We start from the raw sequence: 71105 nt of genomic DNA, 5'->3' as shown, positions 1-71105 counted from the left end.
CCATTTTTAGTCTGGTTCATAATGGAAAGTCAACAGATAATTCCATATTACACTGGATAAAAATGGAACAGAAATAAGTGGAGAACTATTGTCTTATTGTACTTTATCTTTGTCTTCACTTGTAAACTTGGTGTTATATAAACCAAGTAGTAGCTAGTAATTAGGTGTGAATTTTCCCTGAGTTGTTTAGAAATATCAAGAGAGAAAATCATCTAGTTTGTACTAGGAAGCAGCTGTGATTTAATTTTGAATCACAGATTCTCTGAAATAACACATCTCTGGTGGAACAACAAATCCACCAGAAAAGTTTTTAAGTTCTTTGTGTTCATTACATTTGTGTTTAAATATATATCTGTCTGCATCAGCTCCAAGCAATTTACACACATTTGATCACTCAAACACTTAGTCTTACAAATTGCTCAAAACTTGAAAAAGTTTTGAGATTTACATTCAACCCCCCCTTCTGTAAATCTCATTGTTAGTCCACTGGGAATAACAAATAGTAAAAATGATCAATATTACAATAATTAAAGTAAAATAATAAAAGAGATAAACAAACTAAATACTTAAAAAAGTTAAAATAAAAAGTTAAAATTTTAAGTTAAATAAAAATTATAGTTTTATTTTTGATGAAAAGTAATAAACACACTCTTTTATGACGTTTTCGCGCCAGTCTGCTTAATTGTGACATTTAGAGCCATTTTTCTAGTTTCCAAAAGAACATATTTTTGAATAAAACATCTTTTGATATTTGGGGCGGTTAAAACTTAAAACCCTAGAAAACATCATCAACCTCTTTCACGGTGGCATCATCAACCCTAAAAGTGATTATGATATACGGTTTATTCGAATTTTGAACAAGCTATGATATACAGTTTATTCGAATTTTGAACAGGCTATGATATACGCGAATTATGTTCGTATTTCGAAAAGTAAGAAAGCGTGAAGACCCATGCTTATTGTTTAGTAACAATTATGTGTGAAAAGTAAATAATAGTAAAAATGATTGTAATAAACTACCAACGGTTATCAGAAAGTTATCTATTTATTACAATACTTGAGCTCAATCGTACAATTAATAGATGGAGTGAATTATAGTGAAGGACTTTCGAGAGGCCCTCTCTCTCCCACAGAAGATTAGACTAATTGGAATGACAAAATGCATAACCCTAATTTGATCCCTTCTTTCCTTCTTATCCCTCCTTTTTCCTAATGCCTCTTTTACCCCTTACTTCCCTGTGTAATCCCTCTTTACCCTTCTACACTGTAATTACGCCTTTGCCATTGCGCTTTCTCCTAGTATACACAATTAGCTAGGGCTGTAAACGAACCGAGCTGATCATTAGGCTCGACTCGGCTCGACTCGTTTAACTCGACTCGACTCGTTAAGTAATCGAGCTCGAGTTCGAATAAAAAAATATGCTCGTTTAGCTTATCGAGTCGATCCGAGTTTTACAAGTGGTCGACTCGAACTCGACTCGAGATTGACTCGAGATCGACTCGACTCGAACTCGACTCGATAAGCAATATGCATAAAAAAATCTAAATATATACATGAGCATGTTCTATCTCTACCCGTATCTTCCTAATTGGACTGGGCTTAAATTTTATTTTATTTGGGTTGGGTCTTATTTGGACTCTAATTAGGAAAAAAGACCAAAAAAAATTAATGACCAACTCGAACTCGACTCGACTCGAAAAGTTCGTGAACAACTCGAACTCGACTCGGTTGTTAACGAACTCGAGTTCGAACATGAAAATCTGATCGTTAAACTTTTCGAACTCGACTCGACTCGTTAAGAAAAAACTCGAACTCGAACTCAAACTCGTTAAGGAAAAACTCGACTCGACTCGGTTCGTTTATAGCCCTACAATTAGCTGTCTGGCATTATTATTATTCATCAAATTACCTGGGGCCCAAAGTTTCACCTTGTCCTCAAGGTGGAAATCAGGGAATCTGGCTTCAATTTCACTAGCTATCTCCCAAGTTGCTTCAAATAATGGTGACCCTTTCCATTTAATCAACACTTTCAGCGTGGACTGCGAACCATTCTGCACTTTTCGGACAACAACCACTAATTTAGGGGCCGCTACTAATTCTGATTCTGGGTTTAACAGACATATTGGTGGTTGAAGTGGAAGGAGCCAATTGCTCATTTAAGCTGAGAAATGTGAAAGACTGGGTGGATTTTACTTGAATCAGGAAGTTGCAACCGATAAGCCACATGTCCAACCCGTTGTATGACCTCAAAAGGACCATAAAATTTCGGAGCTAGCTTCTCATAAGTCCTGTACACGGCTGATCGTTGTCGGTAAGGTTGGAGTTTCACATACACACTGTCCCCCACCTGAAATGCATCCTCTCTTCATTTTTTATCAGCATTGTTTTTCATTATTTGTTGCGCCCTTAACAAGTTGTGAAACAATTCATCAAACACTGCATTACGTTCTTGGAGTATCATTTCCGCACTAGTATTAGGCGAATGTCCCCTGCCCAAGCGAGTTACCAGTGGTGGATTTCGACCATACAATCCCTTGAATGAAGTCAATTTTGTGGATAAATGCGGAGATGTATTATAAGAGAACTCCGCCCAATGCAACCATTTTGACCACGATTTGGGGTGCTCACCTTTGAAACACCTTAGATAAGTCTCCAGTAATTTATTTATGATCTCATTTTGGCCATCCGTTTGAGGATGGTAAGACGTGCTTCGTTTTAGGTTCGTGCCTTGAATACGAAAAATTTCTTTCCAAAAAATGCTCAAAAACACTTTGTCACGATCAGAAATAATTGAGGCTGGAAATCCGTGTAATTTAACCACCTCTTTGACAAACAAATTTGCCACAATGAGTGCTGTAAAAGGGTGTTTCAATGATAAGAAGTGACCGTATTTCGAAAATCTGTCTACGACCACCAGAATGGTGTCCACCCCATGAGAACTTGGCAGGCCTTCGATGAAATCTAGTGTTAAGTCGTCCCAGATTCGCATTGGTACCGTTAATAGTTGCAATAAACCCGCTGGTAACTGCTGAGATACCTTATATCTTTGGCAAATCTCACACTGCTGGACAAATAAAGCCACAACCTTTCTCATACCGCCCCAAAACCAGTCAGCAGCCAGTCTCAAGTACGTTTTAACCTCTCCAGAATGTCCCGCAACTCTAGAACTATGGTACAATTGTAATAAAGTCGGAATAAGAAATGATTTACTTGGAATAACAAAGCGATTTTTGTAGAGCAGCTTCCCTTCTAATAAACTGAAACCCGTGTGCGATTTCGATCCCGTAGTTAAATCATTTTTGATTTGCTGCAACAAAGTATCCATTTCAATTTCGCGATCCAATTTTGACCAATCAATGCCTGTGACTGAAACTAAAGATCCAGGCTCAACAGTACCTCCATTTTTCCTTGATAATGCGTCTGCTACGCGATTTGCACAACCAGGTTTGTAATAAATGTCAAACGAGAAACCCAACAACTTACTGACCCATTTTTGATATTCACTGCCAACTTCTCTCTGCTGCATGATGTAACACCCCCAAATCCGGGGTCGGGTATCCGGGTTGTCACGAGTTCCATTTCCCTTAATAACACTCAATCTTAATAAACAACCAACTACTGCGTACTGTGACCCCACAATATACACACACCATAAGTTATAGTCTCAGAGATGAATACTAAAAATAACACAAGTCATTTTATTCCACAATTATAAGTCAGTACATCTCAAAAGGGTTTCTGAATAGATTTACATAATCTTTTCCATTATTACAATTCGTAAATATACATAAGTCTGGTACATCAAAAGTTGAAAGCCTAGCCTATTGGTAGTTCCTACCTCGGCTACATCGGCATCAACGCCTACAGGAAACTGCGGAACGTTTCCTATCCGCTCGCGAATTGGGAGCTTGGTCCTGTTCATCTTGTCTAGCTGTTGTTGTGTGATGAAAGAATAAAGCAAGGGTGAGCAATAAGCCCACCAAAATAACATGTATTGTAATTAACAATATATGAGCCTTCTCATAGTACTCATGAAAGTCTTGGTCAAGCAAACAAGAACCAAGTTTGATGTCTTAATGCGACAAGGTCGTAAAATATTCAGTATATATATATATACACTTTTCAAAATCTTTTAAATCCTCTGCCATGCATAATATACACAGAGTTCCAGTTTATAATTGTATAAAAATATCATTGCAAGGTGATCTCATATATCTAACCTTGTTTCAACGTTTTCCTGAAAATCTTTGTCATACATAAGATAATTATTTACTGGATATAAGTTGAAAAAATGAAGTTACAAGATACTCCAATATACTTATATTTTTTCCGAATACTACTTGAACTACCACCGTTCAAGTTATAATCAGTTTCAAAAGTTCATCACACAGATGAGACTACAAGATAAGACTTGAATAGATTCAATCTTTGAAATATCATTTGAAAGAAATGAAGTTACGAGATACTTCATTAAGTCCTGATATATATACACCTATATATATATATATATATCTCATACACCCCTTGAAAACCTCTGTTATGAAAATTATAAACAGAGTTTTAATATCCAATGAATTTGGAAAGAAGAAAGCTTTTGCATAAACCCGATATCTTGCTGATCAGGCAAAGATACCAATTAAGTAACCTTTTCTACTAGTAGATGGATGAATCCCCTACCGATCATCACCCTGGCCGCATCAGGAGCTTGTGCTGGACCGCCACCCGGCCTCTTACACGTTGATGGACTGTCACCCAGCCACTTACACTTTGATAGACCGTACCGCGGCCTGTCGCTTATGCCGACTCAATTAGATGAACTTACTTCCCGAAGGTTGGGCAAGTAATCAAATTCTTTTATCACAACCGCAACCTCATTGCGAATATAAAATACACCACAGAGCCGGATTCCTCAGATTTTTAAGCGAGTATTTAAATCCCCTTTGATAGGAAGATCTTAAATTTGAAAACAAGTTTTTGGATCTGCTCTAACTTTTAAATCATTTTGAAGACTGGAAAACATTTTAAAGAATATTTAGAGTAATGATGATTTAATAAAATGAATCAGTCTCGGTATATTAGAAAATATCTTAATATTATTATTTAAATAATATTCCCATAAAGGATAATCTTTATAAAATAATTGAAGTAGAAGTTTTAAAACTCATACTTGAAATTAATAATAAATATCAAAAGATATACTTATACGAAAGTACAATCCTTATTTGAATAATCGAAAATAAGTTTGGTTATAATCCAAAACCATCAAATATACCTTATTCAATTAATATGTATAGAAAACTATATATATATATTATACTCGGGAACATCGACTCCCGGTTTAGAAAAATGTTCACCTTTGGGTCCCCTATACTAAGGGTATACGCAACTACTGCTTATCTCTAACATAGGTATTATGCAGTTTATAAGCATTTGAATTGATAACAGAATATCAAGATTTCACAAAATGCTTATATAAACCATATCAACATGCTCCAATATATCGCAAGATTTGCTAATAACAGTCATGCACTTATCTCAGGATAATGCATCAATATATTTACATCACAACAACTGTATAACGGGTAGAAAACTTGCTTGAGCGACTTGGGGTGGTAAAAGGCCTGGGGAGAGTTTGGTAACCTATAAACAACATATAAGTTGTAATTAAACCACAGTCGCTTAAGAAACTAGACTTTAACCAATTGGACCCTAACGTTCGCTTTTGCGCTTAACGATTCACATAAGTCGCTCGAGTACCCTCGGCTCCACCATTTTTATAAAATTAACCATTTAACTTTTTAAGGCGACTCTTTCGTGAATACTCTACAAACTGACCAATTAATCTTACATAAATGTTTCGTACTCCAATTAGTCATTTAAGGACCTTAATTAAGGTTTCAAAGTTAGGCTAGGGGTAAAGGTTCGTTCGCAAAACACCGTAACTTAAAATGGTCGTTTCTCCTAAAGCGTAAATCGGATCTAAGCGAACGAAATATAAAAACGAATCTTGAAACATAACCTATCTAAGAATGAAAGTGGTTAGTTCATAGCAGTGGGTGTTTGGGTACGACAATTAATCACAAAACAGTTTAAAGAAAATCGGGCATTACGATGCCTATAACCTAACGATTTCCAAAGTTTAAACTACACCAAAGCATCACCAATTCAACAACAATCCAACATCCATCAACATCAAACTAAACCCATTCATCTAAGAACCATTATCATCCAAACAAACTAAACTTAAAACTCAGGGTTTAAGAGTTTATAACTTCCTTGGAGAGTGGGTAGTCACTAACAAGCCTCTAGGAACCTTGATATTTTCTTAATCAACCTTAAGCTTTCATGAAAATCAAGAAAATCAAAGTAAGTTACTATTCACTACTATTCATCATCATCTTTGATGAGTGTATTAGCTAAGAAAACCATGGAATCTTGATCTTAAACTCATGGTATAACTAAGTTATGAAATATAGGATCCAAGGAAACAAACCTTGTAATTTTCCATGGCCTAGAGCTTGAGTTTTGAAAATCTATTTCTTCATTTCTTGAAAAGGTCGAATGGAAGAAGAAAGAAATGGGGGAGAGCTTTCTATTGCTGGCCTTGCCTTGATATTTGTGCAAAGAATGCATGATTGTGGTTAATTATTGGCTAAATATCTTGTTTTCACTTGCTTATGTCATTACTTGCATCACTACTTTGCCACATGTCTCATTCTTGTGGTGTGATGATGTCACCTTGATTCTAACAACATGTTTTAGCTTATCTTAGAAGCTTAATTCTCATGCTACTTGCATGTCATTGCCCCTCTGACGTTTATTTGTTTTACGGTTCGCTTAACTCTCGTTCTCGTTGATCGTTTGAGGGATCATATATGAGATTTTATTACTTGGGCTTCCCTAACCCTCTCTTCATATTTTATAGTCCTTTAAATGATCATTGCTTATAATCCTTGAATTTAAATCCTTTTAATCATGCTACCTTATACTCAATTCATTCGGTATCTGGTGGATTTTCGGGAAAAATTAAAGTATTCGAATTTGGATTCTGACGACCTTTACATACACTCATTTACTTTATGGAATACTAATACGATCTTAGAATTTCCATAACAGTACTCTTATATAGTGTGTTCTGATAATTTTCCTTAATCAGCATCATCAGCAAAAGTTACTATTCATCAGTGTTTCAAAAATTCCAAAAATTGGGGTTATTACACATGATATATCTTAAGCTTTGTTGGTCCGTTTTTACTACAAAATGTCTTCCCAACAAGTAATGTCGCCATTCTTGAACCGACAAATAAATCGCCATCAATTCTTTTTCATAAATGGACTTGAGTTGAGCCTCAGGACCGAGCAATTTACTAAAATACGCAATAGGGCGTTGGTCCTGCATTAGTACTGCTCCTAAACCCCCGCCTGAGGCATCCGTTTCGATAGTGAACTGTTTAGATAAATCTGGAAGAACAAGGACATGTGGGTTGACCATTGCTTCCTTTAATTTATTGAAGGCTACCGTAGCTTCCTCCATCCAACCATATGCGTCTTTCTTTAAATGATTCGTTAGAGGTTGTGCGATATTAGCATAATGAGAAACAAACTTCCGCTAATACCCGGTTAAGCCCAAGAAACCTCGCAGCTCCTTCAAGTTTGTTGGCTGCTTCCATTCCACAATTGCTTGTACCTTTTCATTGTCAACTGCAACTCCTTGCCCAGAGATTATGTGCCCCAAATAAGCCACTTTAAGTTTGCCAAACTCGCATTTTTTTTGTTCACCACAGGCTATTGCGAACCAAAGTCTCCAATACTAACTTCATGTGCTCCCTGTGCTCTTCCCGTGTTGGGCTGTATACTAGGATATCGTCAAAGAATTCTAAGACGAATTCCTTAAAAAAGGCCTGCACACATCGTTCGTAAACGACTGAAATGTTGTTGGTCCATTCATCAAACCAAAAGGAAGGACCATGAACTCATAATGACCGTGAGTTCGAAACGCGGTCTTATGAGTGTCATGTGGTCGTACGAAGATCTGGTGATAACCTGCTTTTAAGTCCAGCTTGGAGAAAAAAGTAGCACCGTGGAGCTCGTCCAACAATTCGTCAATAACCGGGATATGGTATTTATCAGGGATTGTCTCTTTATTCAATGCACGATAGTCTACGCAGAATCTCCATGATCCATCGCGCTTCTTAACTAACAAAACCGGGCTAGAGTAAGGGTTGCTCGAGGGTTTTATAATTCCAACCCCTAACATTTCTTTAATTAGCCTCTCTATTTCATCTTTCTGGATATCGGTATGGACGGACACCCACCGGGTTTAATCCTTCTTTTAATATTATGGCATGCTCATGGCCCCTCGAAGGGGGGAGGCCCTTTGGTACATCGAACACAGACTTATACTGCTCTATAACCGACTGCAAGAATTCTGGTACACTCCCATTTATATTTTGTCCTTCCCCATCCCTCGGCTCTGCCTTCTCCACCAGATTCAACTCCACATCCCTCCCTTCTCTCTACGCAATATCCTGATCATAGATTTGAGTGAAATTTGCGAGTGTACCAATGAAGCATCTCCTACTAATGTGATTGTTCGGCCTTCAGCTTCGAATTGCATGGTCTGAGTTTTCCAATTGTTCACCACAGTCCCGAGGGTCTCTAACCATTGAACCCCCAATATAATGTCAGAATTTCCCAGCTCTAAAGGAAGCATATCCACCGTGATCGAAATCTTTTCATTTAGTACCAATTCCACGTACTTGCACAACCCTTTTCCTTTAATAGCATCCCCGTTTCCTAGCGAAACACAAAAACTCCCAGCGTCATTCACTACAATTCCCAACTCCTCCACAATTGACAACGAGATAAAATTGTGTGTAGCTCCCGGGTCTATCATCACCACCACTTCTTTACCTAGTACACTTCCCCGTAACTTCATGGTCTTGGGATTCGACAAACCAATAACCGAATTTAAAGAGATTTCAGGTTGACTAATTACCTATGTGTTTGGTTCAGTTGTCGGCGATACAGGCGACTCACTCCCGCTATCCTCCGTTCTTTCATCCTCTTCTTCTTCCATAACCAACATGCTGAGCTCACATTTTTACACTAATGCCCCATTGACCACTTCTCATCGCATCTAAAACACAAACTTTTGGCTCGTTTTTCTTGCAACTCTTTATCTGTTAACCTTCTCATGTCACCTCCGGACTTACCCATACTGGAGTTTGATGCTGATTTTGGAGAGCTAACTGACCCATGAGACTCTCCTGCCTGGGATGCCCAACTTCGTATCGAATGAGGGCTAAACTGCAAGCTATAGTTGGTTGACTTACCCAGGTTGTTGCTTCTAAACGATACTGCAGAGTATTGTCCAGATTTAACACTCCCAAATCCTGACCTCCTCACACTGCTTACGTTATTTCTTTCCTCCACCCTTAGTGCTAATTTCATTGCTTGTTCTAAATTGATGGGATTCAGGACCTGTACCACTGCTCGTATCTCTTCTTTGAATCCATTTAAAAACTGGCCTAACATGATGTCTTCAGGTAAACGGTCTAGTGGGGTCGTCGTCTCGATAAACTTTCTTCTATAGTCTGTAACAGTTGATGTCTGTGAAGTTGCCAACCATTGTTCACACAAGGAACCCCCTCTTGATGGCCGAAACTGTTTTAATATAAACTCCTTTAACTCATCCCATCTCCTAATCGGTCTTCGTTTGTTTTCCCATTGAAACCATCGCAGTGCATCGTCTTCCAAAGCCACGACCACCGCCTCCAATTTCTCTGCCTCTGTCAGCCGATAAAAACTGAAACACCGCTCGATACAGAGTATCCAGCGATCAGGATATGTACCTTCAAACAGGGGCATATCTAACTTTCTATACCTCCATCCTCCATTACCCATACCACTATTCATCCCCATTCTTCAATTGGCCCCCATAGCACCCATCATCAGTCCTCCGCTTCCCCCCATACTCGTACCACCTGCTCCACCATAGCCCCCCAATACGCCATAACTTCCACCTTCTCCAAGTAGGCCACTGCCCCCAACACCTTGCCCAAACTTGTCACTACCCATATATGCCACCATCGATTTTGGTGAGACTACCATCTTGTTAACACTTCCTTCATGTTTTTTAGACAAAGGGTTTGGACTCACCCGGGCTCCCGTTAACGTAGATCGTATCTCTGATTGGAACTTTAATTGCTCCTCCTTCACCGAGTTTATCAACGATTCATAGAAATTGCGCGTACGTTGTACGCGTCCTTCAAGCCTTCTTGCTAACGCGTCCAAATCTGCTCCCAACTGCTTTGTTGTTTTTGCTTGCCCCTCTGGCAACATCTCCGACAAAGAATGGTGCATAGCTTCAACAACCCGTTCCACCGCTTTTGACACCATCCCAGAGATCGTTCCTTCCAAATCTTTAAATTTCTCTTCGATTTGTTCAACCCGTTGTGCTACGGTAGGCTGCCCCATTCTCGATCGTTAATGGCTGTGATACCACTTGTAATAAACTACCAACGGTTATCAGAAAGTAATCTAGTTTATTACAATACTTGAGCTCAATCATACGATTAATAGATGGAGTGAATTACAGTGAATGACTTTCGAGAGGCCCTCTCTTTCCCACATAAGATTAGACTAATTGGAATGACAAAATGCATAACCCTAATTCGATCCCTTCTTTCCTTCTTATCCCTCCTTTTTCGTAATGCCTCTTTTACCCCTTACTTCCCTGTGCAATTCCCTTTTTACTCTTCTGCACTGTAATTACGCCTCTGCCCTTGCGCTTTCTCCTGGTATAGACAATTAGATGCTTGGCATTATTATTATTCATCACAATGTTAAATATTACAATAATTAAAGTAATAAAAATAAAAGAGATAAACAAACAAAATACTTTAAAAAGTTAATATAAAAGTTAAAATTTTAAGTTAAATAGAAATTAAAGTTTCATTTTTTGATGAAAAGTAACAAAACACACTTTTTATGACGTCTTCGCGCCGGAACAATTAATTGTGATATTTAGATCATTTAGAGCCATTTTTCTAGTTTCCAATAGAATATATATTTGAAAAAAGGTCCTTTTGATATTTGGGGCGGTTAATACTTAAACTAAGGATAGATTCCAATATCAATAGAGGGCGGTCGTGATCCCTGAATCATAGATCACACCAAGTAGTATTTTCTCTTAGATTATCAGTCTACAATTTGAATGTAAATGTAAAGATGATATGCTTAGACATTTAGAGATAAACATAAAGATAAGGCAATGAGAGTCTGCAGCTCAATGCAGAAGAAAGCCCCACATGAACAATCAGTTTTAGTTTGATAAACTCAATTTGTTTGTGAACAAGTTCGTGTTCAGCTTGAGTCGAGCTTAACCATCACTTTACATGCGATTATATGATACGATTCGAGGCAGTGTGGTACTGCACGAGAGAGACAAGTCATAGTTTGATAAGAACCGTTGATTGTTTGACTGCTCAGAATGAATAGTTTAGTTTACTGCAGGCTAGGGACGGATCCATGAATTATATTTCGGGGGAACATCTATCATATTTTGTGAATGCATTCTTATATTTTTAAATTTTCGGGGACACTTTCATATATTTTCAAAAAATTTCCTGATAAAAAATAATAAAATTTTATTTTTAGCGGTGCCCTTTACTAGATACTCCTCTCTACAGGCACCTTCTTTCTTTTGTGTTTATATGCATAGTAGCAAACTTGCGAATACAGGGGAACACGTCACTTTATTTGTATTTTTTAAAAAAGAATCATGTATAGGTCGACCTCGAAAATTTTCAGGGGAAATATAATTTGTCAATCATCGCATGTTATGGATGAGTGCCGATAAACCTGACATCTTTCAAATAATATTTTTTTTTCTAATATTTTTGTATTGTGACTTGTGAGGGTGGAAGACTACCTTATCAAGATTACAAATACAAGTAGGAAAAGAGGTGAAGAAAATAATAAATATAATATATTATAAAAAGGGTGGATATTATGATGCATGAGCAGGATGATAAGGCCTATCAATTTCTTCTCATCTTAATGAAATGGATATATACATGTTCATGAAGGCAATTATGAAAATCTCTCGTTTTCAAGATATTAATATGGGATGAGTTGGATATGAACAATGCTGATCTGTCATTCCTCAATCCTCATCTTATAGATACTAATTGCTGTACTTAAAGCCGATAAGCACACATTAATTATGAAAATGAAAACGCTAGACGTACTGAATTGGTTTCAAATTATTTTCTAAATGTCGGATGACAAATCCTGATTTGCTCTTACATTATTGAAAATAAATGAACACTTCAATTTCACATATTAATTATGAAAACGCCAGAAGTACCAAATTGGTTTCAAATTCGTTTCTAGTCATCGGTTGGCAAATCCTCATTTATAGTAAATTTAACGAAAGTGGAGCTCCTTGCATTTACATTAACAATCAGAATCAAAATAGCATTTTATACTACTCTGGCATTGCTCATATGAAAAAGAAGGCTTACCGGTATTAATTTGTTTAGTTGTTCTCTATTATTTTTAAGACAGGATTGTGAAGTTTGTTGAAATTGTTTTGAGGTTTGGACCACATGCAAGCCAACTATGTTTGTGTTCAAGTCTATATCCGTGTGTCTCCTTTGTCTATTTCTTATAGGTTTGCTAATTATCGTTTTGACTCTAATCAATCATATACAGCTTATTGCAAGCATTTAGTCTCAGTACATAATAGGAACCATAACTTCTCAATTTATTTAATGAGAGCTGTTTACGAGCCATTGTTGAATATAATACAACTGCAGGTAGTTTTATAGATTTCGGAAATCGGGATTATTCGGTTGAGGTATCGATTTGCGATTTATCGGATGATTTTTAAAAAATCGAATGATCTATCTGCGATTTATCGAAAATCGGTCAAATCGGATTAATATTTTTGACCGATTTTTGAGCGATTTATCGGCGATGTTTGAAAATCGGCCGATTTGTATAATAAAGACTGCCACAATATTTTATTGCGATATTACTCACCTGCCGCTAGACCCGGCAATTTTGGACACAACACGACTTACATGACACGAAACGACACGAAAATTTAGTGTTTGTGTTTGAATTTTTAGTACACGACACGAAAGTGCACGAACACGAAAGTACACGATCGAGATTTAGTGTCGGTTTTGTGTTTAACCTTCAAGTACACGACACGACACGAAGTATACGACATAAATAAATATTATAATTAAATTTTAATATTTTTTTGAATATATGTAGAATTATAATAAATGTAAGTATATTTATATTTAAAATATTATTTGATTTCATTATATTGTATAGATATGAGATCTAGATATATATATATTTTTCATATATTTTATAAATTTTTTACCTAAAAATCTTATATTTTAATTTATATTAATATTAAATTTAATATATATTAATATTCAAGTAACACGACATACACGACACGAAACGAAAGTACACGAACACGAATGTACACGAACACTAAACATGTCGGTTTTGTGTTTAGCCTTCAAGTACACGAAACACGAAAATACACGACACGAAAGTATACGACACGAACGAATTTCCAGGTCTACCTACCGTAATAATAACCCGTAATGAAATATTACGATAAGTGTATTCCACCCAAATTGGTTGAGAATAATTTACCTCGACTTATTTACACTTAAATCTAAATGTAATAAATCCAAGTTCATGTATTCTCAGTAACAAGAGGTCGATGATTCAAATCTCAGTTTCTCATTATTATCAGCCTCATACAATGGATAGGTTTGGATGCGGCACATAAGAATTCAAATGGGCAAATTGGTGTCCACGTCCAATTGATTTGGGCTGCTTATCAAGTAGGGCATATTAATTTTGTTACGTGCTTCAACTGCCAACAGTCCATAATAAGAAATACATTTAGTAATAAAGATTCTGCCCAAATACATAAAATCAACAAAAATGACGAACATAATTGTTTTACGCATGAAGGTAACATTTCAACTAATTCTACGTTTCAACCTCTTAACTAATGCCTATAGATATATGCAAATAATAATAATAGAAGTACATCATGACTCGAATATTAATAGATTAAATCGAGCTTTATCGTATTAAATCTGATTCCGTCAAAAAATATTAAGAATGTACGTCGTAGGAAATTAATACATGTTGAGTCAATACAGATCGTAGAAGATTGATAGTTGTTGAGTCAATAATATTATCGAACTTTTACCGGATAAATTACATGTATTAAGTTACTCTCTCCCTCCGTTCCACTGGGATGTTTACGTTACTATTCATTACGCATTTCGAGATTTCTATAAATTATAGTTTCATAATATTTTTTCAAATTTTTTTTTGAATAAATGTTTAAACATAAAATTTTTATTCAAATTTTTTTTTTGAAAAAATGAGTATTGAAAAGCGTGCCAAAAATTAACGTAAACAATTCAGTGGGACGGAGGGATACTTTCGTTGCTCTTCTTTTGCATTGCCTCTCTCGCAAGTACAAGAATTTAAGTTTGTTGACAATATTCACACACGATACGCGCACATAAACGATACGTTCAACCGTTCAACCGTTCAACCGTATTAACATCTTTTTGGAGACCAAAACTTTAATTTAGTCATTTTTTAAGTTGGGCATAAAGTTCTGTCACCAAAATGCAACAAAATCATATGAAAAAATAGTTTCGAATAATTTGCAGAACCCGGGACTTGAGTAATTCCAACAGTTGTAAAATACATGTATAAAGGAGTGTTTGGATATGACTATTCAAGACCCCAAGAAAATTTAATGGCCTTAAAAGTAGGACCAACTGTATTGAAAAATGGGTGGAGAATCTTTGTGCAACAAAAACATACCCTCCAAAAACATCTTTTTGTAAGGCACACCCAAACACAACTTTACTCTTCTTGAATTCTTTTATCAATCTTGAGTTTTGACGTGCGATTCTTGACAAATTATCTGTTTACGAATTTTTTTTGTGAATAAACATAACCCGGTAAAAAGATTTTAAGTGCACATATAAAGACATGTCTCTGCATTAACATCAATTTAAAAAAAAACCGCCAAAAAATAATTTAAGCAATCGGTTGTTAAAGATCGGAATTCATAATCAAAAAATACTAAAACTTGAAAATGCTAAACTTTTTTAAATGCAAAGATTGAAATTTTATGTTGCTAAGAATGCATGTGATTATGCAAAAGCTAGTCTTTTTCATAACTGGATAGAAGAATAATGATTTTTTTCTGGTTTGTTTAAAGGCAAGAAATGAGAATAAGTCCAAATGTGAGCCCCCCTCCTTTCACTTTCAGCTTTCCCTGTTTTTTGTGTTTAAATTCAAAGCTTAAAGCACCAATCTTTACAAGTATCTAGGCACCAATAGCAGCCCCATTTAACTGCTTTGCATTGAAAAAAAGGGTGAGCTCAAGAACTAAGAAAAAACCAACCAGTGACAACTGTTTTTGAGTCTTTTTAAGTTGCTAGAAAATAAAGTTGAAGAAGAGGGAAAAAGACCATTGCTTTAAGAAGGGCAGGTCAAGAATTTGAAGAGGGATATTCAAAGTTATGAATTTGAAGGGTGTAATGTGTAATGTGGTGGTGGTGGTGGTGTTGAGTACATTGGTGTGTTTAAGTACAGCTTCTGTAACTTATGACCATAAGGCTATTGTTGTTAATGGCCAAAGAAGAATACTCATTTCTGGATCAATTCACTACCCAAGAAGCACACCTGAGGTATGTTAGTCTCTCTCTCTCTCTCTCTCTCTCTCTCTCTCTCTCTCTCTCTCTCTCTCTCTCTCTCTCTCTCTCTCTCTCTCTCTCTCTCTCTCTCTCTCTCTCTCTCTCTCTCTCTCTCTCTCTCTCTCTCTCTCCCTCCCTCCCTCCCTCCCTCCCTCTCTCTCTCTCTCCCCCTCTCTCTCTCCCTCTCTGTGTGTGTGTGTTTACACTCTTGTGTCAATGTATAGTGTGGATTTATAAAGAATCTATTTTCTTTTCTTTCCCCTGTCCATTCTGAAATTTAAAGTATTTTTAGCAAATGGTGTGTTGTGAATATTCTTACATTGTTAGTTTGGTTGTTACCTCTATTTTTGGAAGCACTTAAGTACTTTGATGATGCATATGCTGTTTTTATATTTAATTTTTTTGCAGTAATATTTAAATGTGTTTTTACATTTTGGGTTGCTGCAGATGTGGCCAGATCTTATTCAGAAGGCAAAGGAGGGAGGTTTGGATGTAATTCAGACATATGTTTTCTGGAATGGCCATGAACCTCAACCTGGCAAAGTAAAGATACTATATCTCATAGTTTTTATATTTACATTTTCCAGTCTCTTTATATATGCTATAATGTTGTTATTTTCTGGATGTAGTATTATTTTGAGGACAGATATGACCTGGTGAAATTCATTAAGCTAGTGAAGCAAGCTGGTCTTTATGCTCATCTCAGGATTGGTCCTTATGCTTGTGCTGAATGGAACTTTGGGTACAATTGAAATCTTATACTTTGCCTTATTAGATATTTGTTTTAAGCGTAAAAAGCGGTACAATGTTTTCTTATGCATCTTTATGGTAATTTCAGAGGATTTCCTGTTTGGTTGAAATATGTTCCAGGTATCAGTTTCAGAACTGATAATGGACCTTTCAAGGTTTGCATTTCTCATTCTGACTGCATATCTTATTTATTCATTATGTACTAGTTTTTTGTACTCGAACTAACTTTGGCAATTCATCGGTGTCATGAAGAGTGCTATGCAAAAATTTACAACAAAGATAGTAAATATGATGAAAGCAGAAAGGCTGTATGAGTCTCAAGGTGGCCCAATAATAATGTCTCAGGTATTAAGATTTAAAGTAGCCACGTTGATTGTTCTTCGCATATTTCTTACTCGATGTTACTTTATATTTCTTTCAATGATGAATTAAAATTAGATGTTGAGAGGTCTGTGCTTTTATGTGTGACAGATTGAGAATGAATATGGACCCCTGGAAAATGAATTTGGTGCTCCTGGTAAAGCTTATACGAAATGGGCAGCTGAGATGGCTGTGGGTCTGGGCACTGGAGTTCCATGGGTCATGTGTAAGCAAGATGATGCCCCTGATCCTGTTGTAAGTGTTTCGTGATGTTGGTGTTATGTTCTCCCTTTTCGGGATTTCCATTTAATAATGTCTAGTGTAGCGTATTAAAGTGATTTTTTTAATATTTAGCCTTGTGTTGCTTATCATTTATAGATCAATGCTTGCAATGGTTTTTACTGTGATTACTTCTCTCCCAACAAAGCATATAAGCCAAAGATGTGGACTGAAGCCTGGACGGGCTGGTAAATCTCAATTTTTTTTATGTTCTTACTTAAAAGTCACAGCTTTAGTGCTAGAAAACACGTACATGCCAGTGTTCATTTTATTACTTTGGTGCAGGTTTACTAATTTTGGAGGTGCAGTCCCATACCGTCCAGCTGAAGACCTAGCATTTTCAATTGCAAGGTTTATACAGAAGGGTGGATCATTTGTTAATTATTACATGGTAAGGATACTTGTTGAATTTATAATTCAGTTAGATGTCTCCGTTGGCCTCTTTATATGTATATCACACCAATATTAAGCTACTTGCTTCAATGCTTCCAGTACCACGGAGGAACAAACTTTGGTAGGACTGCTGGTGGTCCTTTTATTGCTACTAGTTATGATTATGATGCTCCTCTTGATGAATATGGTAAGAGCAGCAGAGCATCTATCAATGGCTGTTCAAGAATTGAGTTGCATTTAATATTATCTTATATAATGTCATGTACTTCTATGAGTTAGCTACTTGTAAAGTCTTAATGACTTTATATTTCATATGTTCAGGGCTACTAAGACAACCTAAATGGGGTCATCTGAAAGATTTGCACAGAGCAATAAAATTATGTGAGACAGCGTTAGTGTCTGGAGATCCAACTAGGATAGTACTGGGTAACTATCACGAGGTTAGAATTTCTCCAGTCTCTGCAGTTAGTTAGTCTCCTAGTCGTTTTTAAATTATGATGAATATTTACTCTAATAATTGCTTTCTGTGGCTACTATACAGGCTAATGTTTTCAGATCAAAGTCAGGAGCTTGTGCTGCATTTCTTGCAAACTACGACAAAAATTCTTATGCTAAATTAGCTTTCAATAATATGCACTATAACTTACCTCCTTGGTCTATCAGCATCTTACCTGACTGCAAGAACACAGTTTATAATACAGCAAGGGTGAGAGCAACATTTGTTTTTCTTACATAACATATTTTCTTTGTTAAAACATATGTATATAATTTTGGTGATATTCTAATCCTTCATTACATCGTATGAACATATGTCACCATTTAATTAACTCCAACTTGGCAGATGGGCGCACAAAGTGCACAAATGAAGATGACCCCTGTTGGCAGAACATTTTCTTGGCAATCTTACAATGATGAGACAACATCTTATGAAGATAGAACATTTACAGCAGTTGGATTGTTAGAACAAATAAATACCACCAGAGATGTTTCTGATTATTTGTGGTACAACACAGAGTAAGTATTTGCCTATCTTCATGGATCTCTTTTTTCACTATCAAGTACAGTTTAGTCTATTCTCTTATGTTTCAGTCTCAAGATTCCTTTTCTTTTGACTAGTGTCAAGATCGATTATAATGAAAGGCATTTGAGAGGTGGAAAGTGGCCTGTTTTAACAGTCTTCTCCGCTGGTCACGCTTTGCATGTTTTCATTAATGGTCGACTAACAGGTATGATGCTATAGGATGCTATAGATATGCAGTATGTAATGATATTACTGAGACTAGGTACAGCAGATGCTCTTTTTTACTAAAAAAACTTTGGAAGAACTAGGCACTTTCTAATCTGCTAAGTTTTTGGCTTTCTTTTACCTAGTGATTGTAAAACTGCAGTTGAATAAGTTATGGTGCATGATATAAAAAATTTCCATAGCAAATGTATAGAAGCCATATGTTGCTCTTTAGTTGTTCTTTATTAATTTTTCTTTGCTTTTGACAGGATCTGTAAATGGAAATATAGACAGCCCAAAAGTAACTTTTAGTCGCAGTGTGTATCTAAGAGCTGGGGTTAACAAGATTTCGGTATTAAGCATCGCAGTCGGCCTCCCGGTATGTAAATTATTACTGATTCTTTTTTGTGGTTATAACTTAGATTTTATTGCAACTTTGAGTAGTCAAAACCCAAAGGGTTAGATAGAAACTGAGGATTTAGGATATGCATAACCGCAAAACTCATAGGATATATGATAAGCTAATATTTATCTTAGATTAGAAATAATTTAACACCTTCTTCGTCTATGAATTCAGAATGTAGGTCCACATTTTGAGAGGTGGAATGCTGGAGTTTTAGGTCCAGTTACTCTTAATGGGCTTAATGAGGGAAGGAGAGATTTGACATGGCAGAAATGGTCTTACCAGGTTGGTCTGAACGGTGAAGCTTTAAGTCTTCACTCTCTCACCGGAAGTTCTACTACTGAGTGGTCTGAAGGTTCAGTTGTAGCTCAAAAGCAGCCACTGACATGGTACAAGGTGAGTAAGCTCAATTTCAGAAAAACATCGTTATATATGAAGTGATCTCAAGCTGACAACATTGGGAACTTAATTTTTGTGTTTCTGATTTCTGAACCAAAAGAGAGTAAACATTTAGAAAACTAGATGATAGATAATCTTAAGTGCTAATGATAAATTAATCATGTTTCCAGACAACTTTCAACGCTCCAGTTGGAAATCATCCATTAGCTCTGGATATGAACACCATGAGTAAAGGTCAAGTATGGATAAATGGGCAAAGCATTGGGCGCTACTGGCCTGCATATAAAGCCTCTGGTACTTGTAGTCAATGTAGTTATACTGGTTGGTTTAATGAGAAGAAATGTCAAAGTAATTGTGGGGAGGCTTCCCAAAGATGGTAAGTGGAAATTAACTTCTAGAAAACTTCATTCTGGCAGTAAACAGTTAATTGATCGATGTATGATTTTAATTTCAGGTATCATGTACCTCGATCATGGTTGAAGCCAACAGGAAATTTGTTGGTTTTATTTGAAGAATTGGGTGGAAATCCTTATGGTATCACCATGGCGAAAAGAGAAGTAGCCAGCGTATGTGCTGATATTTACGAATGGCAGCCAACCCTAATGAATTATGAAATGCAACACTCCGGTAAAACAAACAAGCCACTGAGACCAAAAGCCCACCTCTCTTGTGCACCTGGACAGAAAATCTCTTCAGTCAAATTTGCCAGCTTTGGAACACCATTAGGTTCTTGTGGAAGCTTCCGGGAGGGATCTTGTCATGCTCACAAGTCCTATGATGCCTTTGAAAGGGTATGCTTAGATTTTTTTTTCTTTTAACTATTACTGATTTCACATCAGCAACAAGATATAATTCTCTTCCTATTAAAGACAAACACGTTTAGCTTGAGAATTGCCTTTAATAATTTACTCTGATTTTCTGTGTTGCAGTACTGCATTGGCCAAAATGCATGCTCAGTAATTGTAGCACCGGAACTTTTTGGAGGTGATCCATGTCCAAATGTCATGAAAAAACTCTCAGTAGAGGTGATCTGCAGCTGATTCTGCCTAAGAATTTGAGAAAGCGACAGACTATACTACTACTACCCTCTCAATTATTTTTACAGTTCCAAGTATAAAATTCTTGTCTCAAAATAGCTACCACACCTCAAAGGTCACTATATTCTTTGGCTTCGTCGTGTCATAGTGAAGTTGTACAGATATACAACACACCACATGCTCCAATGCCAATACAGATAATCAAGATAACCGGATAAAAGGTTAATGTATATAATGCAGCGTTCTGTTATAAGTCCTTGCCTGTGACGCAAAGAAGACAGGCTGGGGAGTTTAGGATGCTGGCCATGAGCAAATAGTAGCAAAGCTTCTGGCTTTTCAGACTAAAATATCATTGTAACACGTGTTATTACTCGCAACTTACAAGCAATTGTCTCGCTGCTTGATAGTTGATATTTGAAAATTGTGATTATGAATTTGCGAAAAGGCTTCACAACACAAAGCTCTTCAGAAGTATACTTTGTGCTTGGCGTATTGTTAAATGCCTTTCATATTAGTATTCCAGAAGACATTTATTTGTGCAAGTTTTTTTAGTTTAAACTTTACTTCTATAGATTCTAGTTGATTATACTTAGCAAAGTCTCTGTAAGAAATCTCAGCATGGTCTCTGCTATATTAAAGAGAGGACAAGAACAGTCAACAAAGAGTCTATAATAGCAAACATATGCAATGAATCTCATTATCGTTCATTGGTAGGTGTCCTGTCGTTATGCCTAATTCATTTCACTTACCTGAACAATGCATCAAAGAAAATGAACAGGTAATATACAGGGGTGTAAACGAGTCAAACGGTTTGTGAGCTGCTCGAGTTTGATTTGTCGAATTCGGCTCGGTAACAATCGAGCCGAGCTCGAGTTTTTCAAATTATTTACCGAGCCGAGCTCGAGCCTCAAATTACTCGGCTCGTAAGGTTCGCGAGCTAAATCGAGACTATGTTATTTTTAATTTCTTTTATTATAAATACATTTTATATATATATAAATATTTTATTTATATTTTAAATATTTAAGTCAAACTTATCATATTTCGATTTTTTATTAATATTTAGTAAAATCTATTCAAGCTTTCGAGCTGAACTTGAACCTACCAAAATTTTTACGAGTACAGCCCCGAACTTGAAATTAAAGGCACGGTCAAACTCGAGTTTGAGCCCAAATTTTTTCAATCGAGCTCAAGCCTGTCTGACTCGGCTCGATCACACCCATGGGTATATAGAAATATAGCAAAAAAAAGAATAGGTATATTGAACCAGACACGTTTTACATATGAACGAAATACCAAGGTTTCGATAACATATAATAATGCAGTCGAGCCTCAACTAGGCTAGTTTTTGCATCATAAGACGGTTCTTTCTTTATTTTTTAGTTTACAGGTTAATCAGGTTAGCATCAACATTGTTGGCTGTACAAAGTAGTAAAAACCAAAAACCAACAACACAGGATAACAAAACATATTCTTAATATCAACATAGTTCCATCTACTTTTTTCCTTCATGCAAATGGTTATCATTTTAGATGGCAAAACTACAAGGAAAAAACAAAACAAAAAGGTAATGTATGATTCAAGGTTTACTGATTCCATATGTAACCAAGCAGGTCTCTGCAAATTTTTCCACACAAGGATGATAATAAAATTCTAGTCCAAAACCCAGTATTTGCTGATTAATAAATATTAAACTGAACATGAAAGCAAATGGTCCTTATATCTCTCCAGATCCGCAAGAGCCTCCTCTTCGGGTTTGTATAACAGATCAAGCATTCGCCATATCTGCACCACCAAAAGACTTGTTTATATCTTAAAAACAACACATGATATATGAGAAACAGGAATCCGTTCCTTTACATGGAGAACTAGAACAGGACAAATATTAAAGAATAACTTTCTAAATGTCATATAACTTATTTGACAAACATACGGGCAGTATATTTTATAATTTATGGTTCTTTATAAACAGAACTTGCATCATATGTAAACGTCTATATTACTAGACAAAACACTAACAAAGAAATTTGAAGGCATCACAGAAGAAACTCAAACATTAATGTGTTATACAAACCTTCATTTAATACCAGCACTAGTAGATGTTTAGACAGATTATTAAAATGATTTTGCTTATAACTTATAAGTACCCAGAAAATTGAGGGAAAAGAAATTAGTTTGCTATCATGGGCACCTACAACATTTCTTCAGAACATTGAAGCTAAAGGTTTCAGTAGCAAGGTTCCTTCTCAAAGAGGCAGCGCAAGGCATATACATGTACAGTAAAACCTCTGTAAATTAATACTCGATTAATTAATAATCTCTCTAAATTAATAATTTTGTCCGGTCCCGACTAGGGCCAGTTCAAAAAATAATCAATTTCGATAAGATAATAAGATAATAATTTTTTTGAAAACCCTGTATAAAAATATGGTCCCAATAAAACTATAAATTAATAATTCCCTTATATTCATAAAAATATAGCTATTACATCTTTGTAAAATATGATTTAATTGTAGTTTGCTTTTTCATATGCTGACCTTTTCAGTGTATTTGATATTGTACCTTGACTAACTTTTAGATGAAACTTATTCTCGAGCCACAACTGGAGATCTTTTTGAGTGCATGATGAATTTTCTCTTTTATATTCACATAATGCTTTTCTTACTTCATCCGTCATTGTTGATTTTGTGACACCTTTTAGATGAGAAGCCATTGTTTTGTTTGTATAATTTTTCCCCCAATCTAGTATATACAGTATATATAATATATTTTATAACTACACATACATTGAATACTTTCTATGTAAAATACAATGAATTAAATTAATTCATGTACTTTGAATTTTCCTAATATACATTGAATATTTTCTATATAAAATACAATGAATTTAACTTATACACTACATGGACTTTGAATCTAATATATTGTACATTCCATTGACTTTCTAAATTCATATACATTGAATTAATTGAATTAAGTATAAAATATAAATTGTACAATTCATTTTATTTAAATTTATGTGAATAAAAATTTAATCAAAAGTTAATTTTGTTTGCTACCGAAAATTCTCTATAAATTAATAATTATTAATTTATCGATTAATTAATACCTCTCTAAATTAATAGAATTCTCCGGTCCCAACTATATTAATTTATAGAGGTTTTACTGTATTATGTATGCAACATCGAGAAGCATGATAACTACGATCGAACATTATTAGCAAAATACAATACTCATAGGCAAAACCAAGTATGATATGGTACTAGGTATGGTTACTCTACCAATCCTTCATCGTTATTGGTATATAAAGATCCCATTTTAAAATTTAGGCTTCTTGACACTTAAATACAAGTTCACACTTCACATAAATATACACATAAAACTTTCATATCTGTTAAACAAGAAATCGTATTTAATAATCTATCAAGTTAGCCTATTTGGCTATATGTAGAAAAAAAATTCTAGGCTAGCGAAGAAAGGGCAATTAGGGTAGAATATACTAATGACCGAGATTGATAAGACATGTAAGAATGACATTCTACTTATTCTATTAATAATTGTACGCTGATGCACTCATTTGCACTCATCCAAGCTAGAGATTAGTTATTACCTGCAGCGTTCCACCCCCACTTGTACTTTCACAATCATCAGAGACACTAACAATTGTCCATGGATCAGAAGAATTGAAGTGGAAGTCAACAACTTTGTCTCTACATTTACAAACAATGACAGTTTAAACAGGTAAGAATCTAATAGAGTTGAGGCTAAAGTAAAGAACCTGCAATGACTTGTCATGTACAAGCAAATTACTGCAAATTTCAATCCTGACATAACGTGCTAACAAAAGAAATGTTATTTGTTACTCCTAACGATATTTTAAACAAAGATGCCAAGGTGACGGAGAATGTAAACCTGTGCCCAGCATGTCGGAAGAATAAGCCATTCGGATTATCTTGCTGGCCAATCTAAATCAGAATAAACATCATTAGAATTGCATTCTAACTTTTAATCAACATCTAAACAGTGGTAAAGGATAATCTATCTTTCCATTCATTTTTTAGTGTTTATAATAATAATAATTTGCAAATGTACTTTAAGCAGGAAGATATACTACAGATATACACCAGAGAAAGCAACAACCTACAAGTTATGAACAAAAGATGGTAAAATTTGACCAATCTCGGTTCAAAGGTAGGACAGTGAACAACCATTTCAAGAAGTAGTCAGTACTTTGAGATTTGAGAGAAGAGAAAGCAAACTGTGTCTATCACAAAGTACATGAACTGAAGCTTCTAATAAAGAATGGCATTACCAAATAGTAGATACAACAGAAAGAATGGCATATACTACGGATAAAAGATGGTAAAATTTGACCAATCTCGGTTCAAAGGTAGGACGGTGAACAACCATTTCAAGAAGTAGTCAGTACTTTGAGATTTGAGAGAAGAGAAAGCAAACTGTGTCTATCACAAAGTACATGAACTGGAGCTTCTAATAGGGAATGGCATTACCAAATAGTAGATACAACAGAAAGAACAATATAACCAAATTCTTGGACGTGAATGAAACACGAGTATGGACTACACTACAGAATACACAGTACAATCGAAGTACTCTTGTTTACTTCATTAAGGTTGTCCTTGCTATTTTAATTAGGTTCTCAGTAAATATAATAGTTTTATCGACCAAACAAAAGGTATGATATCTATGAATTCTCTGCATTACCTATAATCGAATCTAAACATATTTCATGCATGAATGACATAAATTCTCATTGATGATTTTCAGTACATGGAAGGTTCTAGTGAGGTATCAAAGACAAAGTTAATGTACATAGCCATATGTCATCAGCTAGCTCAATATTACCGTAACATTGAAAAAAAGATGTAATATTTGCAAATCTACTTGTATTGGATATTCAAATCCTTGTTAATCTTAAAATGACACCTGAGACTGTACTATGTCCTACCTTGTATCCATTTCAGTCTGAATATTACCATTTAAACCATTTCGCGCAACCTCAATTTTCTTTATCTTACTACCCTTCTGTGTGTGTGGTGTGTGTTTGTGGGGGGGGGGAGGGGGGTTTCTTTTTCTAATCCAAAATTTTACAAACGTTCTATATGATGATGACAGAAACATTATCAAAATTAATAAAAGCATCAGAGGTTTTCATCCACACCAGCTTATGATCCCACATGTTCAGAACGCCATCCTCTGCTGAACTTCCAAAGACAGATGACCTATCTGGAGACCACTGAATATGAAGAAAGTTTTTTGTTCATAAGATAATCAACATCTTGGTAAATATAATTAATTTTCACTTACAAGATTCAGGAGCTAATATATATACACACACACACACATACCTGAACACAAAGGACAGCTTCACTGTGACCCGCAAAGATGTGTACAGGCCCCGACGTGAGCTTACGGCGGTCAAACATGCGAACAGAATTATCAGCAGACCTTGAGAGCCAAAAGAAATGATTAATAACAATACTCCAAGAGAAGAAAAAAAGTTACGAAAGTCACTAAGCTCTAATCACTGAAATGGAACATCTGAAAAATCATATACTTTTAAAGTACTACAACTTATGTAGAAATGTGAACTAACAATTTGGACAACAATGACTGGAACACAGAGAAAGCTTTACAATGTATACATACCCGGTCAGTATAAAATTTACATCATGAGGATTCCAATCCACACAGTGAAGATCCGCATCATGAGCTTTTTCAACCTGTGAAATAAATGAATACAGACTCTAAGCTTCATGCAACATCATACCTCGAAATAAAAGCTGATGGGTAGGATGTCAACTGTCATGAGATCATTTAGTGCACAAGTCCCTAACTACACCCTGAATTACGTAAAATAGTATTAACAGTGCTCAGATAGCCTCTAACAGTAATATCCTATGATAGATATATTATTGTTTCTGGTCTTTCACAACTATGATTTTCTAGTTTCTCGTTCTCCCTCCTCGACATGCTTATCTAATGCACGTGGTCTTTGCTTTACACTTCATCATCCGTACCAAACATTTTCAACTCCATTAACATACCTATTAATACAAACTAGAAAGGATAGGGCAAAAACAATTGAACATGGCAAATACATATATACCAGAGAAATACAACACGTTTACAGATACATGAACTCCCAGCTTTGAATACAAAAAATTAAAAAGTTTGAATATATGATGCTGGCTGATGGAGGCTGTCTTTTTTGAAATAAACAGCAGATGCTTCAACATATGCATATACAACATCAAAAAAATTGTAGACAAAAAAATCTTACTGTTACCTTACATTAGACAGCCAGAATAGTTTAGTTTACATAAAACTTATGGTCCCCAACAGAATAAAACAGTAAGATGAACTTAACCTTGACGGCTGGAGTAAAACCACTTCTGGCATCCCACAAGATAAGGCAGGAATCATCCCCTACACTGCAAAACTCCTGCGCACTTCACAATGAAAGGATTGAATGTGAGTAAGAAAGTACAAGGAAGATAGCTTAATGGCAAGTTTACTGCTACAGAGAGGAGAGACAAAGCAACATGCTATATTACCTTCACAATGGCCCTTGCTACACTTATATTTTTACTTTTGATCACCATAAGAGAACAAATCATACTAACATATACAATCTTCTATAATGTGTGAAATAAGCGGTATATTCAGTGAAAAAAACAGAAATGATGCATCTTAGAGGGTTCATTCCCCAGCTACCTCGAGGGGCAGAACTGCACATCTTCAACAGTATTTTCATGCCCTTGGAAAGTACCACGAGCTTGTACGGAAGGGCTAGATGCTGGCGAGTAATCACTTACATCAGCCTTGGAGGTCTTAATGCCCCCTGCTTTAGAAGATTTAGTAGATCCTGGGTCTGTAGCCAAGGAGGAGATGTGATCCTGAATACTCCATAATATCACAAACCTGTCCTTCCCTGACACAAAAATTAATCCATTATATCTATATGTGATGCTTGATTTTGGTCAGTGATCACTTTTTGAACTTAAATATCCAGCTTAAATATTCCTTTTTAACTTGATTTTACCACATTTTTCATTTGATTCCATGTTAACAATTTCAAACAGCTGCTACTCATCAAGGGGATATTCTAGTTTGCAAACAGATAACATATTTGATTCCATTAGACTTCTGGGAAACCTTCTCGAGTGGATAGAATTTGAAGTGCAGGAAGTGAATACGTCAACACATTCTTTGTCAATTGCTATACAAGTCCAAATGTATGTGCAGATATTATATATGATTCAGGCACAAAGACACGTAGTATCAGCAGAGCTATCTATACACTTATACTTGTTTTTCCCTGTCCAATGAAGTGATTTCTCATAAACCTGATAATCCTTCATGTAGGAAATAACATTTATACTAGTGATACCAACTGCAAGGATTTTAAAAGTAATGTCGATGTATTTTCTTGCACCTTGTTAATGGTTAAAATTAACATGTACTCATTTAATATGCAGATCATATATACACAAATATGCACCTACAATCCAACATCGGGATGATATTTTAAAAAATAATACCTCCAGAAAGCACGAACGGTTCAGTTGGGGACATAGCTAGTGCAAATTCTGCGTTATCCTTATGCCCAGTCAGTATCTGCACAATGACGGTTTACAAGGCAAGATGAACCAAATAAGGGGAAGCATACATGTAGGCAACATCATATTCTAAATGTTTTAACAATTCGTATTATGGTAAACACTATGACAGACTTAAGATAATAAAAAAGAAATTGTGCAAGAAATAAAGCACTGATTTTGAGACATTTGCAGAAGGATCAAAAGAATTGATATTGCGCACCAAATCTGGACGAGACACTGGGCTTCCCAGGTTAGCTTGACGAGTAGGCTGACTTTCAATATCCCAAATAAAGACCTAAATTAAGCAATCAAAATTTAGGAGATATTAAACCATTTCAATAGCTTTGTCAACATTATCGCAGAAACTGAAAGTCAATAAAAATAAAATATAGAAAGAAAAAGCTTACATCAGGACTGTCAGTGTGTGTAGCCACTATGTTGCTGTTCTGGGGAAGCTCTCTAATCCGATTCACCTGAAAGCATGTTTTGTGATGCTTTTCAAATACTATATCGCATGTGCATGGGTAAATAGAACAGATTAAAAGTTTAAAAATATGCGAGGCGGTGTAGCAACAGCTCACCAACTCTGGATACATATATGTGACAAAGAAGCACCAAATGGATATGAACCTTACACATCACAAGATATAATATCAAAATAAGGGCCAAATTTCTTATGATAGGTCTTTCTTTTTCATGATCAAGCAGTAACTTTTAGTACTAACAGGTTTGCACAACAAAATTTAACCCCTCATTGAGCACTAAGGATTCACAGAAAAATGATTGGAGTAAAACAAAGGGAGGATACAAATAGGGGCACATGTTCCCCACAGAATCATAATAATTTACTAATAGTACTTGTGTCAGTTTAATCATAATATTAGGAGTGGGTCCCTTATTAAATTAAAATGTGAAGCTTTAATGCAAACTTAGTAAATCATTTATCAGAAAAATCGAACAACTATCAAATTTTTAGCATTATTTTAGATCCACAAAAGTTTAGCAAGAATGTTTTAGTCCTGACATATTTTAGTATTTTACTAAAATATTCATCATGCACACTTAGATAATATTTTAATACTGAAGTTTCGGTCTTGACTCTAGCTATACAAAAATTCACGTATGTATACTTGCTGCAGTACAAGTTGTCACCAAAAGATAATAGAATATCGCATCATATTTTATAAAATTACAAAAAGCGAGCAGGTTTTCAAACATTTTTCCTTCTATTCTAAGAAGTAACAGAAGTAGTGTGTGTGTGTGTGTATACAAAATGATATATAAGCTAGAAATATTATCGAGACTTATATTGCTTAAGAGCTAGTTACCTCGCCAGGATGTAAAATGGTCTTAAACTTCTTCACAAAGGGGGAACGCGACTCTTCATTGAACTAACAAAATAAAGGCCGAGTTGAAAAAAATAGTGAAAAGAGATCAATTGGAACTAGGAAATAAACAGAGTAAAAAAAAGAGATCAATATTAATTCACCTGTGATATATGTTCTGCAGCAGCAACCCTGGGTTTTACAATTTCGCAGTTTGCAATTACAAGTGTATTAGGGACAGTACCGTCTGTCTGAAAGAAAGATGAAGAAGCAACACAAAGGGAAGCATAGTAAGGAAACAAACTAGAGTAAGATACAAACTTTTAAAAGAACACCACCTAAAAGATTTTGAAAGTAGTACCTTACCTTCTCCTAAACATTAAACAACAAATAATAAACATAATGCAGTAAAAGGTAAGTAACCTGTTCAGAAAGGTAAAGACGCTGACGATTCTTGTAAGTAGCTTGCTCAATCACAGGACCCCATCTATAACAGTATACCAGACATTTTAAAAAAACATGAAAACCATTAATAGCATTGATAATTCAGGATTATACACCATATTGCTTAAACCAAAAAAAAACTGATACAAAAATTCTCAGAAAATTTTCCACATTCACAAGCTGTCAATTGTTTGAATTATTAATCATTTATTTCAGATTTTTGTTTCAATAGTAATATGTATGTGCGTGTATCTTATGTCTTGTGTTCTGACCACAAGTCATTTTTTCTCGGACCTTAAGAGGTTATGTGTAGTAACCTTTCTTTTGTTGTGATCTAAATATGCAAGACTCTTCATTTCCCTCCTTTGTTACAGAAACTCAATTCTTATCATAATCTTAGGCATTACATTCCCCTTGCAACTATAAGAAATACCCTCGTATGAATACACAATTAGTCATTAATTTTTAACTTGTTTCAGGGGTAGTGAAGAAGTATATCAGAAAGGTTTTAACTTGTTTTAGGGGTAATGGAGAAGTTTATCGGAAAGGTTTTTTGAACGACTGAAAAGTGTCGTCAATTTTTTTCGGCATGACTTTACTAGAGATATGTTATCTCTATTTTTTTCTTTTTATCATTGATAATTCCCTTGCACTTAACTACTTTATTTTAAGGTTTATACATATGTTTATATACCTCAATAGATGAATTGCATCAATTGTTTAATTGTTTTCTTCCGATATATTTGAGACTTCAGATGGATTATGTACCAAACATTTAAGAGAACCCCATCTTTTGTTCAGATATAATCTCCATTTTAGTTTGCATTTAACTATAACATGTAATCTACAATTGGGTATGCCGTATATCTTAAAAGAAGACAAAAAACCACGAGCTTAGATTTTTAACAATAACACACATCAACAATCAAAAAACGAAAATGCCCCAAATTTCAACCCCAAACAACATGCACTAACATTAATAGACAACACGAACTAGTCGAAACACATAACACTCAAAAACCACAATAAATTACAGCATGAGAAAGAACAAATAACTTAAAGACCCAAAAATTAAGAGTGTAGACATAAACCATAGTGTAAGTATATAGGACAGAACAGACCGGCAAGAAAACTAAATACGTATCTAAAAGTCCTAACATAATTTATTAAAGGAAACAACTTCTTATATTATTCTACTAAACTGTTCCTAGTAACTTAATTAACAAAACTAAAATACTGAATCAATCATAATTTGTTTAATTTCAAAATAATAACATAAAATACATACAAATTAATTTGCTAAATTCTAGTTCGCGTCATCTCACATGGATTATGTACTACCCCAAAAGGATTATCCACTAAGCACTTAAAACCCATATATCTTTCGTTCAATTATAGTCTCTGTTTTGTTTTGTGTTTAATCATACCATATAATCTATATTTGGATATAATTTTAAACCAAAAAAAGAATATATAGATTCTCATAAAAATTCTACCACAAGCTTGTCAACAACTTGACACATTTACAATCAAAAATCAAAATGCCTAAAACTTACCCAAAATATGAACTAATCGAAACACATAACAGCCAAAACCGCAACGAATTAATAAGTTACAATACGAGAAACAACTAATAACTTTAAAACCCCAAAAATTGACAAGAATCGTAGTTTGAGTATATAAAGAGATAGATAAAGACCGGCAAGAGAGCGACGGCCAGACGAGACGGTGATTAGCAAACCAATCGTAAAGAACAGGAACTAGTGATTTCCACTTAGCGTAAAGCTCAACTGATCTCTCTTGCATCTTTGTGTTCTTTTCCATCCCTATCTCTCTTTGCTTTCTTTTCTCGCCCTCTATTTTCCCAGCGATTCAATTCACCTTCTTTTTTTTATAAAATCCTACTACACCATTATATATAGCAAAGTAATTATCAGCGAAATTGCACCAACCAATTACTCCAACCAACTACTCCAACCAACTACTCATTAATGCTTGATGGTTTTTGGAGTAAGGAATGAGGCCCAATTGCACATCATGGCCCGAATTATATTTATGGTAACTTTGATATTAATATTTCTATTTATTTCAAAATTTTCATATAAATTACATACATTATATAACATATACATATATGTTATATGTTATTAGGCTTTTATTCAAATGAGAACTTATTAAAATCAGAACTATGAGAACCGGTAATTTTCGTAGTTAAAATTGGTAAGTTTACAAAATTTAAAATTTTTCATTTGCATAAAATCATTCAATCAATCAACTGTACCCAGTAAAATCATAAATATCGCCTAAGATAGTATCCGATCTGGGGAGGGTATACCGTACGCAGCCTTACCCTCATTCCAAAGAATGAATAGCCTGTTTCAGCAAAAGACCCCGGCTTGTGTGTGTACAAATATGTGTGTTATAAGTACAAATTGATATATAATGATACATAAAAGTATGTAAAAGTAAGTGGGACAATATCTTGGTCCATGATTTACTTCACATGGGACTTACCTATGCCTATGCCATTAGAACCATCTTCCGCAATTCTTAATATCTACTTCCCAGATTTAGCCGCAACCTTTTCTCTTAATTACAATTAACTCCACGCACAGTAATTAAGGATCCGCTCAACCCCTCTTAGGATGCTCAACCCCTCTTAGGATACACTCAGGATACACTCGCTACTCGCTCTTCAGCTCCTCTCTTCAGTTGTGAATCATCCGGCGCTATCGAATTAAATCAATGATTCCCTTGTGACCTTGTCATTTTACTAATATATCCATTTCAAATAGATTTGATTAGTCTGTCTATTGGTTCCGCTACAAACCCTAACCCTCCCCTATGAACTTATCTTTATCTTCACATGGGTACATGCAGTCATGCAGATTTATTTCAAGAAATTGACTGGTCTCAAATAACACCCTTATGCGACTCATCAATCTTCACAAAACTATGAATTTAAAAGTTTATTTAGGTCCCTATCTCTCCTCTCTCTCTGAAAATTAACGAGATTAACGAGACCGGAAAATTTTATTCAATTAACGATTTCAACCCGTAATACAACCCCTAAAACCAACGTGGTCAAGATCAGTACAGATAAATTACATCACAACCCCTAAACTTGAACAACGGCGTCTCTGTGCTTAGTAGGACCCCTTGAGATCAAAAACCCTAAACCCTCACCATCTTTAGCAAGCTCCGAACTCCGAATCAGCAAACACAGACAATCCTTTTCTTGATCTCTTGAATTCCAACTTTAATTCCATTTGTAAACCACTTAGCCCTCCCAACTTATTCATCTACCGGAAACCCTTGTCTTGATTTCTTCTTCCATGTTGTTCCTAACATGTAACATGCATGAGTCAACCCTTATTAAATATCTCACATCCGCGTATGCTCATTTCCCGATCACAACTGTTAAACTAGTTTGTAATCTTCGTGGCGTTCAAGGTACTAGAAAGTCTGGGTTTGCATAAAATCACCAATTTACAAAATTCGAAATTTTAACTTTTCAAAAAAATCACCAGTTTGAATTACAAAAACCACCGGTTCTCACGATTCTCGTTTTGAGAAGTTTTCATTAGAGTGCAACCCTATGTTTACATATTTATTTATTTATAATTTAATAATCGGTTCCCTCCTTAATGCATCTTGTTGGTAATATTTCTTCTATTGTAATCTAAATCTGCAAAAAATTTCATCTCCCTCCATTGTTACAGTAACTCGTTTATTATCATAATCTTAGGGCTTCATATTCCCCTTGCAGATTCTCGTTTCTCCAATGTTTAGCCCTTTCTATAAAATCACAAATACAAAAATATCCTCATATGAACACAATTATACAAAACTTTTTCTAGACATGGGGTGATGAAGAAGTATATCGAAAAAGGTTTTTCGGGCAATGGTTAAAAAGTGTTCTCAATCTCTTTCATGTTCTACACCAGTGAGACAGTCGTCCCGTAAAACTAGAAGTAAATCCGCCATGAGTTTGTTTGTATGTATCATGGCAAATTCAACTTAAATTCATACCACGACTTTTCTTGAGATAAGTTACAATCATTTTCTTCTTGTTATCATTGCTAATTCCTTTGTACTAACCTTTTTTATCCGAAGTTTTACACATGTTTTAATACCACAAATCCACAATTAGATAAATTGTTTTACTATTATCTTCCAACATATTTAAGACTCCGCAGGGATTATTTACAACACATTTAAGAAACCATGTTTATTTTTTTCGGTCATAATCTCCACTTTAGTTTGTGTTTAATTCTAACATATAACCACTACGCATCTAAAAAACCACATGTATTTCTTAAGTCATAATGTCCATTTGAGTTCGCGTTCTATAACATACAATCTACAATTAGGTCTACCAGACTACAACTTAAAAAAACTTAAAAAAATCTCCGAAAATTCACAACCACGACCTTTTCACACATCAACAATCAATAAACAAAAATGCCCTAAATTCACCCAAAGTATCATGCACTAAACTAATTGAAACACAACGCCTAAAACCAAAAATGCCCTAAATTCACCCAAAGTATCATGCACTAACAGTAAGTAACAAACTGATCTATACACACAACGCCTAAAATCAAAATTACCCTAAATTCACCCAAAGTATCATGTACTAGCACTAACAAAGTACTCGAAACACACAACACCTAAAACAAAAAATGTCCTAAATTCACTCAAAGTATCATGCACTAACATTAACAAACTAATCGAAACACACAACAACTAAAACCAAAAATGCCCTAAATTCACCAAAGTATCATGCACTAACATTAACAAACTAATCAAAACACACACCTAAGACCGAAAATGCCGTAAATTCACCCAAAGTATCACGCACTAACACTAACAAACTAATCGAAACACACAACACTTAAGACCGAAAATGCCCTAAATTCACCCAAAGCACTAACAAACTAATCGACACACAACACCTAAAACCGCAACAATTAACAAAAAAGTATCATGCACTAACACTAACAAACTAATCGAAACACACAACACCTAAAACCAAAATATGCACTAACATTAACAAACTGATCGAAACACACCACGCCTAAAACCAAAAATGCCCTAAATTCACCCAAAGTATCACGCACTAACACTAACAAACTAAATCGAAACACACAACACTTAAAACCACAAACAAATTAACAAATCACAGCACGAGAAACAACTAATAACTTAAAAACCCCCAAAATAATTAAAAGTGTCGACATGAACCCTCAAGCATAAAATATATAAAAGTATAAATACAAACCGGCAAGAAAGAGAGGGCCAAACGAGATTATGATTAGCAAGCCAATCGTAGAGAACAGGAACAAGTGATTTCCACTGTGTGTATCGCTCCTCGACTGATAGCTCTTGCTTCTTTGTCTTCTCTTCCGTTTTCATTTTCCCGCGCTGTTTGTTCTTCCTTCAGGAGGTTCAGCGTTGCTGTGCTGTGTGTGAGACTAATTTATCTAGGTTTACTTTTTGGCGATTTTAAAATTAAGACAACTAGTTTTCATTAATATTTTAAAATTTTATTTATCAAGGTATATTATATTTTTAAAATATTTATAAAAATATATAGCTAATGATTATAATTTTTTAATAAAAATAATACAATAACATGTGGTCGTAATTTAGTAGAATAAATAGACTATTTCTAGTAGTTTAACAATTTAGTAGTTTATGTAACACTATTATTTATATCTTTTAATAATATGATAAGTTTTATTCGTAATTTAGTAGGATAAGTATACTATATTTAGTAGTAGTTTAATAATTTAGTAGTTTATTAGATATATAACACTATTTATCTATTTTTATAATAATCAAAATTAAGAAATTATCGTTGAACCAAACCGTTGAACCAAATTATCTCTATTCCGGCTATTATAATATAGTATAAATCGTGTTTAAGTTATCTCGTCCCAAAATATAAGTATCTTCCACTTTTTTAGTAATATTTTAAAATATATAAATATGTTGTAAAAATCGGCAATCGGGAAATATCGGTCGAGCTACCGATTTAGGATTAATTGAAAATTGGAAATTAATCGGCGTAAAAATCGGATGTATTATAATATTAAATTATATTTAATATATTATTATGATTATATTAGTTATTTATTAACAAATATATAATTATTATATCATAATTTCTATAATTATTCATATTTAAATTAATATAGTATTTTAATTTTAATAAATAATTATATATACTGTAATAAAGAAAAATTCGTAAAAATAAATCGGATTTCAAAGATCGAATCGGTCGGATACTTTGTAGGGGATTAATCGGGGATTTTTATAACACTGATAAATATCATAGATTCACATATATTTTTATTTAAAATTAAAATTTAAAATGTATATTTTTATTGAGGAAGAAAATTTTAAAAAATAATTAGTAGAGCTATCATATTAACATTAAAATACACGTAACAAATCAAAGCAAATTGTATTTTGACGCGGATGTTGAACCGTTGAAGTATTGGTCCATTTTTCAAAATTAGTACAAAATATAGATTCTGATAAATCATAAATTAGTATATTAAAGATTAGTTCCGATTTCTAAAATGGGTGATCACGAGTATTTTTAATTAAACTAAATATATCATTTTATACATGTTGTTTAACTAATTTGGGGTTAGTTTTTATGAAATTATATTGTATGCGTTGTTCTATTGAGATTAACTAATTAGATAGAAGATATTACAAAATTCTAATTTTGATATTCGTCCATTTTTTTTTGTGAAATTTCTTCATGGGCGATCGGGTAGTTAATTTTATTAATTTATATCTCTTTAAGGCATTATTTATTATTCGATCAGAAAAATCTTAATAGAGTTTCGAGCTAAATATCGAGAAAATTATTTTTTTGACATTTTATTAATTCACGTGTTTCTAAAATAAGTTATTTACCATGATAGTGGTAGATCTCAGCGCCACATAAAATTTGTAGTCAACTTTATTATATTTTATTATACACCGTTCCCTTACAAATTTTAATAAAAAATTCTCCAGTTTTAAATGTCGCTTTTAGCAAAATTTTGGATAAATTCATAATCGTTTCGGTGCTTGTTAATTTCAATTCGAAATTATTTTTTATTTTACTTATCATAAATACTAAATGTACGATATCTTATTTAATATGAAAACAAAATTTTGAAAAATATATTTTTTTAATTTGTATACTTTCGTTTGATGTTGTGTAACTTAAATAAAGTCGATACTAAATTTATACGTATAATTTTTTTGAATTTAAGGTTAATTATTAAAAAAATAGAAAAGAATCCCGGATGTGCCAATTACAATTTGATAAAGATTGTGTGAGCCGACCTATTTTTTACTACGGGGTTTATTTTTTCGATAAACAGATTGATTGTAATGGGCTTCTTGACAAATTGTTATGTGAGATGGGCTCAACATATATTAATGGGCTTATAAAATTTTTACCCGGGCTAGACTTGTAGCAGCCCAGAATCAACACAAAATTTTAAATGGGCGGGGACAATTTGACATGGAGCCAAACTTATGTATTAACATTTCGGAAATCGAAACTAATCGACGATAATAATTGGTGATTTTTAAAAGAATGGATGCTTTATAAGTAATTTGTGGATTCAGTGAAATATTTTTATCGATTTATCGGCGATTTTTAAAAAATTGGCCGATTTCAATAACCATGCTCATCAGTCATATTTGTTTTCGTGTGTTGGCTTTTGAGTCTATATAAACCTTACATGAGGCCGTACTTGTTTAGAACAGAGATAATAATATGAGTAACACAAACAGCTCTAGTAATTCATTAACAATATATTTGCATTTGAAGATGAAAATATACAGTACATTACAGGGAAGGTTTCAACTTTAAAGCCAAAAATAGTCTGCATTTTCCATCAAGGTGCAGGAGCTAGTATTTGATCATAAATTGAAACAGATAGATGTACATAATCGGAGAAGCCGGCTTGTAAGGAATAAATTTCTAGGTTTCCAGCTTGATGTCATAAGGTCCCGAGACCGGAAAGAACAGCAGATCCATTTCAATCAACAGCAATACATGCACGGTCAGGTAGGCTTACTTACGATCTTATCCAGGCAGTAGAATGCATGACACACTGATCAGGCCCAGCAACATGGGGCTGGCACCACAGGTGGTTCATGGATGCCCGCGGAAACGTGCAAGCTCGCTTGGATCTGCTTCAGGCAAAAGGCAAGGATAATTAAGCTGCATACCTGCGCATCCTTTGTTAGTCTAGAAGCTTAAAAACACTTTAAAACTTATAAGCCAAGAACTTGAATATACATAATATAAACTGATGTTGGCAAATCCTTGGCTTGGAATTTGTTTCTTGTACCAGATATACACTGTTAAGTATCTACACCACACCCCTTAATCGCAGAAGCTGTGAAGCTGTGAAATTCAAAGAAATGGCACTGCAGAGATTTTTGCAATACTCCGAAACAGGGGGTGGAGGAATATGATAAAAGTACCTATTACTGAGCATATCCCACCATACACAAACAGTTTCAATAAAAATTGAAGTCTTCCAATGAGATAGGTTCACGTAAGCCCTAATTTTTTGCATATTTATATTGCACTTAGGTGTCCATCTACATATTATTGATTATTTATTTATCTTTCCAAGTTCTAATACACAAACCAATAAACGACGACAATACAGAGGTGCTCAATATTTTTGTTGCTATACTCAAGTGAAATTAAAGGGAGACATCTCAAGTTATAAGATATGAAAAGTTATGAAGACAACATTCCAATCATTTTTGGTTCATTTCTTTGGGATTATGATACACTGTGAAATGTGGTACTAAGATAACCCCCCAAAATGAAGTAAAAAGTAACCAAAAGTTGTTCATGACCACAGGACTATTTCAAGGGACTAAATGTGATAAAAATGAGTACAAGTTACATATAGTAAAGAGATCACAATCCTTGCAAACAAAATACCCTAAACGGTCCTTGTACGTGCCTTTGTAATCATCTCTGAAATAGTATGTGATTTGTGGTCTCTTGCTCCAACAAATATTATACTATTTGGTAGGTCTTTAACGTAGATGGCATTGACTTAACAGAACTTGTACATAGGGAATTTGTGTATTTTCACCAACTGCGCTAACAGAGCAAATTATGTTATTCACTTGTTTCCTATTAACTTGAAACACGCTAACTTGCACCAAAGAAGATATATCACTACTGCTGCTATTTTTCTTCACAAGCTTGAGACTTAACATAATTTCCAGTACAATTAAAGTTTCCTTAAATTTACATAATAAAAAGAATGATCACAACAATATGCATGCCAAGCAATGGTAGATACGCTTAAATGACTAACCATAAAATGGCCACAAGGATTCTCCTACTGCACTATGAATATCTACGAGATTGCATCTTTTTCTTGCTCTCATCGATGTCAAAATGCCTTCCTAGACTAGTATTACCATCCTCATCTCCGCTGTCATACACTTCAAGATACGCCTCTTCATCTTCATCCTGCACAATAGAGAGAAAAGCATCATCATGTTGATCGAGGTTGATCCAGTAGATTTTTACTTTATTTTTTGAGCTTTTAAATTCTAAAATCACCATAAGTGATCTTAACTATTTTTAACGATGTTTTGATGGTGCAGGAAATAAGTAGAGCATGAGAGATCAGGAATACATGAAAGACGGTAACATGAGATAAAAAGTTTAAAGATTGGGAGGCTATTAAGAAATGGCAGTTATAAGATCCACATGGTTAATTATCAATCACTAATTATCTAGCAGTACAAAAAATATGTTTAAGCAAGCAAAATATTATGTATATCTACCTCATCCACACTGTCATCGTCATCTTCATCACTGTCAGAAGCATCATCTATCCTCGAGTAAAAGGTATCCTCACTAACCCTGTCTACAGTTGTCATATCTTCCTGCAAATTTTAAAACAAAAGTCTATAAAAATTATGCTAAATAAAGTTAACTTTCTTTAACCTGTCCGTCTTTGCATGTTATTTGGAAGGGAGGAAAACATACCAGCTCAAGCTTCAGCTTCTTAATCTTTCCTTGTAACTCAGTAATATGATGCTTTAGTGCCTGGAAATGTTTTAATATAGGTCAGAAAGAGACCAACAGTCTTGAACATAATTAATTGAGATGCCATACAGAATGCACGTAAAATGTACACTTTCTATTACTTGGTCCAATTTGGGAAATTTTATATTTTAAGAGGAAGAATCTTCCTGTTGGACATGGGATATAGAGCTACACTATTACCTCACGTCTCTGAAGTTCAATTGATCGAGCTAAAGCCTGCCTTCTGGTAAGGAGATTTTTGGGTCTCATGGCAATAGGCTGCCTATAGTTTTTTCCACGATAAACTATGATTGCGTAGCCTTTAGTAGTTTTGTCTACAGATACTAATACTCCACCACTTTCTGCCTCGAGAGCAATAGCAATATGCTTGACTTGAGCAAATCTTTTCCTGTCAACTATTATCTTTACCAGCTCACGATACTTCCAATGCAAGTGCATATTTTCAATGGTTCCATCAAAAATTCCTCTCAATCCTTAAACAACCATATAATACTAATCTCAGCTCTCGTTATAAAATCAGAAGGATACTACATTACTGCTAGAGTGGGAGTGATTACCTAGAAGCAAAAAAGGCTTCATACTCAGGCCAATCTTACGAAATAGAAATCTCTCCTCGTCACTTACGGTTTCCAGATCATTAGGGAGTGAAGCTGGTTCCAGATAATCCTGCACCTTTCGTAAAGCCTTCTCGGCCTTTTTTGCTTTCCTGTTTGCCTGAAGTTATACAGCATGTTAACAAAAACGTCAGATATGAAATGCTGTTTCAAAGTGATTTGCAGGTCACGATACGAACACTCGTAGTAGTGTATCTAACACTTACCAGAGAAAGCTTCTTCTCAAGAAATCTGACCAGAGAAGCATGTCTGGCCAAAGCTGAGTCTTTCATCATCTTCTCTCTTTCTTCATCGGTTGGCTGGTTCCCCCAGCGTGAGGTTGCTGCCATGGTCTCAGCAAGGGTTCCTGCGACCAGCTTGTGGTCCTTAGAAGATTTGGTGTTTGATTCCATTAGATCAAACGCCTTCTGACGGGCCCAATCTTCCTCATCCTGATGGATAGCTGCTAGGTTTTGCGCTTTTACCAGCGTCTGTGTTACATCAGGAGGCAAAAAATCATTACCCCTGTAAAAGACAATATAGTCCTTGTTTCTAGATACTAGTGTTCCACCAGTTAGTCTCTGCACAAATGATCAAACATTAGAATATTAGATTGTAAAATATACAGTATAGCATGACAGACTGAGCAAGAAATACAAGTATATTCACAACAAAATAGCAACTTCACCTTGATTTCTTCGGCCATCCTTTCGTTGCGAGTATTATGAATGCCCCGCTTTATAGCTATCTTAGCGATGGCACTTTTTTCCCACAGCTTTACCATAGCCTTAGCCAGACCTTGCAGCTCTCTATTTCTTCCTGCGGAAAGTAAGCTATGACAATTACAGGTGACAATATTGTTCAAATTTCAAAGTGCAGTAAATAACAATTATTTCTACCTACCCAGGGCAAAATGTGGAGGCATTGTCCTGGCAGCCCTGCGGATGAAAGTCATCTCCTTGTCTTTCAAAACTGGTCGTATCCCGTATGGAAGAAGTCTGAATGGCCGCTTATAACCAGGAACTACATTTGGAAGCAAGTCAGCATCAACAGGCAGGGGATCACGGCCTGCCCAATCTACATACCTTGGCCCAATCTCATCCAACAGAAAGTCCAGCTCACTTAAATCCATGTTTTCACCTTCAGAAATACTCTTCATGGAACTTGCAGAAATGGATGCAGATGACTCTGAAGAACTACGCGAGCCGCCTTTAGTAATATTAAGAGCATCATCCTTATTAAACTTTGGAGGCTTTGATACTATGACAGCCTGATTATGCTTGGTGAATGATTTAACACACTGCAGCTTGTAGGCCATTCCTCTAAACAACACTATAGAACTGCCCGATCTCCAAATCACCAAGCCTCCAGTTCTTCGCTGATAACAAGAAGCCAGCAAGATTAAAATTTAAACATTATAAGCAAATTGAAGCCTGAGTCAGATATCTCCAAAACCACAAAAAAATGAAATTATGACACTGGCAAGAAACATGGTTAAAAGCTCTTAAAATCTGCCTAAAAGTCATATTCAAATCAAACTATATAGAAATGATCAGATACTGCGATTCAGTCCATTCAGTAAACATTACCTACACAAGTCATATTTTTATCAATAACATGTTGTCAAAAGCTAATGCCGAATTGCCTTGGTTAATTTTTTTTTGCTCGGAAGCTGCCTAAAATTTTAAAAGTGTGAAGATCAGGAGATAATACCAACCTCCAAAATATCATGGCTCCTCTTCATATTTACAGCAGTAGGTCCTTCAAATTTTAATTTAACAATCTCATCAGCTTTCCACTTCTCCTGTATAGAGTCTAGTAAGTCCTGTGTGATGCCAGCTGCTCCAACTTTGATCCTCTCCACCATTCTCAATGCCATATTTCTTAGCCTCTTCAATTCAGGCTCCGGAATAACTTTTTCAGCCAACATCGTGTTGCTCTTCACAGACTCCTCCCCACTAGATTTCACACTCTCCCAAGGCATCATTTTCCTCAGTTTATCTTCTTCCGCGAAATTCTCAACTAATGGCCTCACTGCATCACTTCCATCTCTAAACTCCTCAGCACTTCCAACTTCTCGTTCACCAATCCCGGATAATTCCCCTCCGAACGCTAACTTCTCATTCTCTTTTTTCTCCAACAAAAAAACACTTGAACTTGCATCAACCTCATCATCATCATCATCATCATCATCATCATCATCATCATCATCATCATCAATTTCTTCAAAGTTCTCATTGTTCTCGACAAAATCACTCAAATTCTTCGAATGCAAAACATAACCCTCAGGAAACTCATAAAACCTTTTCCCTTTACCATTCCTACTCTCCACATTTCCAGCTTCATAATCAACTTGAGCCTCATCAAACTTCCTTCTTTGATCCCAAGGTACAAACTTCACCGAGTCACTCTCATCAATTCTTGACTCAACCCCATCAAATTCATCAACCTTTATGCCTCTTCCACCTTCAAACTCAACTTGGGTATTCTTAATTTTGGTTCTTTGATCCCAAGGTGCAAACTTTACTCTATTTCTCACATACCCATCACTCACAACCGAGTTACCATCACTTCTTGACTCAGTCCCAGCATCAAACTCAACTTGGGCATTTGTATTTTTGCTTCTTTGATCCCAAGGTGCAAACTTTACTCTATTTTCCACAAACCCATCACTCACTACCGAGTTACCATCAGTTCTTGACTCAGTAAACTCATCAAATTCAACCTTTTCTTGAAAAAATTCACTTTTTTCACTTTTTTCACTTTTTTCTTCTTCCCATGGGAATTTTTGCCTCAAGGAAGTAGTTTTTACACACCATTTATCTTCAATTTGTTCCAAGAAACTGGGCCTGGGCTTTCTTTTTTTCTTGGTGGGTTTGATTTTTTGGGTATCAAATTCAACTGTTTGATGAGAAGAAAAAAGTTTGAATCTTGAAATGTTGAAACTTTTTGAAGAAGTGGGTTGAGGATTATTGTAAAGAATGTAGAGAGATGGAGTAAAAGTGGAAGAAAAGAGAGGGTGTGAGGATGGTGAGAGTGAAGAAGAAGACATGGACATGGGATAGTGATAATAATTAGATACAGAAGGTGTGTCTATTGTTGAAAATAAATTATTTTAGTTTATACTCTTTTTAATAACTAGATTTTAAATATTTTGCAGAAAATAGATCATTCTGATTTTGTAATTTTTTTAACTTTTTCATGCAAAATTATAAACGGGTCTCTAAGCGGACTTATGTTTCTCTCGACTAAGCTAAGAGAATCTTCGGGTGGCATATTGGAAAAACTTCGGCATCTTACTTTTTTTTTATCATAACTATTAGCAGCTGACGTAAACTGTACGGCACACGGAATAATTTGCAAATCACATGATCTTGGTTTATTACGGGTACACGAAATAACCTGCAAATCACTTAACTTAACTGTTGGTAAATCACATTTAAGTAACACACTTTCTGAGTCCGTGGAATTCGAACATGCGGCCAAAATAATAATTTTTCTCTTTTTAAACAATTGATTCAACATCTTGCTTATAATGAATCTTTACCTAAAATTATAACATTTAATTAAAATTAAAATAACATTCTAGTAATTTCCTAAAAATTTAAGATCATTCTTTACTTTCTTAAAGAGAAAGGATGTTTATCTTAATTTTATTAATTAAATTTTTTTCTCTATTTTTCATACTTTTTTTCGCCCTTTTCTATAAAAAAAATTGAATATAAATTAAATTTATTATTATAATAATAGTAAGTAGGGGTGTACGCGGTCGGATCAGATCAGTTTTAGGGTAAAAGTCGAACCAAACCGCGAAAAACGATTTTAGAAAATTGTCATCCGCAACCGCTGGTGCGGTTAACCGCGTCAGTTGCGGTTGCGAATTTGCGATTATTGCGGATCACTTTAAGGTTCAACCACTTATTGTAAAATAATTAATAATTTGCAAAAAAAAACGGAATATTAATAAATTCAAGTTTAAGTTACGTGATAAATTTTCATTCAAAAATAAAATACAAACTAATACTTCTCTGGAGCAAAGATATAAAAAACAAACAAAAATATGGAGGCGGGGTAAAAAAAAGGGATAAAAAAAAATTACATGTTGATTACGTTTTCCATTTGTTTAGTTATTTATCTTATAATGATTGTGAATATTATTAACAAAATCTTAACATTAACCTAAAATTAGTTACTAAATGTGTATACTTATTAATTTATATGATATCAACTACATTTTTAGATATATATTTTATTATAAATATATGTTACGAGTTGCAGTTGCGATTTTCAAAAATTTAAAACCGCATACAAATCGCGAATGAGCGGTTTTTAAAATTTAAATCCACAACCAACTTGCGTTTCGCGATTATCCACAAAATATGATTCGGTTGCGAGCGGTTGAATGCGGTTATAGTAAGAAACCAAAATAAATTTTATTGCTCGAGTTAGTGCTACCATATAATAAGTTAATAACACATGTATCGTATCCTACATATAAAAAAATGAATTTTCAACTTATCAAAGCCAAATTATATTAGCAATAATTTAAAATGTAGTTATTTGTTATTAACAATACATATACTTTTGCTAATTAAAAAAAAATACATATACTTTTCGGCAACATATATAAAAAGCTAAATTGGTAGTACCCCATCCCTCGAAATGACCCATTTGTGCATAGAATCAAATAGGATCCAACATGACAATTAAATTGTTAAACTAAGGACACCAATAAAAACAAGAACAAAAACAAAATTAAACAAACTTTTGTCTTTTTTATGATTAATTTTAAATACCCTCCTCCGACTTTGGTCAAATATTCCTATAAAGTTTTACCATTCCACAATTATTTACTTCGTTCTCCGAGTACATGTTATTTTAGGGATTTCTAATTCATGAATTTAAAATAATTATATATTAGCAATGACTGATATATTTACGAAAGAATACCCAAAATATACCATTTAACAGTTTCAAGTGTCCAAAATACCAGAAAACCGTCCAAAACACCCACGTTACAGATGTGTATTCTATTTTTTTAAAAAAATACAAAGAATACGCATGTCTCACATGCGTATTTTTTGTATTTAAAAAAAAAAAGAATACGCATGATGGTAATACGTATTCAGTGGATATTTTGGGCGGTTTTCCCGTCGATGGGTATTTTGGGCAAATCTCCCCAAATGGTGGGTATTTTGATTTTGCACCCTATATTTACGGGGACTGATTTATAATAAAATTATGTTATAGTATCTGCAATGATAAAATATAAAAATGATTAGTTATAGTGATTTTTTATTATTATTTTATAAATTTTTAGCTAAATAATTTGATATATACTTCAACTATTTTTTAATTATATAGCAAAATTATTATAACTTGTATTTTGGAAGGGCACGAAAATAATTATCGTGAACCGGTGTAAGAACCAATATAAACTACTCTATCTGTTTTTCATTTGTTTACGCTTTTTTGTTTATATCTCTTCCAATTATTTACATTTCAAATTTTTCTAAAAATGATAAATTTTTTATAATTTTTAAAATAACTATCTTCACTGCTTTTTTCCACTATACTCATTTTATGTATATATTATTAATCGATTTCACTATTTTCCTAATTTTTTTAACTTTCTACTTTATCATTATTTGTAAACATTTGGGAGAGACGGACAGAGACAATTACAGCAAAGTTATTACACAATTACAAGTCCACGTGTACCCCACCAAACATGTTACCATATCTTAACTCTTCTGTTTCCAGTGAAAAGCTCTCGATCAACTGCTTTTCTAACATACAAAACCAACCTTGTTTTTTATACATAACCCAGATTATATAACTACTTATTTTCTTTGTCTGAGCTACGCAGGTCTTAATTAATTACTCTTTAATCCCTCACATGTCCAGTAGAAACAGTTGTATGTAACGTGCCAACCTTCTCAATCTCTCCCATCCATTTCTGCAAATTTTCAGAGCTTATTTATGTTAGTTTATTAAATGAACTTCATTATTTTCTTCATTTCACCAAACCCATTTTAATTTAATTCTTTTGAGGTGTTTCAAGAAAGTGTACATGCCCTTTCTCACTTGCTTGCTTCTCAATTCTTGTTGTAGCTCTCTCTCTCTCTCTCTCTCTCTCTCTCTCTCTCTCTCAGAGAGTTTAATTTAATAACTCTCACTTTCCTTTTGTTATTGCTTCAAGTTATCAATCATTTACACTTTTGAATTCTTGGGTTTTTAGTATTATTTTATACTATTGTTTATTTATATTCATGTTCTGCTCAATTGTGTATCATCATTTGATGGTGGTGTTGTAGAGTGGTTTTTTTGGGTATGGTGCTACAAGTTGGTTCTTTGGTGCTGAAAATCAGCTGGGGATTTGCTGTTTTTTTGGTACTTTTAGGATCTGCAGGTAAAATCTTTTTCTAAGTTACTGTTTTTTTGTTTTACTTTTGAGTTTGCGTGATGTTATGTTGTCTTGTGTGTTATTTGCACTATAGAGATCTGGTGATCAATTTCGATTGCTTTTCTTGTTTTAGTGCTAGGATCAGTATTTTTGTTCGGAGATCATGTTCTTATATTAGGATAAAGTAGTTCTTATACTAGGAGTGAGTGATAAGTTTGTGTGGTAGTTATGAATCAATAAGGCAATCTATGATGAATCGCAACTTAGTTGCAATGGTTTCTGGTTTTGCAATGAGATTTAATTATGAGTTGCTTATCTGTTTTTGGAGAATGCTTTAGATTATTAAATGTAATATAATCCGATGAATTGGTTATGGTAACAAATACTCGAATAGAGAATGTAACTACTAATGGTAATGTAAATGAATAAGATAGACCTACAAGTACGAGCTTTCACAGGGTAAAACTACAGAATACTATGTACTAATCTCCATTAACATAATTTAGAAGGAAGAAATCTTTTATAGTTCGACTATATGATTCCGAGGATAATTATTTTATGATCTGAGGTTAATTATTTCATTGTACAATTTAGAAAGGTAGAAGTGGCAGAAATATTTTGTTTACATTGCTCGGTGACCTATTTAGATTTTCTTTTTGCAATACTGAGTGAGGTTGCCTGACCACTACTGCAAGACCTCTTGGTCAACTGGCATCGATTATGTTCTTGCATTACTTGCTATGCCAGTGCATAAGTCAAACTTGAATAAACAAACAATGTTCGAAAATCACTTAGTGGTCACATGCTTCTGTTGCCTTCGAAGGGGATTCTCACGTACTTGAATAACATTCTTCTTACAGGACAGGATTTATATGTCATCTTCATTAAATTCGTCTGTCCACCTTCTCTGCAAGGTCTTAACTGTCGTGGCCAAAGTTCTTAAAAGTGAAATTTATTTTGTATCCTCCGGGTCCTGTAACTTAGCAGTACAAAGAAACAGTTCTGCTGCCTTTCAATTTTTATTCTATCTTGCTGTGGCAGGCTTGTCGCATTTTTCAATTTTTAGTCTGTTAAAAAAAGAGATTGTTTTCTCTTAGAAAATAATATATTTTTACTCGTTACAAATATTTATAAGTCTGTATATAAAGCAGAGCGTGATCATTTCTTAACTCCGTTAGGCTTATGGCAGTGAGTTTTGTTACAAGCAATTCAATCATTGTCACAGTTTAAATCATATTAATTACAGTTTTCGTGTGGTCTAAAATGTCTTTTAGATGATACAGATCCAACATCTCCAGCAACTTCTAATGCAATTTCTCCTGTTGGAGAAGGAACCACTGGCCCTCAATGGAAACAATTGATGAAAAATGCCCCAAGTCCATCATCTCAGTCAAATGGTAGAACTTTACAATTCGTAATGCTGATTATTTTTGGCCAGGCCTTAAGATTAATCACATTGGGTCTTGGTTTAATAATATGCGGTGTTATTTTACATTTCAGTTGTATCCCCGCCTGTCAATTCGCCCCCAGCACCAGAAATCACAAAAAATCAGGCACCCTTATTATCCCCCAGTACTCCAACGCTATCACAGCCGAGTAATCCGCCTTCTCCTCCTACAACTTCTCTAGGCATTGTTCCATCTCTCCCACCAAGTGCTTCTCAGGGACAACCACCGCCTACTGAAAACCCTGTATTGGTTCCTGAAGCTCCAGGTAATGGTTGAATAATAATTAATCTCCGACATAAATAAATGGTTGTAATTACTTGGTCTCTTTCTCTATTTGCATTGTGTAGTACCTCTTGCATCACCCTCAGTCAAATCACCAGTAAAGTCTCCGAGCATCCACCCTGTGATGCCAGGCTCTGTGCCACCAAGTTCTCAACATAGCCAGACACCAGATAATAAGGCTCCTCTAGCCGCACCAATAGTGCCAGGTACTATATTAGTCATGATTTTTCATTAAGATTCCTAGTATCTGCTCATTAATTTTAAATTACCAACTTATTTACTTCAAATTACAGTACAAAGTGCACCACCACCAAAAGAGATGCTTCAAATGCCGCCAACAAACCCGCCGCCAACAAACGAGTCTATTGTGCCTAAAGTACCGGATAATAAGGCTCCTTTATCCGGACCAATAGCTCCAGGTACTATATGTACAACTATCCTCATCTACTTTCATAGTTTCTATTTGAGATTAATACTGAATTATTAATTCAATGTGTTTGTTTAACAATACAGTACAAATTGCCCCACCACCAAGGAACGCGCTACAAACACCACCAACAAGCCAACCTACTGTGCCTCGAGTACAAATAACACCCCCACCAAAAGAGATGCTACAAATGCCACCAACAAGCCAACCTAGTCTGCCTAAAGTACCGGATAATAAGGCCCCTTTATCTGTGCCATTAGTTCCAGGTATTATCTGTATTCTTATCTTTATCTGCATTTATAATTTCTATCAGAGACTGATATTGATATGCCAATGTATTTATTTTACAAATACAGCACATATTGCACCACCACCAAGGGACATGCTACAAACGCCGCCAACAAGCCAACCTACTGTGCCTGAAGTACAAAGCGCACCGCCACCAGGTGGAATGCTACAAATATCACCAACAAGCCAACAAAATATGCCTGAAGTACCAGATAATAAGGCTCCTCTATCCGCCCCAATTTCTCCAGGTACTATCTGTATTGTTATCTTCATCCACTGTTGTAATTTCTGTCTGTATTGATATAGTTGAAGTTGATATACATTACATATTGCACCACCTTCAAGGGATATGCAACTAATGCCACCAATTGGCCAACCTACTATGCCTACCACCATCCTATGTTACTCAGACTCTTTTAAAAAACTATTTATTTAAAGATTTCTAGGCGGGGCCGCCTTCTTTGAGCCCTTGCATCACTAGACCTAAAAAGTGGAGTCCCAGTTTGTCTCTTTCCCACATGCAACTCTAGTCGGTCTAGCTGTTACCTTATAATCATTCACGAGCATTTCAAATTTCTTTTTAGTTTTTTTGTTTCATTCGACCTAGATTGAACTCATGCATGCTGTCAAAAGTCATCTTTTGTTCGAAGGCTTGTCCAACGTTATAAGCACCAAAAAGTGCTAATCAATCTTCCTATTTTAAGGTGACTAGATTGAGTGGGATAGAGGGACCTCAAAGCAAGCAAGCAGTCATTATAAGGAAAGCAAAGAGATAAGCTAGTCCCAAAAGGGCTTAAGACAACTAATCCCACGTGCGGGAGTCTTGAGTATTATGACTCGTGGCCGCCTGCCTGGTGGGGCCGATCCGTTGTGGGTGAACGGGAAACCCGACTCTACGAACTCGAGGAAGAGATGCACAACAGTAGTAAGGGCATTAAGAATAGAGCTTTTTTAGTGCTAGCAGGAATGCAAGTGAATGAATCCCATCCCCTAGCGAGTGAAGTACTAACGCCCCTTTAGATAGGGCGAGCAAAAGAGCGCGTTCTTCCATTTCTAGATCTTTAGCTTCGTAAGATAATGATAGAGTCCCTGTACTTGACATTCTATTAGTCAAGTGCTAGCGCCCTAAAACTAGTATAGTATAGCAGAGCAACCAGTTTCAAAGATGACCTTCATCTTAGAGAAAGGGGCAACAAGCAACGGATTGAGCTAAAAGCCGTTACTCTGATGCCTCGTTACGTATACTTCGCTCGTTCGGTAGCACATCCGTTGTCTTCCTCTTTGGCGCTTGACTAATAGAAAGGTTAGGGGGGCTGAGAAGCTGTTGCTTGCTGCTTGTTGTCTACTTTGCGAGCCTTCACTGTCCAGTTCTGTAACTTCCCTTCTTTCGTCCGTCCGTGAAGCTTTAAAAAGAGAAAAAGGGGTAAAAAGAGAGAAAGGGGCTATCTAGCAGGAGCCGTTTCGGTTGTATGCCATGAGGTTCCTATGGATAAGGGCACAAGTAAATCATCACTTTTGGGCGCAGGCAACCCTCCGCCATCTATCTCATTGCATTTCATCATCTCGTATTGTATTGTACCTTATCAAACCGGATACATCTATTGAGTGAGAGAAAGGGAGAAAACTAGAATTATATATTCTTTATTTTTCTATTGATAGGGATCCTCATTCATTCCTAGATTACCGTCACTACGGATTAATTGTCCCTACCTAACTACCCGACAGTGGTCTAGGGAGCGCAATTGCTAGAGCATGAGATAATGAAGAGTAATGATTATAGTAAGAGGAGCCAGACGAAATACTATAGTGAGTCTAGTGACTACTAGAGTAGATTTAAGTCAAAAGGAATGTATAGCCGCCTTTGAGCGAGCCTCTGGGATCTCCCGTAAACCCCCCTGTAAAGGGAGGATATTAGGGGAAGCAATGAGTGGAGATTCTCCTACATAGAGCTGGATGAGGGGACACCTCCGCGTCCGGTTCGGAGGGCGTGGATATCTCGACCCTACTTTCATTATGCCTTTGTAATGTTACTTTTTTTTGTTAATTAATTATACACGCACACACCAAGAATCGAGCTCTTGACCTTCCGCAAGGGGGACAAGAGCTCAACCACTGCATCAACCCTTTGTTGGCAAGAACTCGTGATCTCCCGCAAGGGGCAAGAACCCTTTGCAATGTTACTTGGTTCAACTCTATTTGTGACCTTCTCTCGTATGTGGGAATCTCTATCTTTTTGGGTAGATAATCAATCATCTTTCATCTGGATAGTTAGTAGTTTTTATAATATCAAGTCAAGAATAATAAGCGAACTAGAGGAGCTTGCCATGATGGATTGGTAAGCAAGCAAGCAGTCAGTTATATGGCGCCAACTCCCGTTTTTTTTTTCTCTTCTTTCTTTTAAAGTTTCTCTATCATTTTAGACTATCTGTAGAATCGCCTTCCCATTCCCGAAAATGTCTTTAAACCGAGGCTTTATTTTTTTTTTTGAAGTTAAGGGAGGTCCTCTTAATAATCAAATACATTTTGAGATTAATTTAGTTAGATATTTTGTTGCATATGATATGTGAAAATACAATTGTATACATTAATGATCTTGTCAAAATTGAAAGACTAATTCAAAAATTTATTAATAAAGCTTACCGTGATTATCGCAAAATACATTAGGGATATATTAATCTTATCTACAAACTTTTAATAAATAAAACCGGGCCAATAAGAATATGGATAAAAAACAAACATAAATATGGATGCCAAAGCTGAAAAATGAATTACCTATGGGTCAAATTAAACTTTAAAATCTCATTCAAACCTGGACATGGATACCAAAATTAAGGTAAGGGATATCCAGTAATTTATAATATATATACTACTCGATCTTTAACATTATTGGATGGCATAATCATAGATAAATATGTCATAAAATTCGCAGAAATATTGCTATAAATATACACATTCGCGAGGAGCTGTTTCCTAATTCACCTGTTTTTTCTACTTTTGAAGTGAATATCATATCTTATTACAATTTTTTTTTGTTTAGAAAATTTAACAAAATGAAACAATTAAAACTCAGAGAGGAAAACATTTAGATTGGGGATTTCAGTACAGAAGAGAATCTGAAATAGACTGTATAACACACAATAATAGGAAAAAGAAAGAGCACTAAAAGAAAATCTCCAGTGAAAAAGAAGTTGATGACCCTTACAAAGATTGAGAGAAAATTAGTAGCATCACTACCTAAATTACATTTAAATACATTATTCTCGTACTCTGCTCTGATTACTCCTTTGAAACCCTTGCTCAAACATTTATTCTACCTTGCCAACGTTTGTGCAAAGCATGAAAATGTGTCTTGAATTTAACTTGTTTAGTTTTTTTCTTTTTTTGTACTTTGTCCTCTCTTTGCTTGAAAAATGCTACAACTATATATGCCCATCACTTGAGTCTCTTTTGGGATTATTTTTATTGATGGACCATTGAGGGGGTACCATAAATTTATGCTCCGGCATAACGTGGTGGCGGTTTGGGCATGGTCTTGACTAAACCACATAATGGGAAATCGTCAGGCAGATTGTATTCGTCTCGGAGAGATCGTTCCGGGGAGAGAACGCTTATATAGAGCTGTTGTCCCAAGTAAGATCTCTCCAACGCCATATTTCTAGCGTTCCACATACCTGCATTGTCTAATGTTAACATGACAGCTGCCCATCCTTTAGGATATACTTGTACTGTATTCCTGCTCGGTGCATCTAGAAGATTGTAGTTCTTCCTTTTTTCTGGACTCCATTTCCCTGCTTCAATACTGCACATATATTCATTTATGGGGTTCAAATTAGCTATTTAATTAGCACTTTTGTACATACAGTATTACATGTAAATATTTTTGTCTACTTACCCGACTGCGAAGAACGAGTAACCAGACAAGTGAAATGTCTGCGTGCTCTTTTCATGATTCTCGAATATAATTTCCACAAAATTACGGAAAGTGGCATTCATAACAACGGGCTCTACTTGAACCATTTCATCATCTGCTACTGGCGGGTCATCCTTTATGTTATCGTATTTGAATACCTTGTCAGCGGCTTCAAAGTACTCGGCCAGCTTTAGTGGAGTCTCCGGGTCAGTATGCGACATACCATTGAAGGCATACCTTAGCTTCCCATCTGCTTTTCCGGCTGTGCTTGCAAGCTTGATGGTGCGGGTGATATTGATACTTCCATAGTGGTAAGATCCCTGTGGGTTGGGTCTAGCAGCACTAGCGGTCAGATTCCAGCGGAACGAGCGGAACTGGTTTAGCGACCAGGCCCAACCTGTTGGAGCTGGGGGGAGGGATGTGGAGGCTGGTCCTTTCCCACCTACATACCGAATTGTGGCCGTGGAGGTAAGCACGGATTTTGAAAACCTTGTGGACACGACGATGAAGTAATCTTTAGGGTCCTGATCCATATTTACCAAAACTGAATAACATTGTCCAACATGAACGTCGAGAGAATCATACACGTTTTGAACAGTGTGGGATCCTTCAATTTCCACCAACTTCATGTTATGGTTCTGAATTCTGACATTAAGACTGTACTTCAGTCCAACATTACAAAATCTGAAACGATAAGTTTTGCCAGCAAGCAAGTTAAACATTGGTTCATCTTGGTTATCTCCCTTACCAGACTTGCCATTGATGACTACACCATCAGGTTTAGCCAAAGTACGGCCGCTATCGAGTTGTTTCTTGAGTTCAACATGGGATTTGGAATACCAATCACCAATCATGACGGAGAACTCAGCCTCCGGACTAGGGAAAGGGATGGGGATGAGATCACGGCTGTGAATACGGATGCTGCCATAGCCACCAGCAGCCTTGTGCAAAGAGGTGGAGGGATAGTAATAGTAGCTACCAATTTGATCCTTGACTTGGAACTTATAAGTATAGTTAGTACCGGGTGGAATAGGGCAGTTAGTACCTGGCAAACCTTCTTGCCAAGAATTTTTTCTTTGTTGAATGCCATGCCAATGGAAGGAGATAGGCTCGTCGATATTGTTAAAAACATTGACCACAATGTTGTTATTGGAGGTGCAATTTATTATAGGACCAGGGAATTCACCATTGATAGTAATGACTTGTTGGGAATTACCACCCAAAGGAGAAAGATTGGCGTACCCAACATTCCATGTAAAGAACAGGTAAGGGTCCTCCCCATTCACACTACTCGTCATCAGCCATGATACTAATAACCCAACAACAATAATTTCAAATTTTACTCTACCCATATTCTTTATCAGATACATATAATATCCTCTATTATATATATGTATACTGTATAAACAACCTGTTAAATCATATACAATGATATATATATATATATATAGATGATCAACTAGCTCCCTTTAGTTTGATGGGAGGACTTGTCTTATAAGTAATTATATATAAAAATGATTGTAAATGCAAAAAAGATAAGACAGGGGAGTGTGGGTGATAGTAAAATTATTAATGAGAAATTTTGTATGATTGGTAATAACCCAGTAGGCTTATATATAGAAACAAGTATAACCTCTGAATTGAACTGAATCACTCACAACTTTCCCCCTTGCTTTCCGCTCTTCCTTAATTTACACCGAACTGACTGGGTTCTCTACACTGTGCACACATACTATTTTTACATCCAAACTTTTTTAAGTGTAACTAACTGACTCATTATTATGTCTTTTAGATCCTTGTCTTACTCCTAATTTTAATCTTACTTCATGTTTTTTTTAGCTCATCATGTTGAAACAGTCATCTTCTACCCCACAATTTCATTGCCCCTTTGTCGTGTCCAACTTTCCCACATGTTATATGTTGTAACCTGTGGTCAAAAAAATTGAAAAATAAAATACAAATAATATCACATTTATATCTATGTAGTTACCATAAAGGGAATCATTCGTACTTTATTACAATGATTAATTATACATAATGTTGGAAAGAGACAAATTGGAACTCCACTTTTTAGGTTTAGTGAAGCAAGGGCTCAAAGAAGGCGGCCCTGCCTAGAAATGTTTAAAAGAATAAGTTTTTTTTTCTTAATGATTTTTTCTCTTTAAAAAGACCAATTTTTTCGCACCTAGATAGACCAATTGGCATTGGTCTGTTTATTACGTATATTGTTACTTGAGAAAACTAGCTTTAAAAATTTCTCTTTGTCAAAATTACTAATTCAGCTTTATCTTTTAATATAGAGCCAGCTACTCCACATAACTTACCAAGATATTCACCACCCATCCAATCAGAAGGGCCCAAAGTACGTCCATATATATCACCAGGTTCAAGAATTTATCTCTGTTGCACTTAAATTTTTACTTAATATAGATTCTATTGCAATTCAAATAATAATAGTTAGCTCGCCACTTTTAATTCTGAACTTTAATAATGAAATGCTTGCCTAGTTATTCCTATAGCACCAAGCAGCCAACCTACTGTGCCTGAAATGCCACCATCCAATCAGCCTGGTGATTATAACTTGTATTATTACTTGGGAAAACTAGCTTGAGAATTTCTCAATGTCATATTTACTAATTTAGTTATATTTTTAATATAATGGCAGCTACATCACCTCCACATAACTTACCAAGATTTTCACCGCCCATCCAACCACAAGGGCCCAAAGTACGTCCATCTATATCACCAGGTTCTAGAATTTATCTCTGTTGAATTCATATTCTTACTTACTAAAGATTCTATTGAAATTCAACTGGTAATAGTTAGAATACCACTCTATATTCTGAATTTTGATAATGAAATGCTTGCATAGTTGTTCCCATAGCACCAGACCTTTTCAATTTCAGTTGGACTTTACTTCACCTGCCATGTGATATCGCTTATGCAATTCTTGCCGTGTCACCTTCAAAAACTTGCCAAGATGCATACAAGATTACAGATATTTTGTGATAGTGATAAAAAAAAATCAAATAGCTAATATGTAAATATATAATGGCAGCTTTTAATTAATCGGAAGCCTAACTTACATATTCTTTAGCATATGACCATCTATCCTCAATTACAACGGATTGGTGCGGAATTGTGCACCTCAGTGTTAAGTTAATAAGATGTGATATTAATCTAGTTGTTACTGACGACTTCAAATTAGGAAAGGACCTTCTGCCATCTAAATTTTTAAATAGATAAGCTTCTGATTTGTGTCCTGTATTTTAAACTTTTAAATGATGAAATAATCAGCCATATACATTCTGTTGTGGAGCGTATATGAAGATATAAGAATGATATAACGTATTAAGTTCTCCTAATACCTTCTTGTAACTTAGCAGCCTGTATGTTTAGAAGTATTATGTCTATCTCAAAGTAGTACAGCATAATAATTTTTTTTTTCAGAATCTTACATCTCTCCTATAACAGTCACTTCCCCGCGCTCTAACTCAAAAGGACGAGGAATACCTGTTGCTGCCCCTTCACATGTGACGCCTAAGCATTTTCCACCTCCGAACCCTTCTCCTGTGGCAAGTAAGGCAGGAGTTGTCATGTTCTTCATGTATACTGATATATTTTAGCTATGAACAATTCTATCTGAACGGATGCAACTTGCATGCTATTTTCCTGTTGTAGCTCCAAAGAACAACTCCCCAAGGGATGCCGAAACTGCTCCTCCGCCTGCAACATCGTCTTATAGACATCATCATGCAAGAATGAATACCACAAGCCCTGGTCCATCTTCTTATCTGGTCCCTCCTCCTGCTTCATCTGATAAAGGTGATATATATATTTAAAACATCTCAGTCAGACATTTAGGCCGTACCATTTTTAGCCTTCTTTTCTCTTTGTAATTTAATGTATTTTCGTTTTACTGTCTGGGTCATTTATTGACTAAACCCCTCAATTTTATTAAATTGGGTTCAAAACTATGGAAATGCACCACTTTTCTCTTGCTTCCGATTTTATTTTCAAAAGGCTCAAGTCTTGGTATCCAACCTTAAACATGGCTTCTGTTTCGATTATTTTATCCTATATCCATCTAATTCCACTTCTCATCATCAGGGAGGCCTCTTTCACCAGATTCACCAGCTCGAGCATCACCGTCTCGTCAAACGAGAAGTAAGAAGTTCTCTTTTCTTACCTCTGTTTTAAATAAAGGACTACAGTTGCCTTTGTGCTTATTACGAATTTTCATTTGCAAGTGCCCTTTCTCTCGCCTGAAATTTCACCTTCTGGATCTTCACCAATGATTCCAAAGATTCCACATCTGCAACCTATTCGAGCTTTTCCACCTCCACCTCCTAATGCAGGTATTAATGTTAGCCATGGTCTCTTACTTCACTTGTCACATTTGTTGTGTCATGCCTCTAGTTGCCTATAATCCTTTACTTGCTATTTGCAGAGTGCAAACCATTATCTTGCGCTGAGCCACTGACCAATACTCTTCCTGGATTTCCCTGTGGCTGCATCTTGCCTATGCAAGTTGGGCTGCGCCTTCGTGTAGCACTATATACATTTTTCCCTTTGGTTTCAGAGTTTGCTACTGAAATTGCTGCTGGGGTATTTTTTAAACAAAGTCAAGTTCGGATAATGGGGGCAAACGCAGCCACTGAGGATCCAGACAAGACAATTGTTTTGATGGACTTGGTACCCTTTGGAGAGGATTTTGATAACAATACAGCTTTTTTGACTTATCAAAGATTCTGGCACAAACAAGTGCCTATAAGCCCTTCATATTTTGGTGATTATGAAGTTTTATATGTGCGTTATACAGGTAGCAACATGAAATTGAGAAACTAGTTAGTTTTTCAGTTATCAATTTTTTTTTCTTTTAATAATTAAAGGCCTTACATAATTAGGTCTTCCTGACTCTCCACCTTCTGCACCTTCAAGTGATAATGAGCCTCATGATAATAAAGGGAGGACCATAAAGCCCGTGGGTGTTGATGTCAGGAGAGGGCAGCATAAGAAAGGGCTTAAAGGCAGTGTTGTTGTAGTTATAGTTTTATCAGCCTTGGTAGCTATTATTCTATTCTGTTCAATTGCTTGGATTTTGTTCTTCAGGCATAGAGATCATGACTTGCAAGTGCAGAAAAATCCACCTACGAAGCTACCTTCTCTTGCAAAATCTTCAGGTAACACCTATTTGCTGGTAAACAGATTAACTGTTCAGTGTGTTTTTAATTCAGATAGAAAAAATGCAGTGAATGCTCTTTTACAGAAAAGCGTTTCTTCGAAATGTTACTGGACTGCACTGCCCAAAAGGCTCCTGCTGTAATATTATGCAGAGATCTCACCTCATTGAAATGTGAATTTTTTAGTTATATAACTATCTAGAGGTGGACAATTCTGGGGTTGTTCAGGTGCTGGGAATTTATTAATTTTTTTTGTGGGGATTTCCCAAGGGAAACTAAATAACATTCATCAAAGAATCTGAACCCAACAAGAAGTAACAGGTTCCGTAAAATTATATGTCTACACCCTCCTACCTTTAAGGCTATAAACCATGGAAAATATTGTGCGCGTGGGCTACTTTATTACAAGTACGACTATTGAATCTAATGCAAACTGAATCAAAAGTAGTCATGGAATGATAATATCATCAAAAATAGTATATCACTGCTATTCCCTCCTACCCGTGCTTGAAGTTGAACTGCATTCACTCTACTTTGGCTCCCCAAGACCACTAGACAATGTCCATGTTTTGATGCCAAATTTAACCCATACAAAATAGCTTTCACCTCTGCAATGTGAATCTTCCATTGCTCTTTAAACATCCTGAAAGCGCAGACTACAGTCGATCCATCATCCTTGCGATCACCACTCCCAGCCATGTGCCGAGCCCCTCAAAACATGCAGCGTCAACATTAATTTTTTCTGTACCCAATTCTGGGGTTTTTGTCCTAATATAGAAGCACACTCATTAATCATTCTTCTGTCTAACCCAAGAGTATTCGACCGTAAGGCTTTTATCTAACAGAATATATAATTTGCAGGAATTGCTACTTCTATGACCGGTAGTGGTCCTAGTTCCATTTCTCCATCATATAATTCTACAATTGCTCCTTATAATGGAACCGCGAAGACTTTTAACTTGAGTGACATGGAAAGAGCAACTGATAACTTTGCTGCTTCAAGAATACTTGGTGAAGGTGGCTTTGGTCTTGTTTATGGTGGGGTCCTTGAAGATGGGACAGAAGTGGCGGTCAAGGTGCTTAAAAGAGATGATCAACAGGGAGATCGTGAATTTTTGGCCGAAGTTGAAATGCTCAGTCGACTTCATCACAGAAACTTGGTCACGTTGATTGGGATATGTACAGAAGAACATGCTCGCTGTTTAATTTATGAACTAATTCCAAATGGAAGTGTAGAATCTCATTTACATGGTATGATTTGTGAATTGTAGCTTTGAGGTATATGACATTTAACTAGGGCTTGTTATATTTCCGAATAGCATTCTTATATATCTTTTGATTTATTAGGAGTTGACAAGGAAGATGCTCCACTTGACTGGGGTGCCCGTTTGAAGATAGCACTTGGTGCAGCTCGAGGTTTAGCCTATCTGCATGAAGATTCGAGTCCACGTATCATACATAGGGACTTCAAGTCTAGCAACATTTTGCTGGAATATGATTTTACACCAAAAGTGTCTGATTTTGGTTTGGCACGCTCTGCATTGGATGAGGAGAACAGACACATCTCAACTCGTGTCATGGGGACTTTCGGGTGTGTATTCTTTCCCTCATTTTCAATGTTGATTAAATGTCTCGTCATCCTGTATTAGAAGGCAGCCACATAAATCTCCTTTGAATGAGCTGAGCCCTCTAATTGGGCAGCCTTACAAAATTTTTATAAAAACAATCATAATTGTTCTTTACATTTATTACAAAACGGATGTGCTTAATTCTCAAGCCTATGCTGCTTATGCATGAAAAAGTACCAAGATACTTCTAGAAAGCTTATGCTTGTAACTGTCTTATTTACAATCATAACATTGCAAATTAAGAACGACTATTGAAGTGAGGTTAACACTAAAATGGAAATCCGTGAAACTTTATTTTTGCAGTGGTTGGTAGGAAGCAAATTTATGAACTACTTATTAAATATGCTAAGTTGGCTGATGTGGATTAAATAACTTAAAGTTCTTTACTTATGATTCTCAGCATGTAGTCTCTTTTTCTGTTTTTTTCCTATTTCAATGAAAATGACCTGCCATCTCTGAAGATGATATGTATATTCTTTTAATTGGGCAAATTTAAATTCTTATTTTGACTCTACAATGTGTTTAAAACCAGCTACGTGGCTCCAGAATATGCAATGACAGGACATCTTCTTGTTAAGAGTGATGTCTACAGTTATGGAGTAGTCTTACTTGAGCTTCTAACAGGAAGAAAGCCGGTGGACATGTCTCAGCCTCCCGGTCAAGAGAACCTAGTTACTTGGTCTCGTCCACTCCTCACAAGTGAAGAAGGCTTAGAATTAATAGTAGACAAATCTTTGGGGGCGAATATTTCTTTCGACAGTATTTCTAAAGTAGCAGCTATTGCATCAATGTGTGTTCAACCAGAGGTTTCACACCGTCCATTTATGGGCGAGGTGGTTCAGGCCTTGAAACTAGTGTTAAATGAATGTGACGCGACAAGAGATTTAGGATCTAGAAGCTGTAGCCAAGAGGATCTCTCAGTTGATTTTGATGCAAGGTCCAGCACACGTTCAGATCATCTGCCCGATCTCTTGCAAATGCAATCTCCAATTTCTGATTACGAATCTGCTATCACTGCTGAGAGAGGGCTACCCTTGTCGGAAATATTTAGTGCATCAGCAAGAATCGGGAAGACGGATTCTGAGTCATTTAGGAGGCACTCGAGTTCTGGTCCTTTAAGAAGCGAAAGTGTCTTGCCACTCTGGCAGAGGATGAGAAGATTGTCAGGTGGCAGTGTAAGTGAACATGGTGCAATGTTCAAGCTGTGGCATGCATATCACTAGGATTTTGCAATACTCATATGGACAGGTTCTTCACTGTCCAATTTTTCGAAATGGTTGGACCGATCTGGGAAATAGGCAAAAATTTGGTATAGTTCTATCACTGAATAAAATTTCTTCATACAAGTGCCTGGTTCATTCCAGTCCAAACGAAATAAATATGGACGGGTATTGAAGGTCGGTTAAGCTCAAGATTTGTACCGAGAGCTAAATTTGATCGAGTTCAACTAGTTCCTTGCATGATCTGAAGCTGCATTTCCATTTAGAGTGAAGCATAAGGAGTTACTTTGTACTGGTGTTGAATTTGATCAAGTAAAAGAAGATAGAAAGAAAAAAGCAAATGCCTCATTGCTGAAATGTATATAACACTGAATGTTGGAACATAACCTATTTTTCCATTGCCAGAAGCTGTTGTAGAAGTTTCTGAGTTAAATTGTGAAACTGTATTTATTCATAACCTGTTTGCCTATGTTTTAAAGTTTATATACATGTATTTGCCTAGATTAGAACAAAGGCTTGAAAACATTCTTCTCTTGGGATAAACTATGTCATCTTAGAATAAACTACTCCCTATGTCTCTTTCAATTATTTACATTTTTTAGAGAGTGTTCGAAACGTATTTTAAGGTGCATATAAAGTATAGTTATGTAATTTTTTTTTACAATTTTGTTTTTTTAAATAAAAATTAAAACATTCAATTTTTATTCAGAAAAAAAAATTGTAAAAATAAGTTACATAACTATATTTTTTATGTACCTTAAAATGCGTGTCGGACACTTCGTCGGAAATGTAAACTATTCAAAGGAACTGAGGGAGTATATCATTATGAACTTCTAATAATCATTACAAAGTACTTTCAAAAGAAGATGTATAGAGTTATGTTGGCTTTCTTCATTTGTAAGTGCGAATTTATGATTATGTCTCCTGAGTCAGAGCCTTTCACTTAAATGTGATTTATTTTGGTTCGCGTGATTTGCAGGCTATTGTGTGAGCATGCCGGGTTTACCAGTCCGCACCCTAATGGTAGCGGCTGCGGGTTTCCTATAAAAAAACATATTTGTACTAGAGTGACATCATATAAATATTGTCATATGTTTGACATTCCAGTATTGTTCTAGATCATCAAGAACATCTAAGCATCTTGATCTCCAAGGAAACCCCCATGGAGAACCACATGCAAGAACTACAATAATGTTCACAAATTGATTCATTGAATTGTCAAGCCTTTCCTTTTCTTTAATAAAATTCAAACACCTTAAATATCATCCCAACTAGGGCGTGAGAATCGGTTATAATTTATTATTATTATATGTCATATACTCTGTTATGAAGAATAAAAAACAAGTACATGTGGAATAAAAAAAACAAGTACATGTGAAGGGGACCTGCAATTTCTTAAGTCTAACAATATTTCAAAGGGAATTACAATGGTCAGTCCTGCCATGCTAGTTTAATTGATCTTGCACGGTTTGGTAGGTACAGAAGAGTTAAATCATAATTAGGATTTGGCAAAAAAAATTGATAAAAATAATATTTTTTTTGACCATGTGTCAAAAATACATTTTTTTAATATTTGGACCATTTTTACACTGAGAATCTCAAAAAAAATTGTTTTCTTATTTTTTTTTTGTGTAGATATGTATTTTTCAAAAAAAGTTAAAAATATTTTTGGTTGCAATATTCAATCTGAGAATTGACATTCGGAGATATGAGAAAGCGTATCTCATATACCAATACCTTTAAAAAATTAGGTTAAATATGATAACGTATTCAAATACCCAATCTGAGAAAGCGTATCTCGCGGGTATATATTTTGGACCGTATATCTCAAATTTGATATTTAGATTACCAATTTCAGTAAAATGTGATATTCTTACTTGATTAGTATTGAAAAAATATACACCTAACAATTTATTTATTTATCAAGATTCAATCGTATAAAGTTTAATCTCGATAAATAAATATTTAACAAACAAATAAACTCATCTAATAAATAATTTATTTATTCCCAATTAAGACCGTGTATTTTTAATATTAACAGATAAATAATTTCATCAAATCAATAAAATTTCAGGTCTCGAGTTTATTATCGCATGTTATGTTAATTATATATAATCCAAACGGATTAATTTAGATATGTACAAATTTAGTTAATTATTATTATTCTTTTGACTTTGATGGGGATCACAAAATTGAAGGGGATATGTAGTGGAGTTGACTTGATCAAAGTCCTGAATTTTTAGCTTTATTTCCACGATAGAAATTGCGCTCGCGAATATAATTATTAGAATATTTTGTTTGAATTCTTGGAAATGAAATGTATATTAAAGACTAATTCTACTGGTTACAATTTTATGATTTCACATCACATGTATTGACGAAGTCAATTCTGTAACTCCGATTCATTTTTATCATATAAAATTGTCAGGGAAAATCAAGTTAAAAGCTGTTAAAATCTGACTCGAACGCATACTCGAAATCGAAATCGAGTTAAATCGACTTGAATTTGAGCGAGTGTTCGAATATCAAAAATGTATAGACAAAAATCCATAATTACCAAAATCGAGTAAAATTCATTCATAAGGCCCGTAAGTATTGCCTCAGTTGGGTAAAAGGGGATAACTATCCTTTTGGTTATAGATTCGAATCTCACCGGAAGAGAATTTATGATTATGCCTCCTAAATCATAGAATTCCACTTAAATGCGATTTATCTTGATCCACGTAATTTACAACTACTCCGTGAGCGCGTAGAGTTTACCAAATAGGCACAAAGTGTGTTTGGAATTGCTGTAGGAGACCGTAACAACAGTTTTTCACTGAAAAGCAGTTAAAAAACTGTTTCGTAAAATTTAAAAGTTGTTTTTCGGAAAAGTGCTTTTCGCCTGAAAGCAAGTCCCCCATGCTTTTAGAAAAAGCTGATTTTCAGCTGTTGCGAAAGCAAATGCTGATTTCACCATCAAACCTTACCAAAAGCATCATTATTTTTAATTTTTTGCATCAAAACATATACGTAGCACAAAAATTACCAAACAGTCATCTGATTTTTACAACAACAATTTTTTCAGCAGCACTTTTTCTAACAGCACAACAATTTTTAACAGCAATCACAAACAAAGCATTACCTACGATAAAAAAACATTCATAAGTTTTATAACCTTAATATGTACTCCCTCCGTCCCTAAAAACGTTTCATGTTTGTGTTGGACACGTTTGTCAATGCACACTTTTGATTGTTAATTTTGTATTAGTATTAAATATAAAAATTTCATTATATTAAAATACTCATAAATACGAATCCAACACTTGTTTGACATGTACTTACTACGAACGGAGAAATGCCATATTTACGGAAAATATTCTCGAAACTGTGTTCAAAATGTCAAATGACATAATTTTACCAAAATAATAAATTAATTTAAATGTAAACTTCCGAGCGTTTGACCAACTTATTGAATCTAAACTTGCAAATTTGACAATTTTATTACGCGTAAATGTGAAAAAAAACAAAAGAAAATGGGGACGTGTTGTACGTTTTCAGTCTTTGCCCAAAACTCCTTTTCCATTAAAGTTTCTGTATAATAATTAATAAATAATTAAAAAAAAATCTTAAGTCCACATCCAATCAGCCATCCATGTACTACAACACTCCCTATATATATCTGTTCAATAATTTGTCTACACAGACCAAATACCATTTTTATATACAAATTTATATATAAATTGCATGTTTACAATGAAGTTCATTAAGCTCTTTTTCCTTCTTTCCCTCTTCACCTTCTGTCAAGGTACCCCACAATTTCGTAAATGAATATTCGATAAACCAATAATAACAATCAGCTAAACGCACAGTTTAGACTTACATTAACTCTTGTGCATATATGGTGCACATTTTACGAACTCGTAAATGAATATTCGATAAACGAATAACTTTCGGACGGACTTAACTTATTGGGTATGTATGGTGCAGGTGAGAAGACATGGGAAGAAGACTATCCATTCATAAAGAATGCAAGCTCTGTTTCATCTTCATCAGCTGTAAGAAACAGAGGATATGATTATATTATAATTGGCGGCGGAACTGCTGGTTGTCCATTGGCTGCAACTCTGTCGCAGAAATATAATGTTTTGCTGTTAGAAAGAGGTGGTGTTCCTTTTGATAATAAGAACACTTCTCTTCTCAGAAATTATCACATCAATACTGCAGATTCTTCAGCTAATTCACCTTCACAGTACTTTATAACAGAAGGTGTGTTTAATATTAGGCCTAGGATTTTAGGTGGTGGTACTAGTATCAATGCTGGATTCTACACCAGGCCCAGTTTAAGGTATGTTATCGACTTCCGCTATCTTTTCTGATGTTTTTTCTCTACACGTTAGGGTCAGGTCCACGACATACGTATGTTACGACATCTTATACCGCTCGTAATTAATCAATCAGTTTGAAGATTGTAGTAGTTGAGAAGCTATCAGTGTATCTGTCATATGTAAACTGTAATAAGAAAGGTCAAATTGTATTTAATGCTGAAACTATAGTTAGTTATTTTATCAGCTAGTCAAAGTCAACCGGTATATTGTGGTTACGTGTTGAATAACATAAGATCTGACACGTTAAAGTTTTAGATGAGTTGGTTATTTAACACGGTGCATGTTTTTTCTAGTCTGCCTTTTATCAGCTAGTCAAAGTCAACCAGTATATTGTGATTACATGTTGAATAGCATAAGATCTGACACGTTGAAGTTTTAAATGAGTTGGCATGTTTTGCAGGAGTCTAGCTGAACTTGGATTAGACCGGAAACTGGCCTATGAATCATACCCATGGGTCGAGAAACAGATTGTTTATAAGCCATTTTTGAATTCTTGGCAAACTGCTGTAAAGAATGCTCTGTTACAAGTTGGAGTTACTCCAAACAATGGCTACACTTATGAACACTTGTATGGAACCAAAGTTAGTGGTATCATTTTTGACAAAGATGGCAATCGTCACACTGCTGCTGAATTGCTTCGATCCGCTAACCCGAAGAATCTTGATGTTCTCGTCCATGCAACTGTTCAGAAGATTGTGTTTGATCAAACTTCAGGTAATCAATCTACCTTGTTAAGTTAGCAGCAACTGTTAGAATATAGATCCGGTTGGGCCTTCCTCTAAAACTTCCTCCCGTCAGCCTAAGCTCTGATACCATGTTGAGTAATCAGCTCATCTAAAACCTTAAGGCGTTAGAGAAAGGCCCAACCGGATCTATATTCTAACAGCAACATTTAATATTGGTTCTTTAATATTTTGGTAAACGAAAACAGGCAAGCCAAGGGCTGTTGGAGTGATATTTAAGGATGAAAATGGGAAGCAACATGAAGTGAATTTATCAAAGAATGATAAGAGTGAAGTTATATTGTCATCTGGTGCAATTGGGAGCCCTCAGCTGCTGTTACTCAGCGGTATTGGACCAAAGGCAGAGCTCAAAAACATGAACATAAATGTGGTGCTTGATAATCAGTTTGTAGGCAAACAGATGGCAGACAATCCTTTGAACACTATCGTGGTTCCATTAAATAGACGGATGTCTCAATCGTTGATTCAGGTTGTTGGGATCACAAGACAGGGTGTTTACATTGAGACCAGCACCGGATTTGGCCAGAATCCTAATACGATTATCTATACTCGTGATAATTCATCATCGCCTGAGGAAGAGCTTCCACGGGAAAATTTTAACGATGCTTTTATACTATCAAAGGTTGCAAATCCTCTGTCAACAGGGGAGCTAACTTTGAACAACACTAATGTTGATGATAATCCGAACATCTCCTTCAATTACTTCAGCAATCCTCAAGATTTGCAGCAATGTGTCAATGGTATTCGAATTCTAGAGAAGCTTGTCAAAACAAAAGGCATAAAAGACTTTTTAAAGCCTGAAGGTGATACCTTTGAGAAGCTGCTCAACTTGAGCGTCGGTGCTAATTTTAACCTGATCCCAAAAACTGCTGAAGTTACAAAGTCCTATGAGCAATACTGCAGACAGACTAAGATCACAATCTGGCACTACCATGGTGGATGTCACAAGGGCAAGGTGATAAGTTCCGATTACCAGGTACTTGGAGTCAATGGCCTTCGTGTCATCGATGGTTCAACATTTGTCCAGTCCCCAGGCACTAATCCTCAGGCCACTGTAATGATGATGGGAAGGTAATCAAGTAGTACATATACTAGCTTCATAAAATTTCAACAATTAGGCTCCTGTAAGAAGAGTACCATTTCGCATTATTTTGTTCTAATCTTCTTCTTGCCTGCACAAATATAGGTACATGGGAGTGAAGATACTGAGAAGCAGATTAGGCAAAGCAGCTGGTGTATAGCAGTGACCTGGATGTTCTGATGATGAATTTTTTCGATTTTTTTTGCAATTAATCATGTACTGAATAAGTAAATTTTAGCAAATTCCTGGCCGCTGTATTAAAATGCATACTGTAGAATAAAAAGGTTCACATTTTTTTCAACTGAATACCTTCATGCAAACATTATAATTAGCCCAGGAACTTGAACATTAATGATCAAATGGCTGAGCATGTCTAACATATGTTACAGAAACCTAAAAACTTATAAATTTATATATAAGAAAAACATCATGTACAATCCTGCTACTATCAAATCTACCTTACTACGTACCATAGCTCTCCTTTCGTTATTTTACGAGCCTTCTGTAACAACACCATCGGTTGAACACCTTCAAAAACTGATATCTTGCGAGCTTTTCAATGAAAATAGTGCATGTGTAAAAAGAATTCTCTTGTTTATGCAAGTTTAACTCTGAATACGTAATCAGAGATATATTTTCGGGTGTGTACTGATGTAGTAGAGTGGAACTTAGGAGTTATTTAACCGAAGATTCATGCTCACTCGAGCAGCCTTTTGGCAATCCTCTCATTAACATTTTTAATGGAGCCGAGTTAGAAATCCTCCTGATAGAGCCTGAATCCTGGTCCTTAAGTTCAGCTGATGGATACTTTGAATTGGATTTTGACAATGGGATCTTATGACTGTCTAAAATGGAATTGTGCCCAGGGTAGTGAATCCCGGGGGATTCCAGAAGATCACTTGAAGCTCTACTATACTTGCCAGCAGAGAAGTCCTCGTAACTGCAAGTTCCTAATATGGGATCCTCGTTTATTTCATCACACTCATTGCATACCAGCTTTAAGGCTTGAACAACTTCACCCATAAAAGGGCGATGAGATACTTCTGGTTGCACGCACATGGACGCGATGGCTGCCACTTTGGATACACTGTCAGATTGCATATTTGGCTTTAAATACGGGTCAATGATGGTTTCCAAAGCCTCTTTGTCTGTGAGCAGCGGACGTACCCAAGTAACAAGATTTTCTTGACCTGGTGGTTGTGACAAATCCACGGGCTTTCTTCCTGTTAAGAGCTCAAGGAGGACTACACCATAGCTGTAAACATCACTTTTTACCAACAGATGGCCAGTCATTGCATACTCTGGAGCCAAGTAACTGGAATACATGTGGTTCACAAAGATAGCGCATAAGTGGGTAAAGAATTATGCCATCAACGAGAGTGTAGCTATTACTATTGTAACATTACAAATCTTGGTCATAGTATATCATATTACTAAATAGAGGCTAATCTATATACGAATTATGTGAAAAAGTACATACCCGAAAGTTCCCATAACGTGTGTAGAAATGTGCTTGTTTCCCTCATCTAATGTTGATTTAGCAAGCCCAAAGTCTGAAACTTTAGGTGTGAAATCATGTTCTAGTAAGATGTTGCTTGACTTGAAGTCTCTGTGTATTACACGAGGGCTTGAGTCTTCATGCAGATAAGCTAAACCTCGAGCTGATCCCAGAGCAATCTTTACTCTGGCACACCAATCAAGAGGAGCAATTTCCTTGTCAATTCCTGAACAAGAAAAACAGATCATTAAGATTTTATCTTTCAAGTAGGTATTTTAAACTTAGGAAATGTTATGAAGTAGGATAAGGAATGCATCAAGACTTGTATGTACCATGTAAGTGTGATTCCACGCTACCATTAGGAACAAGTTCGTAGACCAGGCAGCGACAACGATCCTCTGTGCAGATACCAATCAGTTTGACTAAGTTCTTGTGGTGTAGCCGACTAAGCATATCAACTTCAGCCAAAAATTCACGGCTTCCTTGCTGATCATCTCTTTTCAGAACTTTCACAGCCACCTTCCTTCGATCATCAAGAATGCCACTATAGACAAGTCCAAAACCACCTTCTCCAAGAATCCTTGAAGCATCAAAGTTACCAGTGGCTCTCATCAGGTCACTCGAACTGAAAATCTTAGCAATTCCCTTATATCCTAATGCATTAGAACTACGTGAAATTGATGCTGACCCGGGTCTGCTTCCAAACATGAAAGACCTGCCAGCCCCTGCAAAATTATATTCATGAAGTGTATTATGAAGAACTCATTGTATTTTAAGGAAAATACTAGAAGCTAGAGAGATTAAGAGTTTTGCTTTTAAAACTCTGCAATAAGGGAACATAGTCTGGAAAAATCCGAGTGGTGGAAGATACATATAAAAACTGGCTAAAAAAATATTTATCAAAAAAAAATTGGCTGAAAAAAGAGGAATGAAAAGCTTGGATTTTATATAAGATGGGAGACACCTGATAATTTTCTTTGCGAGGGTATAGGAACATGAGGATTTGCTTGGGGTTTACAAGTGCACCATCCACATTTCAACAACAATATTAGAAGAATTCCTGTACAAACAGCAAAAGCTGTGACTGATGATATAACAATAACAGCAATCTTGCTTCCACCAGTCCCAGCCTTCTTTCTCCTCGGAACATCAATCCCTAAAGGTTTTATCGGCATTCTACCATTCCCATCTCTAGGATATAAATCACCATATATGTTAGCAGCTGCTGAATGTGCCGATGGTGGAGAGGATGGAAGACCTGCAAGTTGTGGAACATAATTGAAAAGACAAATAGAAGTATAGAAATAATATAACCATGTACCTATTGTAAGAAGTGTTTATGATGGAAATTCTTAAGTTGAATGAACAAGAAGTTTAAACAGTACATAACATAACTACAGAGACTGAAAAGCAGATCCTTAAAGAATCAAGGGAAGTTGCATAACCTGGATAACGAACATTGACTACTTTGTAGGTTCCAAAGTGGGAAGCACTTATGGCCACCTGTCTCGTCCAGAACCTTTTATAGATAACTAATGCAGTGGCGGGAGCAAAGTTCTCTTTTACTGGTACCAGGTTGATAAGGACCATGGTTTTCTCTAGTTGCTGAATAGCTTCATTAGCACCTATAATCCTAACCTGACTTTGATTCAGCGAAAGCCCAACGGCAATCTCCTTGGCCAGTTCTGACACCAAAGGAATAAATGTATATAGCTCAACACTAAGGTCCAGTCTTACTTCAATAGGCAACACACAGCCACATGGAGATCCACCAGGAGTATAAGTGAATGGCTTTGTGCATGTTACGGATGTACATTCTACGAGTAGAATAATGGTATATGATTGTTAGAATCTTCAATTGTAATAGGCTGTGACGTAAATACAATTAAATAAAAATGAGCTCCAA

General features: G+C 35.4%; 7 protein-coding genes across 12 annotated transcripts in view; 3 read left to right on the top strand and 4 right to left on the bottom strand.

Annotated features, from left to right (window-relative positions):
• The first annotated feature begins 15395 nt into the window (after window positions 1-15395).
• Window positions 15396-21191, top strand: LOC141701940 (beta-galactosidase 1-like). The gene is made up of 18 exons (XM_074505578.1): window positions 15396-15768; window positions 16222-16317; window positions 16404-16516; window positions 16613-16679; window positions 16777-16869; window positions 16996-17139; window positions 17263-17351; window positions 17449-17554; window positions 17656-17743; window positions 17878-17996; window positions 18098-18262; window positions 18398-18570; window positions 18673-18782; window positions 19051-19160; window positions 19359-19580; window positions 19754-19959; window positions 20038-20374; window positions 20513-21191. The coding sequence occupies exons 1-18, from the start codon at window positions 15601-15603 to the stop codon at window positions 20621-20623; spliced, it is 2517 nt and encodes an 838-aa protein (XP_074361679.1). The 5' UTR covers window positions 15396-15600; the 3' UTR covers window positions 20624-21191.
• An 888-nt stretch (window positions 21192-22079) lies between these two features.
• LOC141701945 (WD-40 repeat-containing protein MSI4-like) lies at window positions 22080-35495 on the bottom strand. 2 transcript variants are annotated; one of them, XM_074505581.1, is made up of 15 exons: window positions 35299-35495; window positions 29994-30057; window positions 29735-29821; window positions 29574-29636; window positions 28653-28718; window positions 28466-28540; window positions 28186-28261; window positions 27359-27575; window positions 27012-27093; window positions 26291-26364; window positions 25990-26089; window positions 25803-25877; window positions 24533-24585; window positions 24231-24330; window positions 22080-22405 (listed from the first exon to the last, which is right to left on the bottom strand). In XM_074505581.1, exons 1-15 carry the CDS (start codon window positions 35430-35432, stop codon window positions 22310-22312), a joined length of 1362 nt encoding a protein of 453 aa, XP_074361682.1. In that variant the 5' UTR covers window positions 35433-35495; the 3' UTR covers window positions 22080-22309. The 2 variants fall into 2 exon arrangements, with proteins under 2 accessions (XP_074361682.1, XP_074361683.1); XM_074505582.1 differs by lacking the exon at window positions 35299-35495 and adding an exon at window positions 31714-31999.
• Window positions 35496-37824: 2329 nt separating this feature from the next.
• LOC141701939 (CRM-domain containing factor CFM3, chloroplastic/mitochondrial) lies at window positions 37825-43814 on the bottom strand. Of its 4 annotated transcripts, none has more exons than XM_074505574.1 (10): window positions 42436-43813; window positions 41622-42096; window positions 41407-41537; window positions 40946-41299; window positions 40683-40839; window positions 40306-40598; window positions 40066-40125; window positions 39861-39962; window positions 39383-39540; window positions 37825-38264 (listed from the first exon to the last, which is right to left on the bottom strand). In XM_074505574.1, exons 1-9 carry the CDS (start codon window positions 43774-43776, stop codon window positions 39415-39417), a joined length of 3039 nt encoding a protein of 1012 aa, XP_074361675.1. In that variant the 5' UTR covers window positions 43777-43813; the 3' UTR covers window positions 37825-38264; window positions 39383-39414. The 4 variants fall into 4 exon arrangements, with proteins under 4 accessions (XP_074361675.1, XP_074361676.1, XP_074361678.1 ...); XM_074505575.1 differs by having other exon boundaries at window positions 37825-38225; XM_074505576.1 differs by lacking the exon at window positions 37825-38264 and adding an exon at window positions 38271-38528 and having other exon boundaries at window positions 42436-43814.
• A 2689-nt stretch (window positions 43815-46503) lies between these two features.
• On the top strand, window positions 46504-62073 carry LOC141701946 (uncharacterized). The gene is made up of 19 exons (XM_074505583.1): window positions 46504-47130; window positions 48399-48521; window positions 48625-48837; window positions 48920-49060; window positions 49148-49273; window positions 49368-49547; window positions 49638-49817; window positions 55780-55863; window positions 55987-56049; window positions 56145-56228; window positions 56930-57058; window positions 57161-57304; window positions 57590-57646; window positions 57730-57837; window positions 57930-58301; window positions 58387-58662; window positions 59524-59913; window positions 60010-60253; window positions 60823-62073. The coding sequence occupies exons 1-19, from the start codon at window positions 47052-47054 to the stop codon at window positions 61511-61513; spliced, it is 3684 nt and encodes a 1227-aa protein (XP_074361684.1). The 5' UTR covers window positions 46504-47051; the 3' UTR covers window positions 61514-62073.
• Window positions 53062-55169, bottom strand: LOC141701947 (L-ascorbate oxidase homolog). Its single transcript, XM_074505585.1, has 2 exons — window positions 53462-55169; window positions 53062-53368 (listed from the first exon to the last, which is right to left on the bottom strand). The coding sequence occupies exons 1-2, from the start codon at window positions 54847-54849 to the stop codon at window positions 53062-53064; spliced, it is 1695 nt and encodes a 564-aa protein (XP_074361686.1). The 5' UTR covers window positions 54850-55169.
• Window positions 62074-65164: 3091 nt separating the features above from the next.
• Window positions 65165-68009, top strand: LOC141701949 (protein HOTHEAD-like). The gene is made up of 5 exons (XM_074505588.1): window positions 65165-65297; window positions 65480-65837; window positions 66278-66591; window positions 66809-67691; window positions 67807-68009. The coding sequence occupies exons 1-5, from the start codon at window positions 65237-65239 to the stop codon at window positions 67859-67861; spliced, it is 1671 nt and encodes a 556-aa protein (XP_074361689.1). The 5' UTR covers window positions 65165-65236; the 3' UTR covers window positions 67862-68009.
• Window positions 67974-71105, bottom strand: part of LOC141701948 (receptor-like serine/threonine-protein kinase ALE2) — a 5120-nt gene continuing 1988 nt past the window's right edge. For both annotated transcript variants that reach the window (XM_074505587.1, XM_074505586.1), the window contains exons 6-10: window positions 70645-71016; window positions 70164-70457; window positions 69532-69924; window positions 69182-69425; window positions 67974-69016 (exon numbers count right to left, since the gene is read on the bottom strand). In XM_074505587.1, coding sequence (XP_074361688.1) covers window positions 68377-69016; window positions 69182-69425; window positions 69532-69924; window positions 70164-70457; window positions 70645-71016 — 1943 coding nt within the window. In that variant the 3' untranslated portion in view covers window positions 67974-68376. The remainder of the gene's footprint in view (window positions 69017-69181; window positions 69426-69531; window positions 69925-70163; window positions 70458-70644; window positions 71017-71105) is intronic.

The sequence above is a fragment of the Apium graveolens genome, unplaced genomic scaffold, assembly GCF_009905375.1.
Source record: "Apium graveolens cultivar Ventura unplaced genomic scaffold, ASM990537v1 ctg4472, whole genome shotgun sequence".
Lineage (NCBI taxonomy): Eukaryota > Viridiplantae > Streptophyta > Magnoliopsida > Apiales > Apiaceae > Apium > Apium graveolens.
Note: the sequence above shows the minus strand (reverse complement) of the source record. Positions and strands in the feature narration are given on the sequence as shown.

Coding starts and splice junctions, on each gene's coding strand:
- LOC141701946 (XM_074505583.1), top strand. CDS start 47,052: ATGGTGCTACAAGTTGGTTCTTTGGTGCTGAAAATCAGCTGGGGATTT. Junction 48,522..48,624: donor TCCATCATCTCAGTCAAATG/GTAGAACTTTAC, acceptor TTTACATTTCAG/TTGTATCCCCGCCTGTCAAT. Junction 48,838..48,919: donor ATTGGTTCCTGAAGCTCCAG/GTAATGGTTGAA, acceptor TGCATTGTGTAG/TACCTCTTGCATCACCCTCA.
- LOC141701947 (XM_074505585.1), bottom strand. CDS start 54,849: ATGTATCTGATAAAGAATATGGGTAGAGTAAAATTTGAAATTATTGTT. Junction 53,369..53,461: donor TACTCGTTCTTCGCAGTCGG/GTAAGTAGACAA, acceptor ATATATGTGCAG/TATTGAAGCAGGGAAATGGA.
- LOC141701949 (XM_074505588.1), top strand. CDS start 65,237: ATGTTTACAATGAAGTTCATTAAGCTCTTTTTCCTTCTTTCCCTCTTC. Junction 65,298..65,479: donor CCTCTTCACCTTCTGTCAAG/GTACCCCACAAT, acceptor TGTATGGTGCAG/GTGAGAAGACATGGGAAGAA. Junction 67,692..67,806: donor ACTGTAATGATGATGGGAAG/GTAATCAAGTAG, acceptor GCACAAATATAG/GTACATGGGAGTGAAGATAC.
- LOC141701945 (XM_074505581.1), bottom strand. CDS start 35,432: ATGAAAACGGAAGAGAAGACAAAGAAGCAAGAGCTATCAGTCGAGGAG. Junction 28,262..28,465: donor CAGTGTCTCGTCCAGATTTG/GTGCGCAATATC, acceptor GTCATTGTGCAG/ATACTGACTGGGCATAAGGA. Junction 22,406..24,230: donor GTGGGGGTGGAACGCTGCAG/GTAATAACTAAT, acceptor TTGGTGGTGCAG/ATATGGCGAATGCTTGATCT.
- LOC141701939 (XM_074505576.1), bottom strand. CDS start 43,776: ATGTCCATGTCTTCTTCTTCACTCTCACCATCCTCACACCCTCTCTTT. Junction 40,840..40,945: donor TTGAGAAGAAGCTTTCTCTG/GTAAGTGTTAGA, acceptor GTATAACTTCAG/GCAAACAGGAAAGCAAAAAA. Junction 39,963..40,065: donor AGAAGCTGAAGCTTGAGCTG/GTATGTTTTCCT, acceptor TAAAATTTGCAG/GAAGATATGACAACTGTAGA.
- LOC141701940 (XM_074505578.1), top strand. CDS start 15,601: ATGAATTTGAAGGGTGTAATGTGTAATGTGGTGGTGGTGGTGGTGTTG. Junction 16,517..16,612: donor TGTGCTGAATGGAACTTTGG/GTACAATTGAAA, acceptor TGGTAATTTCAG/AGGATTTCCTGTTTGGTTGA. Junction 17,997..18,097: donor TACTGGGTAACTATCACGAG/GTTAGAATTTCT, acceptor GCTACTATACAG/GCTAATGTTTTCAGATCAAA.